The 72,089-nt window shown below is 35.9% G+C and overlaps 2 protein-coding genes across 2 annotated transcripts; both read right to left on the bottom strand.

Moving 5' to 3' along the window:
• Positions 1 to 22,348: 22,348 nt before the first annotated feature.
• LOC131054524 (uncharacterized) lies at positions 22,349 to 29,030 on the bottom strand. The gene is made up of 4 exons (XM_057989055.1): positions 28,983 to 29,030; positions 23,639 to 23,689; positions 23,199 to 23,485; positions 22,349 to 23,094 (listed from the first exon to the last, which is right to left on the bottom strand). Exons 3-4 carry the CDS (start codon positions 23,214 to 23,216, stop codon positions 22,537 to 22,539), a joined length of 576 nt encoding a protein of 191 aa, XP_057845038.1. The 5' UTR covers positions 23,217 to 23,485; positions 23,639 to 23,689; positions 28,983 to 29,030; the 3' UTR covers positions 22,349 to 22,536.
• A 392-nt stretch (positions 29,031 to 29,422) lies between these two features.
• LOC131054475 (uncharacterized) lies at positions 29,423 to 58,499 on the bottom strand. Its single transcript, XM_057989007.2, has 10 exons — positions 58,326 to 58,499; positions 50,298 to 50,618; positions 33,595 to 36,174; positions 33,453 to 33,518; positions 33,230 to 33,348; positions 32,903 to 33,148; positions 32,714 to 32,818; positions 31,735 to 32,493; positions 29,707 to 30,021; positions 29,423 to 29,602 (listed from the first exon to the last, which is right to left on the bottom strand). Exons 2-6 carry the CDS (start codon positions 50,533 to 50,535, stop codon positions 33,047 to 33,049), a joined length of 3,105 nt encoding a protein of 1,034 aa, XP_057844990.2. The 5' UTR covers positions 50,536 to 50,618; positions 58,326 to 58,499; the 3' UTR covers positions 29,423 to 29,602; positions 29,707 to 30,021; positions 31,735 to 32,493; positions 32,714 to 32,818; positions 32,903 to 33,046.
• Positions 58,500 to 72,089: the final 13,590 nt, after the last annotated feature.

The raw sequence follows: 72,089 nt of genomic DNA, 5'->3' as shown, positions 1-72,089 counted from the left end.
TTCCTTGAAATTCATCTTAATCTACTTGAAATTGAACTACTTGGGTCCATCTAGTAGGACATGCTAAAAGGGAACCAACAAGCACCATTGTAATTGGCATGCGTATTATTTTTAAAAATAAAAATAAATCACCATTGGAATTCTGACATCATCCCAACTTTGAACTGACGACCAAACCATCAGACAAACAACATCCTCATCGGTGAGTAGTTCTTGGTAGGCATTGGAATTTCAATGCCAATTGAAGAAACATCTGCCAAGGATGGTGTATGTCCGACGATAACTTATTGTCGGACACTCGTTGTAATTGTTGTCATTGCAAGTTCCTGGTAGGCGTTGGAATTCTAATGTCCATCTGATGAGGATACTTTATGCCCGATGACATTCTTTGGCCGGATGAGCAATCATGGCCACCGTCAGAAGAGTTCAGGATGTCATCGGAATTCTGATGTTAGATGGCACTATCGATATTACTGATGATGAGTTTTCAATGGCTTCATTTGTTGGCAGTCTGACGAAAAATAGTCAAAATTTTGACGATAGGCCGTCATAAATCAGCCCCAAATGTACTAGTGAGTAGTGTAGAAACCTCCTCAATAAGTGCTTAGAAGCTTACAAACTAAGGTTAAAGCCATAACCAGGAGTTTATCCATCTTCCTTAGTATCTTTTATTGGGATGATCTATTGTAAATATAATGTCCTAGGTATTTTGAAGTTGTTAGTTGTTTTGACATTTCATAGTTCTAGCCGCCTTGGTCTTGAAGAGCCAAAAGAGTAGCAGTTTTGAGTCTTGCGATTGAGTCTTATCAAGGGCCAAATCCTTCCCCGATTCTGTCAATGAGTTAGTGGCAATTCCTCTAGGACTCAGAGACTATTGGTTTGGGAACCAATAGAATGACAACTCCGCTAGGGATAAGCTTATTGAAAGCTTACTGAGCCGCCCAAGAGTCTCTAGTTGGAAGGTTTTTAGTCTAGAGAACTTTTGTAACAGCTTGTGTGAAGAAAGATTCAAATGACTCTGGTGATCGAGAAGACCCAGAATGATAAAATGCTTTGAATAGCTCTCTACTATTCAAAATATTCCTCTGCAAGGAGGCCACGACTCTGTCTTAAATGAACCTTATAATGAAGCAAGAAGAGCTCCAGCTGTGAAGGAGTTCTCAGTCAAAAGCAAGAGACCAGCTGCTGCAACTTTTCCAGGTATTCTTCTTTTTAAGAAATTTTAAAAACGAAAAAGTTTAAATTTTTGTAATGTTCCCTTATTCAGTGTTGTAGCACTTGTTAGAAGGGAAAATTTTTATAGTTCCAACTATCATACTTCTCAGTTGTATGTTTCAGTAATTGCTTTATGATAAAGAGAAGTGTGTTATGCTATTAGTAGGTTCATTCAAGAGGTCTTAAGTCTGATTTTCAGTCTTATGTATTGCTTTTGCTTAAGATCTTTTTGTAAAATGTTATCAAGTCATGTGTGACTACAAAGTTTGTATAAGAATCTTATAAAGACAAGCAAGATGTATGGTCATTACATTGTCCCAGGCATAATGAGTGATCAACAACTTCAAGGTCAGCCTAGAAGGGTGTTCATCCTTGAGAGGTATAGGCCTTTAAGTTTCAACAACATTGAAGGGTACCCACATCCCTTCCCCATTGAGTTTAAGGATCAAATGCCTTTGTTTCATGCACATGGATTCAAGTCAGCACTACACCATATTCATTCAGCGAGTTTGTTCAAGACTTTCAGTTTTGTAATGAAGACATAGTCATGAAGTTCTTTGTGAGATCATTGAAGAATGGTGCAAAGGACTGGTATGAAATTTTAGCAATAGAAAGTGTGTCCTCATGGGATTTCTTCAAGAGGTTGTTTTTGGAAAGATTCGGCTATGATACAGTTAGTTATGAGCAACCTCCTAGTCCTCAGAATATTCCAGCATATGAGGATGTGATGTGTGCACAAGAGCATCATGGACCAAGTGTTGAATATGGATTTCAAAGCACGTATGTCCCTGTTGTCCTAACTTATACTTTTCAGTAGTATGAGCTATTTTATCAGCTCCAAATAGCGCAACAACAAGGCTTCTATATTGAGAACCCAATGATGTATGTTAGCGCTCAGCTAGACATGAAGAAATAAGTTGGTGAACAACCATATGTGCTACTATCTATATTCTTGAAGGCATTATGAAGTGTCCCAATGAGCTTCATGCTTCAAGAATCTAAATGGGTAGACTTTATTTTCCAAGCCTACGAACCTAATGTTGTTCATTGGCCAAGGAATTCAAAACCAGCTAGTATGGATCAGATGGTTGCATAGATTGACATGTTTGAGGATGTCAAGTCTAGGATGCAGCTTGGTAATGAAAACATGTGTTGATAATGACAAGGTTGAGATAGAATGTCATGAGAGTGCACAAGATGATAACAATTCTCCCCACATTATTGAAAAATCGGTCACATTGTTAGCATTAAGAGGTTAATATTTATGGATAGTAGTTGAATGAAGAGCATGAACTAGAAAATGAATGCCATGATAGCCTGAATGAAGTTGAAGAAGAACACAATGAGGGTCAACATTCTTTTTCGTATGGTGATTGTGATTCTAAGAAGGTTGTTGGAGATGAAATCTCTCATAACATGATAAACATATGCTCTCATGAATCTAGTGGGCTTTCAGTTAAAGGGGACAATAGTATGGAACATGTGAGTAAGAAAGAGGACACATGTTCTATCAACAGTGAAGGGATCTCAGACTTGCTAGCAACAGAGTACTTGAGATATGCACATAGAAAGAGTGATGAATCTATGCACCCTGCTGATTTGATTTTTGACAGTGAGGTTGTTTCTTATGACGCTTTAAGTAAGATACCTACTATCAATCTCCATCCCATATTTGAACCAACAGATGTGCAAGAGGTCAAAAATCTTGAATGCATGGGATCCTATGAATTCAACTATGACATGTGTGCTAGTAATGAGGATATGCATGTTGATAAAAAATCAATTTTTTTTTGAAGATACATGCACAACTGATGCTAATGATGGCACTCCTTGTGATGATGATAGTGCACATGAAGGGGAAGTGGCTTTTGATCACTGTGATCAAAGTGGTGATGGGATGGGAAAGTCTGATGATAAATCCAATTTACCAAATATGTACAAACCCCCAACCCAGTGTGTTGAACCCTAGGCTGATGAGTTTTCATATGAGTTGGAAGACAAGGTGTGTGCATGTGAGGGATCATGGAGAAGTGATAATGTTGATCCAGCATGCAACCAAGTTGTTGATGTAAATGACATCAAATGGGACTTAGAGTTAGAGGCCGGAGCTTCTTATCAGCTTAGTGACTTGCAGTTACATGAAAGGGTCATGGATGATTCTTTCTCTTTTCTTGGTGATGGTCTGCATGGCATGCATGATCCACAAGGAGGTTTTCTTCAAACTAATTTTTTTCCTATGCAAACTAATGATGTGAATAAGACCTATGTTCTCAGTTGTGTGAAGGATAATGAGATTTTGTTTTTTCAGTTGAGTGATGTTTTCATAATGTGTGGCAGTGGTTTCAGTCAGGATATGTGTTATGAGAAGCATGATAACGTGTTTTTCAATGAGCATAACACATTTGTGTCACACAATATTTATAAATTTCAGTTATTGCATGGGTTCCAAATGTTTAATATCAGTGAGTGCAATAATAGTATTTAGTTTGGTAGTTGGATAGGAAGAAGAAATAAGTTTGATCAGTTGCAATCCAACTATACTTTCAGATTGGCTTTAATGCAGTCCGAGGAAAACCATGTTTATTATAGAGGTAAGCATTGGCTAGTCTTATCAGGTGGCCATGGGCATCACATGTGGTTTGATGCTCAAGCCACAATAGTTTGGGATAGAGAAGACCTTTTTTGACTCTGTGCCCAATGGAGTAGGCACTCGATCTGCTCCCCAGAGATCTGGGACCTTGCCATGCCCGCAAGGGGCATGCATCCCCTGCTAGAGCCACTATTGGAACTTCAAAAACTTTGTCTAATTTTGAAGACCCGAGTTCAAAATTTTGCAGATAGCATTCAGAATCGCCTTTCAGACAATGATAACTTTAAGAAACCCCCCCTAAAAAAAAGATATAAAATCTTGGTGAATATTTATTTATTTTGGATAAAAATAATATTTTTTATTGGCGAATCTTTCATTATGTTAACGAGAGCAGCCCTCCACCCTACTATTTGAAGGGAAAAATATTAATTTTATTGGTGATTTTTTTTACATCAAATTTTTTTGGTAGAAAATCCTAGCGAATCTTAGAAAATAATGTAAATATGCATTAAATACTATGGAGAATAATTTCATTTAAAAAATTAAATTCTTATAGAAAAGTAGAGGTCTAAGGTGGAAAACATTATTGAGTTTAAAGGGTAGACACTAATTTATTTAGTTACTACCATTTATTTAAATTAAAGTCTAATAGATCTCTTTGTGTTTTGTTAGATAAAATATACTTAAAATTTGTAATACTCATGGGGCCTAGAATTGTTTTTATACCCTTAATTTCTATTGAGGTCAACATGAAAAGAAACTCAACCCCCATGAGCATTACAACTTGTAGGTATAATTTACCTCATAGAATGCAACAATGGTCATTAGATTATATTTTGAATCAATGGTGGGAACTAAAGATTGCTGATAGAAACCCTAAAGCAACTAATAATTATGATGTATTATTGGTGAATTAATTTATTTATTTTATAATAAATTATAAAATTTTGTCGAATCTGATCCAATCATGTATCGAATATTCTAGCAAATCTTTGAGTTCAAAAAATCAATAAAATAAATTCTTTGACGATTTAAATAAGACTAAAATAATATTTTGTAAAAATGTGGTGATTTAGGTCACCGTAAAACTTGAATTATTAGCCAAATTTTGATTTCCAAATTTTAAAAATAGCCAATTGGTGTATATTAGCCACTAAAAAAAACATTGCTTTCAGAACAGGCCTTTGTAGCTCATTTGGTGAGCTCATATTTTTGCATTGGAGAATTGTCAAGAGAAATCCCTTTCAAGGATGGTTATACACCTTGAAGAGATGCCATATAATTGTTTAAATCTTCCCTAGATCAGTTATGATGCATTTGTGAAGTCTCCTTCAGAGGTCCTGAAGTTAGGGTTGCTGATTTACAGTTATTCCACTTTTTTGAGTGGCCCGCTTTGAGCATTAATATCTTTGTGCTAGTTGATAGTCAAGCAAAATAGAGAGTTTCCCTATTTTCCCTTCAATTTTTTGCAGCCATGTTCCAAGTGGCTCAGACCCATGAATCTGTTTGACTAGTTTCCAAAGTCAATTCCATTTACAAAAAGTTCAATTTTGCAAACTGGACAATGTCAAACAGTAGTTTGAAGGCCACATTGAAAATTTGTATTTTATGCCCAGTTGACCTGAAATTCAAAATGATGGTACTCCATGATTCTCAGTAAGATTTTCTACCATGTCTAAGATTTGTTGCCCCCCAGCTCATCATTTGATCATTTTTTGAGACCCATTCCAAATGCACTTTTTCAGGGTTCAGCATCAGCAATGTCTAGATTTTCAGAAGAGCCAACTTTGAGGGTGAATAATTTCCACATGTGACCTAATCAAGTCAAACTCTCTTGCACAGCTATTCAGGGTATATTCATCTCCTAGTGTGCCAAGTGGCGGCTCGTGAGGTGGTGATTTAATATTTTTTCAAATCAAGTTTACTCAGGTTGATTTCATAGGTTCAGATTCAGAAACAACTGAGTAGGCAACTTTGACAATAAATAAATTTTGCCTCAGATGTCGTAATGATGATCCGTCAGATGCCCCAGATTCTATGTATTGCAATATATCAGTGTGCCAGCTTGCAAGTCTTGGCCAGGTGTTTGGGTCAGTTTTTAAAGCCTATTCCGAAGGCTACTCAGGTGTTTCGAGAAAAAGTCAAAATTGGAAAAAACATTAATTTAATGAACGCTCAATCAATTTCACTCACCTCAAACATACCAAGTCAGTATTTTGAAGCTTTCCCTTTGGGTCAGTTGTTTAGAGACGATTTTTTTTTTAGTTGCGCTGACCAGGGGCCCAACTCATGATGAGATCTAGTTGAAAACCAGTGAAGGAAAAATATATTATCAATCTGATTTAAATAATATTATGATAATTCAAATATATATATATGAATTGGGAAAGTGAATTATTTAAATCATCCTCTTGATTTAAGTGTTCTATTATTGACTAAGTGGATGGCTACGGAAATTATTGTAAAATCCATTTTACTCTTGACCCTCATTTGTGAAATTGGCAGGCCCACAAAAATAGGAGGGAAAATTTATTCCAAATCAGTTCAATAATGATTTTAACTTTCAAGTGATTTATTTCTCAGATGGATGGTGGGCCCTTAGTGAGAAAAAGAAATAAAATTAAATTCTTAAGACCCGCAAGGCAATTGCAAATTGTAAAGACTTTTATAGTCTTTTATTTCCTTATCCCTCAAAGCAAACTGGAGGTAGAAAATACCCCGCAGGATAAGGGGAAGGGCTGCGGGGGAAGCTTTTCACATTACCCAGTGCGAAGTGAAAGGGATATCATAGACCATGCGAGATAAGTGAGGCATGGAGGGCACGGGTTGTCTCTAATCCTGCGCGCGCAAAAAGCCACCCAAAATACCCCGCGGGATAAGACAAGTCAAGGATGGATAAGGCAAGATGGTTATCCCGCGCATCATGAAGGGTGCACAAAAAATAATGCGAGATAGCCAGCATTAATGAAAAGGCATAAAACATGACCCGTAGAGAAGTGAATGCCCGACAAAGCTAAAGAAGAAATTAGGGAAGCTCAGTTCGCAGGGTAAAAGGAGCCCGTAAAATATGAACAAGAGAAACAAATTAGGGCGGCCAATAAAGGAGATCAAGCATGTACGATCCAAGTTAGAGACATCTGATTTCTGTGGGATGTCAGGATGATTTATCTTTGAAGGGAGGCATTACTCCATGTCTTGTTGGTGCAATCTCTCAGGATTGGTATTCTCTTGCAAGTGTCAAGGCCGCTCATAGAACCCGAAGGCGTTGGTCTTGATGTATTAAGAATAGGGTTTTGTTATGAGTAATACAAAGCATTTCAATTGTTGTTGTTACTGTAGGAGTGCAATAAACTCCTCTCTTTAATCACGGTGGGTAAATGCATACTTTTTCAAACAAAATGGACTGCATGAGTATGCAATAATGCAGCGATGGAGACTCTAGGATGAAACTTTATGTGGATGCAGTCGTAAGGTCTTATGATTACGCATTGTATGTATGAATCCAATAACAAGGTAGATGAAGAGTAAAGCTCAATTTTTTGAAATTAAATATTGATATAAGTGCAGGGGCTTTGTTTCACCTCAAATTTTAAAAAGGGGGAAAAGTTTAGAAGTAAATCACCTGTGCCTTTAGATCTAAATAGCATCTCATGTTCTGAAGAGACGACTGATTCAAATAAAAGCTCGACAAGGATCAAGAGAGATAGCAGTGTTAAAGTCAAGATGATTGTTAATATAAAAACTAGCATTGACAGGAATATGAGTAAGGCATCAAGTATCTTGAGTTCGGGTAATGAGGCAGTGACAATAAAAAATAAGAGTAGAATTGAGAAAACTGGCGAGATCAGGGAAGAAAAGGACCTTATGAATATGCATGGGCCAAAGGAGGACTTTTATTTTCAAAAATCAGAGTGAAATATTGTGCACAGAGGAGGAGAGTATTAAACATGAGTATAGACTTCTAAGAAGAAGATATTCCAGCACAAAGGGAACTACTTCTGTGTAAAGAATGCTTTTGAATAAAATGACAAATGTATTCCATAAGAAGGCACAATACGGTGATTTGAACCTTAATTCAAGAGTAAAGTTACTCACATAATGGTTTTCACTCATAGGTGAAAACTCTTTCACTCTGATAAGGAAAAAATGTAAAGCTATTGGTTATCTTCACTTAGGTGTGGAAAATGATTGCACATGAAATTAAATGGAGCCTTATTTTGATTGGGAGGGAATATGTTGACATGTTTAATATTCCTATTATTCAACTGAAAGCATCTTTTAAGCTAAGAGAGTAATTCTTTACTTTCGATACAAAAGGCATTTCTAGCAAAGAGGGTCCTTTTTGCCATTTTTAAGTAGTAAAAGTGTACAGTTGAAAGTCAGGTTTGAACTTTCATCCAAATAGCAAATTTTTCAGTTTTGAAGGTAGAGAAGGAAAAATGAGTTTTTTCAATCAAAAGTGGACAGTGGTTTAAAATAGCAAACATTGAACAAGGTGCAGACATGGACTTGACAAGTGCAACCAAAGAGGCATTTTCAAATTTTCAACACACTTTTTCAGCAGGGGTGCAGGTGTTCATTTTTGGCAAATTTTGAAGGAAGAAGAGCATATTTCAAAGTTGTAGATCTCAAGAGGAAGACATGTCAATTCTGAAGATGTCTTTAGGGTTTTGATTAGGTTTTCATCTTGAATGTATATCTTTCTTTCTTCTTCTCAGTTAGATGATTCTGAGTGCAACATTTTTGTAAGTGTAGGAAGCAAGACTTTTATGCATAGTTCTAAGTTAGTGAAGTTCTGAGTTTTTGTTTTCAACATGTAACATTTTGCTTTCAGATAGTCATAACCAGCATACGAAGAAGTTTAATGAGTTTTCTTAAGTCTCCTACTTGTATTGATACCATTTTATAAAATATATGATCAAGGATCATTTTATTTTGTCCCAACAAGCTTGGTGTTGTTTTATCTTTCAGCTTCTCTTCAAGGAAGAGATTAAAGTGCTTAAGGTAGAATAAGAGATAGTATTATGTATGTGCAGGATCTTTCAAGTATGGTTGCAAGAAAGCTTCAATAGAGAGTGTTGATGTCATGCATTAGTGCTCAGAACTAGCTGGTTATGTTTATCCTATTTGGATTCATTTGTTGCTTGTTGTAGGTTGACTCTGCTACCCTGATAAGGCACTGTTCATAGGGCTTGCACCCAATTTTCATAATCATTCTTTTAATTAAAGTCTTTGATTTTTTGCATTTCTTTCTGCATTAGGAGTAGGGGTAGAGTAGAAACCTCCTCAATGAGTGCTTAGATGCTTACAAATTAGGGTTAAAGCCATAACCAGGAGTTTATCCATCTTCCTTAGTATCTTTTATTGGGACGATCTGTTGTAAATGTAATGCCTTGAGTATTTTGTAGCTGTTAGTTATTTTGACATTGCATAGGTTCACCCGCCTTGGTTTCACAGAGATAAAAGAGTAGGAGATATCAGTCTTGTGACTGAGTCTTGTCAAGCTGGCCAAATCCTTCCCCAAGTCTGTCGATGAGTTAGTGTCTATTCCTCTAGGACTTAGGGACTATTGGTTTGGGAACCAATAGATTGGATCGCTTTGGATAATATAAATCATTGTAATAGAGCATTAGTGTGTGGTGAAGTAGAGAGACTGAGCATAGAAGGTAGATCTTAAGATTTGAGGTGTCGGTTGTGACCTATTCTGTACTTTGAGCATGTTTTAGCAGGCCCGTGAGCCAGTTTTTGTAACCCAGTTGTTATCGGTTGATTGTAATCAGTTTTCATGTTATAATTCAATCTGTTCTGCACTATCTCCATCATATATTTGTGTTTTCATTGTGTTTACTCTTGCTGACCATTTTGGACTAATCTATTTGAGGTTCCTCCTTACTAGTGACTACACCAGTTCCCCTTGTCAAGTCTTGAGTAAAAGTTCGAAGACATCCATATCAATCGAGCCCCCCTACATCCACATTAGCACCCCATGGAGAGCACGAGGAGCTCGACACTTGGCCTGCCCAAGAACCTCACCCCGCTGAGCCCTAAGTACCTACCATGTTGGCATCAACCCATCCACCGGGGCACATGCAAAAGGATCTTTGCACTCGACGAGAGAGGAAAGCTCATACCACCAAGTACCGAGTAATTGACCACCGCTATCACCTGCTAGCTGATAGGAACAACTATAGAGACATGCCTGCCAATGATAAGGGACCCTCTAGTCCATCACCCTTAAGTGATTTGACCACTATGATCGATCAACTAAGAAATAGAAATTTAGATCCCAAGTAGAATAAAAGACCTTCTCTACGACTTGCTAGAAAACTCTTGCGACAAACATGATGCACATAACATAGAGGTTATCACCAAGGCGCATAATACGCAAGTTAGTCAAAAGACTTTCTTAGATTGGTTATAACCATGACAAGGGCTAACAAAAAAGGTCAACATCCTACTTAGGGTAAGACCAGATGTCTTAGGAAATCCATTGGGCGCAGAGTAAAGGAATAGGGAGAATGGATAATTTTCTACCTCTGCAACTTGAAATTAAAAAAATCAACTTTGTCATGCTCAAAGGAACATGGCCTATGCACATGCACTTATTACAAATAGAAATGACAACAAATTAAATACAATATGTCGGTGCACTTGGAGGAAAAAAACCTACACTACCCTACTTTAACCAGTCAATCCTAAAGCCGTTAAACAAAACCATTCACAGATTAGATAAAGTAGCTTCACTCCCTTAATAGAGAGGGATGGTTTTCAAGGCTCTGGAATAAAAAATAGAGATGAGAGTTTAAAAGAAGGATCAATGCTAGTTGCAAGAACCCCTACAACTCACAAACAAACATACATACCCCAATAGCTAGATCAGAGACATTGATGATTTGCTCTTCTCTTACAGGTGGACATGCGGTCTAACGTGGCCCTCATGGTGGATCTTCTCGAGACATGGTCGAGCACCTTTTCTTGTCTTCCCGAGTGCTGAGTGCATGTGTGTCTACTGACTTGGCTACTTTGTTGGTGCTCGTCTGTGCAGGTGTAAATTTTATTGGTGCTTACCACCCACCCACCCCTAGTTAACCTTCTTATTATCCCATTCAACCTCGAAAAAGTGAGATGGACCTCCTTGCAGAGTCTTTGTTGTTAGAGGTAAATAGTCAGATAGAAGCGATGCAAAATAAGATGTAGGATAGGGTGCTAGGATTTAGGCAGCAATTGGATGAAATCAAACAACAAAATTATAGGTTAATAGTTAGATAGGACTGAAGAAACCCTTACATGGAAATTCTAGGATGATAGTAGGATTAAGGATGATTTTCCTTCATATGAGTATTGTACAAGGAGCACTCCACCAAGAGGAGCAGCCACGAGGTCATCGCCTAAAAAAAACTTCCCCAAGTCACGTGATTTATTTCCTAAGGAAAAGTATTCAACATAAATCACATGCTAAAATAATTAAATAAAAACACGTAAGATCTCCATAAGTTTAGGGAAATGGGAATATAATTTACTATAAAGGTAGACCTATGCTTTAAGACTTAGAGAGAATTATTCTTCCTCACAAAAGCTTAAAGAAAAGTGATAATTAATGAAGTATAAATAATTAAAATTTATTCTATTAGTAACTTAGTATACATTTACATAGAAGGAAATATAAATAGTGGAAACTACTCTTATTCCATTCACCCCATAAGTCAAAATAAAAAAATACAAGGGATAGTAATTTGAATTAGAGGAGTGGGCCACAAAATTTTTATGTACTCACATTTCTTTTTAAAGAATAAGCTTTCCTTATATGTGTATGTGTGCACACATTCGTAAGCACTAATACATTTAGCCTAAAATTCCGATGGAGGTTTCCGATGGAGAAGGTATATTGTGATCAAACTTGATTTTTTTTTGAAAAAATGCCTGATTTCATCGAAATTCTGACGATAATGCAATGACATTAGGGTTTATAGAAAAAGTGCCCGTGTTCGTCGAAATTCTGATGACCGCGTGCATTACTTAAAAAAAAAGAAAAGACCAAAATCCCATCTCTTTACAAAATCCGCCTTTCATTCGTCTTGCCTCTATAGTGATCATTGGTGTGACAAAGACGACCGCAACGGGGAATGGGGGAACAAAGTGCCATAGGTACAAAGTGCCAAGGGCTGGCACATAACCAGCGAGGATGACCGCAAGGGAGCCCAAAATGGGCTGTGTAAATGGCGACGCCCGGGCCTCCGTCAACAACAATAAGAGCTACGGACGGAGGAAGAAGTCATCTTTGAGACAAAATTATGGATGCGATCACTCTTGAGGAATGGTATTTTTGTGGTGAAATTTTCTTGAACTTGTGCTACAGTTGTATCAACAAAATTCCTTGCTAGTTAGGGTATTAGAACAGATTAATCAAGAAAATTTTTGGTTCATTTTTGTTACATTATGGTCCGAAAATAAATCTATATCCTGATACAAGATTGTAATCTCCTCCCCCATCACCCCCATGTCTCCCCATGTAAACTTATCCAGAGAATCCAGACAGAGAGGTAGATTATATTATATATCTCATCAAGATGAGTATTAGTCATTCTTGTTTAGGTATGGAAATCTTTTGCAAGGGGAAATATTCTAGATGTGATTGACAAAGCAATAGTAGAAAGCATATCCAATGAGTAAGTTTTAAGATGCATTCATGTGGGCCTTTTATGTGCACAAGTAGATGTATTAATTCAGCCGTCAATGATCAATGTACATGCAAAGCTTTTAAACTCTCCAACCTCTAGAATTATAGGCACAAATTCAACTACTTCACCGATCACTCATTCAATCCATCCATCTATTAATGATGAAACCGTAACAGATTTAATTCCTAGATAATCTTGTTTATTCTTTGCACATTAGAATAATAATAAATTTAATATCAAGTAGGTAGTGTTTTTTACAATTTTAATTATGTAATACTTTATCATTATATATCAGTGAGTCATATTAACTCACACTTCATGATTAGTATGTAATATCTCCAGTTAGAATATTAAGTAATATTTCACTAAATTTATCACCTCAAAAATTTATCGACCTTAATGATAGTTAATGTTAAGGATTGAATGAAACAAACTCTTGTTCATGGATCATCTTCTTAGCCTCCTATGGAAGTCATTCTTTGTGTGGTCTACCATGACCATAATCAGGGTCTTAATAAATGTATTAGATACTCTCTATTATCAATAAGAGAGTTATCATAATATAGTCATGGTGAGTGGTTACAAATAAGATTAGTGGGTCTATAGTTCCCACTTGGTTTGTACTTAGAAACATTATCATTTCTTAGTTGTATGGAAACTACAAATTCATGCATCTAGCCAACAATACACACTAGCTATTATATGATTCCACTAATGAGAAAAGCCTAGTCAATCTTAGAGTTTGTGGAATTAGTCATGTCCCTCATATGGAATATCTATATATGGAGTATTCTTGCCTATAGATTACCTATTATTTTGCTTAATAATGTGATTATTTCACATACATCATAAAAGTGCCCTTCTAATATGTTTGTGCATCAATCTTGAAACCATATTTTTATCAACCAACCAATGATAAGAATTATCTTAAACACGCCTCTATATTTGAATCCCACTAGCTTTGATAATCAACCATAATAACCTTAACAATGCATCGACGACAACAGTGCCTAATAAATCATCAATTGTCTTAGGTGAATCTAGCCAAAGCCAACCCATCAAATCCACTAATCTCCCTTGCATCCCAATCATAAAATTTTATGGTTGTTGGAACAAGCTTGGGAGATTTAGTTCTTCCTTTGCAAATCAACATACCCTATTTTGGTTTCCCAAATATTTACTAAATAACTTTGAAGATAAATTGGGAAGAGAATCCATCATATAGATATTTCTTTTCAACAACCTTAGAGGACATTGTTTTGTCTATCATTTATTAAAATAGCTAATACCCAAATTTTTTATGAGATAACAAGCAAAACCTCCTCTTCACAAACTATGTTTTCCTTAATAATCCAAGAATGAAAAAGGAACCCACATAAAAATTACTTACTCCCTACCATGAAGGCAAAAGAACATCCAATTTAAAGATAGATGTACCAAAATGAAAGAAATATCACCTCAAAATCTGTCTCAAACTTATACATTGAATCTGTACACATGAGAATCCCCTTAATAACTCTCTCACAACTTTCAATGCTAGAAGAATGAGTGTTTTCACAAAACTTTCATACTATTATATTTATATCAAGATTCACTTGCATAGTTTTAGAGTCAAGCTGAACCATTCTCATGAGTAGTTTACATGAACCCCTCATAAGAATGGATCACTTAGTACTCATTTCATCAAAGTGATGCTCATAGTATTATTGAAAAATTGTATTATTGTTCCAAATTTTGTGGATATTTAGGAGACACAAATAAAATATAAATGTAATCATTCCATATTTTTGTAGGAGATATTGGAATGAGACTAATAGGAAGAGTAGTAAACATGAGTCACAATGAGAACTTTAGAATAAATCTAAACATTATAAGGAAGAGTAGCTTGGAAAAATAGAAGCGTAATTTATTTTCCAATATGCAAGATTATTACTTGGGAAAGAATCTTGAAAGAGGATTGAAAAGATTCCTTGAGCTAACATTGTCTCACTTATCCAAAATTATGAGGAAGGATTCATTAATGAAATGGTCATTAACAAGATGGAGAGAATAATAATTTAGCTTGGCCATGACACAAAGTCTTAGAATAGATGCCAACCTAGGCGAATGGAATGAAAATCCCAAACAATTAATGAGTGGTGAGACAAGTAGAGGCATCTATAAATTTTTTTTTGAATATATATAAAATAAAGAAAAAATGGGACTAAAACCAAGGGAAATGCACATGGAAAGGATATGATGAAAATCACAATAAATAGTTTGAAGATAATATTAGTTACCTAAAGGATATTCCACTTGATTATTTGGTATATCATAAATATTTTGACAAATTTTGAAACCATTAGAGGTACCTTTTTCTTCTGTAGATGAGGCATTCATTCATGTTGAAGTTGTGATAGCTTATTTGCCTCTTTATAAACAACAAATTATCCATACGAATTATCATATATACTTGTAACCTCCATCCCAAACCACCTATTTCACTCTTCTTCCTTTGTGTACCTCTTTTATTCTTCCATTACCTCTTCGCTTACCTAAATTCAATCCAAGACATGGTGTATATAGCATCAAAAAAGTTCCATATTTGATTAATATTATCCACAACATATCGAAAAGACAAATACCACACTTACTATGTCATCAACCAAAAATAATTTACTTACATATTCAAAGAGTTCAACAATGGAGAAACATCCATGTGGTGCTCTACACATGTCCTTGAATGTTCAAGAAATACTTATCCTCTATTGGTCCAAACTTTAAATCACTTTCCATGCATGAAAATAATTGCAACCATACACAATTTCCCACCCAATAGATTCTCTCAAACTAGTTTACTATCTTAACATAGGGTCAAGGAAAAGAGGGCCAAAATAGGAATCCAAGTGTCTTAAAAGCCTTCAAGACCATAGTGGTGAGGATTGAATTTATTTCTTTAGTGGTAGCTTTCTGTAGATTAATTAGTTGGGGATTCTATTAGGACCTTTTCCTAATTAAAAAAAATATATAAAGATTACATCCCTAAATATTGCATTCATAATAGAATAAATTTCTGCAATATTGAGACTATATTCATAATAGATTTATAGTGATGAATAAATAAATATTTAAGATTATCAAAAAATTGATGTTTTCTTTCTCCCAACCGTCATTGGATATTGGGTGATCTTTGAGGCATTATGTCAAATAGTTCATGTGCCTTATCTAAGCTTACATATTTTGCATGCATGTGTACCTAGGCAGTTGCACTACAACATCTATACTCACTAATCAAATTTGGTTGGAAGTTTCTAAATCCATTTCAAACACATCTTGTGCATATCCTACAATCTATGCTAACGGTGTTTGTCTTTTTAACAGAAATAGACGGGAAGGGACATCAAGGGAAGGAATGGGCCCACAACACACCTAAGCAATCAAAGCTTAGTGTGTGTTGTTTAAGGCTGCCCCATTAAGACATCATAATTGATTGGCTCTTCACTCCTAAGACATTCAAAAGTTTTTAATGGCTTCATTGAGTCCTTTTGTCTTCCAAATTCACCTGCACCAACTTGAATTCTCCTTCAATGCTTGATTGCCAATTCACTTGGAATTGAATTGATTTTATAACTAAGAGATCACTTGATTTTATATGTCTAGAAAGCATTTTATCCCAATGGCTCTAAATTAAAGTACTTTCTCTTCTATCTGGTATTGGTGGAGCAGATCCTTTTATGATATGTAAGTTGAGAATATTTTATGAAAGGTCCCTAAATGTATACACTTTCAATTTATTTTAATATACCTTGAAGTGTGCAATATGGAAGGTTTGTATTCTTAATCTCATACCCATTTCTTAATTTAAAAGATGATATCTTTATTAAATATCTTTATTAACTTGATTTCTCCTTCAATTCTTGATCAATGCTTGATTGCATGTTCACTTGGAATTGAATTGATTTTATAATTAAGAGATCACTTGAATTGTAGGTAAACCCCTTCAAATGATAGGGTAGGCTTCCTTTTATACCTAATATATGTCTTGAAAGCATTTTATCATGATGACTTTAAATTAAAGTACTTTCTCTTCTATCTGGTATTGGTGGAGCAGAGGTTGCATTGCATTGTCCTAGGATACATATTTCCACATATACAACACAAGTTAAATGTATCCCAGGTCGATGCAAAGCAACCTCTACTCCAAAGATCACCAAAAAATAGAGAAAGAACTTTAATTTAATGCCATAAGGATAAAAGTCTTTAATCAAGACAGATAAAATTTGAGTTTGATTGTCATCATTTAGTTTGCCAAATTCTTCACACGTAACACCTGAATCAATTTCCTACTCACAAGAATTTTATTATGTCTCAAATATAGGGAAATAGAAGGCTTCAAATAGAAAACTTGAACATGCAACTAAATCCATTGACTAACTAGAAGAACAAAATTAAGAAATAGTTTGATCAACTGATTGATGTTGTAGACTTGCAACTCACCAGCTAAGTTTTTGTGGGTAAGAATTTTTTTTGTTTTGGTTATGGTTGTGGTGTTTATAGGGAGACATTTACAAATTTATATCTATTTTCACTATTTAATGGTTTATGGGTTTGTAATGGTAATTTAATGTTCTTTCATATTTTTGTATATATTCTTTATAATAGCCTATTATATTGATTTGTTCTATTATGCATAATGGTGTGGGTCAGACGGCTTTGCCATCGGTGCATGAAAGCATTGAACAAGTTCTACTTTTAAAAATTACATGAAACATTTTTAATTTATTTGATTCAGTGTTATTTGCAAAAAATGATTATCAATGATGTTTCCTTTCTCCAAGAATTGTCTAGGATCTTTCCATCAGATAATATGTAACATCGAATGACTAAATCTTTTCATTACAAATGCTTATTTTATTCAATTATTATTTGAGAGTGAATTAAAATTTATATCTGTACGAAAGTAGAACATACAAGTTCAAGAGTCATGTGCAAGCAAATTTCCTAAAAGAAAGCAAGTAGGCATTATCTTGAATGGCATGGAAACAAGCTCATCAACTACCTAGAAGAGAGCAATTGGAGAATGGCAGAGGAAAGTGTTTAAGGGTGATAAAGAGATAGATAGTATGCAATACAAACAAACAATGTTTGGAGTGTCTGATGTGACGTCTCTAATTTATGTCCGGAGGGTCTAACTGGTTTTGGAGTTCCTACGAAACTTATTGGGCCACACTTGGAGGAAATCAATGTGTTCATGCAAGGAGCACCTTTTTTCTATTATGAGAATGATACTTTTGCACCGAGGGATATTTGGAAGTCAATATCCAAAAATTTCAATAGTGTGGAACAAGAGTTGGCAGACTTGAAGTATAATTGTTAGCTTTCAGAAGACCAAGAGGTTATGTACACAATCTCCCAATAGAAGAGTGATTTCAAGAATTACCTCTCCCCCCCATGACTATTCAGGAAGCACTTCCTCAAACAGAGGACTATTGGCCTCCATGGGATCAAAGAAAAAAATTAAAGCATAGACTCTAGACAATGTGGTGGTGTCCTTCGTGAAGAACTCTACACTATAATTGAAAATTCATGAGGGAAACTACAAGATAGTGAAGAGAAATACAATCTTGAAAAGTGGGAAGAATGGATCTTGGTTTGGGTAGGGCCAAGTCAGGTGGCTCCTCTAGAGGTTGACGAGACAGAAATCATATTAGGATTTGAAAAAGATCACACTCATGAAACTTCATGTGCGAGTGATCGATTGCGGTGTTTGGGTAATGCATTCTAAATAGATACAATTGCATTCCAAATGGGTAATGTCTTGATGTCTTGGTTTGGGTAATGCATTCCAAATAGATACAGCTGCATGCCATCAAGACATTACCCATTTGGAATGCAATTGTATCTATTTGGAATGTATTAACCAAACACCGCAATCGATCACTCGCACATGAAGTTCCATGAGTGTGATCTTTTTCAAATCCTAATATGATTTCTATCTCATCAACCTCTAGAGGAGCTACCTGACTTGGCCCCACCCAAACCAAGATCCATTCTTCCCACCTTTCAAGATTGTATTTCTCTTCACTATCTTGCAGTTTCCCTCGTGAATTTTCAATTATAGTGTAGAGTTCTTCACGAAGGACACCACCACATCGTCTAGAGTCTATGCTTTAATTTTTTTCTTTGATCCCATGGAGGCCAATAGTCCTCTATTTGAGGAAGTGCTTGTTGAATAGTCATGGGGGGGAGAGGTAATTCTTGAAATCGCTCTTCTATTGGGAGATTGTGTACATAACCTCTTGGTCTTCTGAAAGCTGACAATTATACTTCGAGTCCGCCAACTCTTGTTCCACACTATAGAAATTTTTGGATATTGACTTCCAAATATCCCTCGGTGCAAAAGTATCATTCTCATAATAGAAAAAAGGTGCTCCTTGCATGAACACATCGATTTCCTCCAAGCATGGCCCAATAGGTTTCGCAGGAACTCCAAAACAAGTTAGACCCTCTGGACATAAATTAGAGACGTCACATCAGACACTCTAGACATTGTTTGTTTGTATTGCATACTATCTATCTATTTATCACCCTTAAACACTTTCCTCTGCCATTCTCCAATTGCTCTCTTCTAGGCAGCTGATGAGCTTGTTTCCATGTCATTCAAGATAATGCCTGCTTGCTTTCTTTTAGGAAATTTGCATGCAAGAGACTCTTCAACTTGTATATTCTGCTTCCGTACAGATATAAATTTTAATTCATGCTGAGATAATAATTAAATTAAATAAGCAATTGTAAAGAAAAAATTTAGTCATTCGATGTTACATATTATCTGACGGAAAGGTCCTAGACAATTCTTGGAGAAAGGAAACATCATTGATAATCATTTTTTGCAAATAACACTGAATCAAATAAATTAAAATGTTTAATGCAATTTTAAAAAATAGAACTCGTTCAATGCTTTCATGCACCAACGGCAAAGCCATTTGACCCACATCATCTCTCACCATTGGAATTCCAATGACAACTCATGAAACGCCCGACAAGGATGTTGTGCATCCGATGACACTCCTTTGTCAAAATTTTATACTTTGGAGTCAGAATTCCAACGACAACCCGAGATGGTGATGGTATTCTTTCACGGAATGAGCATCCATGGTGGCCGTCGGAAAGGTTGGAGGTGATGTTAGAATTGCAACGACCACAAGGATAGTCGGAACTTCCGACACAAAGTTTTCGATGGTCTTTTTTGTCGGTAGTGCAATGAAATATGGTTGGAATTCCGACAATTGACTATCGAAATCTTGACCCAAATGTACTAGTGAAGAGAGAGGATAAAGAAAATCATACCATATGAAAGGAAGGATAGATGTCTTTTTCTAATGTTCCTTTGTTGAACAAAAATGATAACCACTTAGAGATTATTTTTAAATTGATATACTTACCTCCTAAAGATGCAGTGATTTAAAGTGCTATGCTCCTACAATGAGGAGAATAATTAATAAAGATATCCTAAAAAAATGTAAATTATTTATAATTCTTATAAGATTTCTAGTAACCTAAAATTAATAATAATAACTTAAATGAGGGGCATTTAAATTATAATTTATTAATGTTAAACCAATGGGAATTAAAGAGGAAGACTTTAAAGTATTTAGTTAAACTTTAATTAATTGGGGTAAGTATACATAAATTTCTTTATCCATATTTCAATTGCTATCATTAAATCTTAGTGGAATTTTATTAAAAAAGTAAAAGAAAAACTAATATTGATTGTGCATTGATCAACAACATATAGGATGAATAGTATATTAAAGACAAAAAAATTAGAATATATGTTAACCACAACATAACAGAAGCTTGGAATAAATATAATAATGCTAATATTTAAAAGAAAGAAATAAAAATAATAATAATTTTGATAAAATATAGATTGAGCTATAGATTTTTTCAAAAAATAATTGTAATATGAAAATAAAATAACAATAAAACCCATATTTTTACAAAATATATATACTAAATAAGTTCTACAAATTAATTTGATAGAACTACTATGTTAAAAATGATGATGATAATAATAATTAAAAAGTCTTTTCAACTCTCAGAGAAATCCTACATCAAAAATAGATATATTTACAATATTATCAACATATTGAAAAAGACATGTATTGGCCAACTTTGTATTAAAGGTTCCAAATTTTTTAACATAATTGATTATAAAGATCCCTAATAGCTAGAAAGGCTGTAAAGAAAGTTATAGATACATGTGGTAACTCATTTAGGGAGTTTACTACTCCATTGAATGACTAGGATAGAACCTTTCTAGTGATATTATTTTCATCTTTAACAATTTGTGTTGGAGACAATGCTTAGACACCCTTTTGTAATCTATGGGCTAAAACAAATTGTCTATCATTTTTCATTTACTTTATGATAAATTGGGATTCACGATCAGTTTACATTTGAATTATGTAAATATTACATTAAATAGTTTTATTAGATTAGATTAAACAAATAATGTTTGCTCATATTTATTTAGTTATTATTTTTTCTTGTAGAAAGTTATTTATTAGAAAATAAGGTTTAATAAAGTCACGATACAATGCACTGAAAATTAATGAGAAGAATCAATATATCATTTTATATTTTTTACCTCATTTGACTTGGTATTAGAGTGTTGTAAATATATGTGCCTATTTCCAATTAAGAAGTTCAAGAGGTATTTCTAAGGGTACCAAAAAAAGACTAGTATGAGGTTCCTAAAGAATTGAAATTTATTGAAGAGACATCGATTGCAAAGTTGGCATTTTTCATAGATAAAGACATGATATTATTTTGTGTATGAAGAAGGAGAGGAGGTTGCATGTTTTAATCTAGAAAAAAAAGTATATTCCATAAGAAAAGGCATTACAAGGGAGAAAACCAACATGATCTCATAATTATCAAAATATTGATAAATATAACATACATGAAAAGAAGCATTCATTCTACTATATTGGATGTGTATTTGTCTATAAGAGGTGTAGAAATTAGAAAGAACCATTTTGAAAACCTGAAGAGGAGGTTATATAAGTTTTCACACTCAAATTTTAAAAATTGGGAGGCATGTTTTCTAAAAATACTTATGAATTTATTTTATACAAAAATATATTGGTGTATGTGATGTTTTATGCATATATTAAGGAGGTATAAATATTTTTTATGAAATTCTTGAGTGAAAACCTTTGAAATTATTTAGATCTCTTGGAATAATTAGATTATTCATGTTTCTATAAATATCTATGAATTTATTTTATACAAAAATATATTGGTGTATGTGATGTTTTATGCTTATTTTAAGGAAGCATAAGGAGTTATAAATATTTTTTATGAAAATCATGAGTGCAAACATTTGAAATTATTTAGATCTATTGGAATAATTAGATTATTCATGTTTTTAAAAATACCTATGAATTTATTTTATACAAAAATATAATGATGTATGAGATGTTTTATGCATATTTTAAAGACGTATAAGGAGATAAATGTTTTTTTATGAAAATCATGAGTGCAAACCTTTGAAATTATTTAGGTCTATTGGAATAATTAGATTGTTAAAATTCAAATATTAATTAGTATTCTCAAATTTGAAGCGTATGTTTTTCCTACATGACAAATAAAATAAAATTAATTCTAATTAAAAATAGTTATTAGACATTATGATTGAAATTATTAAAAAATTACAAATTATGTTTAATATATTTAATTATGATAATTAATATTACCCCTATTAAAAACAGTATTTATAACCTACAATTCGAATAATTATAGAAAGAAAGAAAAGTGGATTCTACTATCTTGCCTTTTGTTAGGTACGAAAATAAATGAGATCATGCACATTAAGTAATAAATTTAATTATAAGGGCCCAAAAAGTAGGAGCAATATTGCAAGGAAGATAGAAATATAAAAGTAAATCTATCAATGTAGATGATGAATATGGAAGCATCCATTTTTCTATTTTGCCTATCGGCCCAGCCATTATATTGTCTATTAGACTTGCAATGACAGAGAGGTAGCACTGCTAGTTTATATCACGGCTACCAGAGATGCCCGGCACTGCAATTAAATCTAAACCTTTGAAAAGCATGAATACCATCCATCGAAACATCATATTTGTGCAATGCCGATCTCATTTTATTCCAATTTTCCAAATTTATTTTCTTTTCCTCTTTTTTATTAATTATTTTACCGTTGTATTTTGTGGCCTGCTCTATCATTTCTTTCATTTCTTTCTTCAACTCATCCAGTCTTTTCTCAAATGTCTCGAGTTGTCCTTTCATAACATTTTCGAATTCCTTTAGACTGAGCCTCTCCTTGCTTTCGTCATCATTGATTACCTTGCTTTTCTGGCCTTGAACACCTTTCAATTCTCGGGATTCCCTGTTGCTGCTTTCAGCAATGTCTATGATTTTAGCAACATTACTTTCGGGTTCTACCAATTTAACTGATGCCCTCTGTCTTTTGTCATGATGTTCTTTACTTATAGCCTTTGTCATCTCGCTCATATCACACAAATTGTTCTCTATAAAATAGTCTACCAACATTAGCAGTGAATCTCCATGTGAATCAGAGGTCTTACGAACACTGTTCCATTTCTGCAATAAGTGGTAACAATTTACAATTCTCAACATTTGTTATTTTCCCATATAAGAATAACATTTTGTTTATTCAAACAGAGAACTGATGCAGTAAGGCATACCTCTATAAGGATATTCATGTTTCCTTGCCATTGCCAACATATGCATATCCAGGCGATCAACTGTACCTTCCATCCAAACACATTTCTTGCTTCGTTGTTCAGGCAGAGTATATTCCTGACCAATCCATGGTAATTCAGTAGAACTCTCCACTCTCGAGGCAGGAATTGTCTGGAGTCTACAGTCAGTGTGTGGAAAAAGCAAAGCGCATCCTCTTCTCCTTGGCTATACCTTACGAATAGCAAGTCTCTTATTTCGCTTATGAAAAATGAACTGGATTTTTTGTTGCCTGTATGGACACGTCTGTTTAAGATTAATATTATTGAATGGAATTTCAAACGTGGATTAGAAACCCTCAAACGAAATTGTGCAAAACATAGTAGATTTCATTTGTTAGTTACTTCTCTTTTTCTACTTGTAGTCAGGATTTCTAGAGTAATACCTGCATCTTCTTCCTTTTGTGAACGAGCTTCCTTTCTGGTGTGGACTGTATCTGAAAGATAAAATCAAATTCCATTATTTATTTTTATTTCACTGTAAAGTAAATTATTCAGTTCGTTTTATAAAAACAATATCTTTAAATTTGGTTGTCTGTTTAAAATTACTATTATTGAATGAGATTCTAAATCTCGATTAGAATGCCTTTAACGAAATTGGTGCAAAATAGTAGATTTCATTTGTTAGTTACTTCTTGTAGATGTTTGAAGCTGAGATCTTCCTTGAACATGCAGCTCCAGTTTGGACATGAATCTTTTCATTCATCACCATGCATAAGCTATTTTTAGTTTTGTTTTTTACATGAGTTTGTTTTTAGTAAATAAAGCATGATGTGCATGCACTTATTGTATTCTTAACTTATGGAGTAGTTTGTTTTTAGTTTGAGAGACTGAGTAGCTTTCCATGTAATGCTGAGAATATATTTAGAACTATAGTTATTATTAATTCTTCTAGGCTGCAAATTCTTTATATATATAGCCTCTATGTAATTTTTAATTATGCTACAATAAAAAAAATTGGTGTCTGCAGGGCACTTTGTTTTTTATTTTGAATTGCGATTTCTTTTTGCAATTTATTCTTTTGTTGTTATTGTTTGCTCTCTCTATTATTATTTTTTATTAATCAGTTGGTTCAGAGAGGATAGGTCAGGTTCAAAATTCTACAAGTAGTATCAGAGCAAGTAAAATTGTTTTGGGTTAAAGTTTTATTGTTGGAATTTCGCCAAAGTTAATCATGTCGAATTCTAACCATATGCCCATTCCAGAATTTGATGGGAATGATTATGATTATTGGTGCATTAAGATGTTGCCCTTTTTTATTGGAAAAGATTTGTGGGAGATTATTGAATCAGGTTATGAGGAGCCAGTTGATTAGAATGCCCTTACAGCCAATGAAAGAACAACAAGAAAGGAAGCAAGGAAAAAGAATGCTCAAGCTTTGTTTCACATTCAGATAGCTCTTGATAAGAGCTTATTTCCAAGAATATCAGGAGCAACGACTGCCTAAGATGCCTGGAAGACTCTACAAGAAGCTTACCAGGGTAGTGATCAAGTTAAAGTGGTCAAGCTTCAAACATTGAAGCGAGAATTCAAAAATTTGAAGATGCAAGAAGCTGAAAGTATAAGTGATTATTGTGTTAGAGTCAAAGATGTTGTCAATAAAATGGCTACACTTGGGGAAATTGTAAGCAATGAAGTTTTGATTAAAAAGGTGTTGAGATCTTTGACACCCAGATGGAATCATCTAGCAATAATCATAGAAGAAAGCAAGGATTTGACAAAACTACAGTTTGATTAACTGGTTGGATCCCTGGTGTCTCATGAAGAAAGATTGAAAGATTCTTTTGAAGGTGTAGAGAAAGTGTTTTCCTATAAATTGCTAATTACAAAAAATGAAGATGCAAGCAGCAGTAGTGCCAAAATCAATCAAGGCCAAGGTAAAGGGCAAAGCCAAAATTCTTCAAGAGGTAGAGGAAGAGGTGGCTCAAGAGGAAGTGGTGGTTTCAGAGGAAGAGGTAGAGGCAAATTTGATAAGAGAAATGTTCAATGTTACCATTGTAATAGGTATAGCCACTTTGAAAGAGAATGCAGATTGAAAGAAGGTAAAAGTGCTAACTATGCTCAAGAAAGTAGTGAGAATCCTCCTAATCACTTATTTTTATTTTATGCCAAGGGTGAAAATACTAGTAAAGATGTTTAGTACCTAGATTCTGGATGCTCTAACCATATGACAGGGAATGAGAAGTTGTTCTCAACAAAGGATGGAAGTTTCGAATCCAAGATCCCGCTTGGTGATGATAAATCATTGGAGGTTGCTGCCAAAGGAGCTATAGAGGTCCAAACAAAAGAAGGTATAAAGAGTATTTATGATATTTATTATACTCCACAATTGAAGCACAATTTGTTATGTGTTGGGCAGCTATGTGAGAAAAATTATAAAGTAGTCTTTGATAATAATACATGTACTATCTACAATAAGAATAAGGGTAATAGGGTGATCAGTGTTGTTCCTATGACAAGAAATAGGATGTTCCCCTTAAGGTTCGGTGAACATAACAATAGTTTGGCAAATATGGCTTATGAGGATTCAAGTTGGTTATGGCATCTCAAATATGGGCATTTAAATTTTCATAGTTTGAAGTTTCTAACCTCTCATGCATTAGTTTCTGGTTTGTGAAGGTTGTGCTAAAGGAAATCATGCAAGAGAAAAGTTTCCAAAGGGCAATGCATGGAGGGCTCATCACCCACTTAAGCTTGTTCATTCAGATATATGTGGTCCTATGCAGACTAAGAGTTTGGGTAAGTCATTATATTTCATCACTTTTATTGATGATTACTCACGAAATTGTTGGGTATATTTTTTGAAGGCCAAAGATGAAGCCCTATATACATTCAAGAAGTTTAAAGCCCTTGTGGAAAATGAGAAAGCATGCAAGATCAAGTGTTTAAGAATTGATCGTGGAGGAGAATTTTTCTCAAAGGCTTTCCAAAGTTATTGTGATTTTAATGGCATCAAGAGGCAACTTACTACTGCATACACACCTCAACAGAATGGAGTAGCTGAAAGGAAGAATCGTACTATGGTTGAACTGGCAAGGTGTATGTTACAAACCAAGAGATTGAGCAATTCTTATTGGGGAGATGCAGTTGCTACATCAGTGTACATCCTCAACTATAGCCCCACCAGTGCACTAGAAAAGATGACTCCTTATGAAGCTTGGTATGGTAAAATGCCTAATGTTAATCATTTCAAAGTTTTTGGTTGTTTGGCTTATGTGCTTGTACCTGATCAAAATAGACAGAAGTTAGATGCAAAGAGTGAGCCATGTATTTTTATTAGGTATAGTGAGAAAAGCAAGGCTTATAGATTGTATAATCCCCTCACTAACAAGCTTATTGTCTCAAGAGATGTGATTTTTGATGAAGGGGAAGTTTATGGTCATCAAAAAGGCCATGTTGAGAAGCCAAAATTTGTTTTGAATGATGATATAATTGCTGATATTGATCTTGAGTAGCCAACTAATGTTCATGTATCCAATGGTTTAACTCCACCAAGCAACCCTTCATCAAGTTCTCTAGTACCAAGTTCAAGTCCAGCTTCTTCTCCAAGTTCTACAAGGAAGGTAAGGAGATTGAGTGATATCTACCAGAGGAGTGGAAATCAAGTATATGAAGAAAACCCAATAGGTGAGATAGTGAATTTTGCTTTATTAGCCAAGGCTGATTTTGAACCATCATGTTTTTAAGATGCATGTACTAATGAGGTTTGGGTGAAAGCCATGGAAGAAAAAATGGATTCCATTCATAGGAATGACACTTGGGAGTTAACAAAACTTCCACATGATAAAAAAAGGATTGGCACCAAATGGGTCTACAAGACCAAGTTTAATAGTGATGGGAGTGTTGAAAGACACAAGGTAAGATTAGTTGCTAAAGGCTTCACATAGAAGTATGGAATTGATTATGAAGAGACATTTGCACCAGTAGCAAGAGAAGAGACCATAAGAATGTTGATTTCATTAACAGCTCAGAAGAAGTGGAGCATACATCATATGGACGTGAAAAGTGCCTTCTTGAATGGGTACTTAGAAGAGGAAGTATATGTGGAGCCGCCACAAGGTTTTGAAATGGAAGGAAAAGAGCATCAAGTGTACAGGTTGAAGAAGGCTTTGTATGGCCTCAAGCAAGAACTAAGAGCGTGGTATGCCAGGATTGATGGATACTTTCAGGAAAATGACTTCCAGAGAAGTAAGAGTGATCCTACCCTTTACTACAAACAAGAAGGTACTGATATTCTCATCATAAGTTTGTATGTTGATGATCTTTTGTATATGGGTAGTAGTTCTAAGATGAAAGATGAATTCAAAGCTGCTATGATGAAAGAATTTGAGATGAAAGATCTTGGTCTGATGAAATATTTTCTAGGAATGGAGGTTTATCAAAGTAAGGATGAGATTTTCATTTGTCAAACAAAGTATGCACAAGATATGCTGAAGAAATTTAATATGACTGATTGTAACCCTACCTCCAGTCCAAGTGCTCATGGAGTTTTTCTATGTAGAGATGATGGCGCTGATTTAGTTGATGAGATAGCTTACAGAAGTATTGTGGGGAGCTTGATGTTTCTAATCCACATGAGGCCTGATATTGCCTATTTAGTTTCACTTGTTTCAAGGTATATGACAAATCCAACTGAAATACATATGAAGGCAGCCAAGAGGATTTTGAGGTATGTGAAAGGGAACTTAAGTTTTGGTATTCATTACTACTCATCTGAAAAGTTCAATCTTGTAGGCTTTAGTGATTCAGATTGGGGAGGTAGTATGGATGACCATAAATCTACATCTGGAAATTGTTTTTCTTTTGGTTCTGGTTTAATTACCTGGAGCTCAAAAAAGCAAAGTATTGTTTCCCTCTCATCTACAAAAGTAGAGTATGTTGCAATTACCTTAGCAGATACACAAGCTCTTTGGCTCAGAAAATTTTTGGAAGAAATTGGAGAAAAACAAATTCAGTCTACAGTAATTTATTGTGACAATGTGAGTGCCATCAGGTTAGCTAAGAATACGGTTTATCACATCAAAACAAAGCATTTTGATATGAAATATCACTTCATACGAGATTTGGTGCAGAAGAAGAATGTTGAATTGAAGCACATCAACATCCAGGATCAGCTAACAGATATATTCACCAAAGCCGTTGCAAAAGCTCAGTTTATAGCACTACAAGATAAGATTGTGAGCCATCTCAGCATCAAGGGGGAGTATGTAGATGTTTTAAGCTGAGATCTTCCTTGAACATGCAGCTCCAGTTTGGACATGAATCTTTCCATTCATCACCATGCATAAACTATTTTTAGTTTTGTTTTTTGCATGAGTTTGTTTTTAGTAAATAAAGCTTGATGTCCATGCACTTATTGTATTCTTAATTTAGGGAGTAGTTTGTTTTTAGTTTGAGAGACTCAGTAGCTTTCCATTCAATGCTGGGAATATATTTAGAACTACAGTTATTATTAATTCTTCTAGGCTGCAAATTCTTTATATATACAGCCTCTATGTAATTTTTAGTTATGCTGCAATAAAAGAAATTGGTGTGTGCAATTCCAAAAAACAGGTCACTTTGTTTTTTATTCTTAATTGTGATTTCTTTTTGCAATTTATTATTTTACTGTTATTGTTTGCTCTCTCTATTATTATTTTTTGTTAATCAGCTGGTTCAGAGAGGATAGGTCAGATTCAAAATTCTGCACTTCTCTTCTTCTACTTATAGTAAGGATTTCCAAAGTAATACCTGGATCTTCTTCCTTTTGTGAACGAGCTTCCTTTCTGTTGTGAACAGTGTTTGTAAGATAAAATCAAATTGAATAATTTATTTTTATTTCACTGTAAGGTAAATTATTCAGTACATTTTATAAAAACAATATCTTTAAATTCGGTTGTCTGTTTAAAATTACTATTATTGAGTGAGATTCTAAATCTCGATTAGAAAGCTTTAAACGAAATTTCTGCAAAACATAGTAGATTTCATTTGCTAATTTACTTTTTCTACTTGTAGTCAGGATTTCCAGAGCAATACCTGCATCTTCTTCTGTTTGTGAATGAGCTTCCTTTCTGGTTTGAACAGTGTCTATACGATAAGATAAAAATTCAATTATTTCTTTATTTCACTCCAAAGTAAATTATTCATTTCATTTTATACAAATCATATCATTAAACCTAGTATTTCTGGGAGTCTGCCGCTTCGAGAGAGAAAAATAATGTAAGACCGAAAATATGACAGAGGTCTCCACATCTTACTTATTTGTGCTATCTCTGATTGAGCCTGGAAATCTATTGCGACTTCTAGCGCTGCTGTATATTGTGATAGATCTTCTCCTCCACAAAGTAGGCTCGACTTTCTTCTATCATCATCTAAGAATAAAATTAACCAGAAGTCTGTTTTCTATTAGTGACGAAAAGCAGTGAAAGGTCACTTTTTTCGTTTAAAATCCTCTAGCTAGTAGTTTTACTCTTACCTAGCTTAGAAGTTATTTTGTGCTTGTCGTATGTTTGTGATGCTGAACCATAGTCCTTGCTTCTGCTTGAAGACGTACCCATTTGTACTTCTAAAAATCTCCTCGCTTGCATTTCACTAGGATGAGGAAGGTCCAGTGGCAGTTGAATTATTTTTTGTAAATACTTCTCTGCTAGTTCTTGTCTAGCTTCCATCGACTTTTATGTTTTACATCTCCATATTTTTTAATTATTGCCTTTTGTATTAATTCTTTGTCCATTGCTAAGACTACACTGATTTGACACACCGACAATACAAGATTTATGGCTGATAGTACCTGTACCACACATAAAATAACTTAGGAAGAAATTTGGACTTGTCAACCGTTCGATTCAGACAAACTTTACCACACACAAAATGTTACCTTTGTTATGCTGCATTGTCCTTGATGACAAAAAGGTTTTGGTGACTATATAGCTTTATCTCTATGAATAGTGGACAGGTGTAAGCAGATTAATTTTTGGTATTCATTGATAGTGAAACTTTTTGTGGAAGAGAAGAAGGTAGGTTCAGTGACCAGTGGTTCTTCAAATTCGCATTGTGGTACTTTTTGATTTAATAATCTACAGGTATGAATGCTTCAGATGGTAATATTTTATGGCTAATTTTGTGGGGATTTCTCGCAATTGTTTTAGCATCAAATTGTCAAATTGTTATTTTTGGAGTATGTTTTGTGAAACCGTGAAGGGTCAAAAGTCAAAAAAAGGAAGTGAAAGAAAAAAAAGAAAGAAAGATAAAAGTGTTTTCTCTTGTCAAACCATGAAGGGTAAAACGTAAAATGGAAGTGAAAGAAAAAAATAGAAAGATAAAAGTGTTTACTCTTCTATTTTTTAAAAAAAATGAAAAAGATGGTCCCGAGTATTTTTCCAGTTATCAAAAATGCAAAGATTAAAAATATCTTTCTTGCTACTATATTCTTCCAAAGAAATAATCACAAGTAATTTTTTTTTGAAACAAAAATTGGGAAAAGGAAAGAAGTATTTCTAAAGAGATCCTATGGAGTACATTTATTTTGGTGATAAATTTTTATTAACTCCAACCTAAGTTAGGGTTTGGTAACCCTACTCAAGGATGAACACACAAAACAGTTTTATTCCGGTTGTGATTCAGTTCTATCAAACCAGTTTTATTCCGGTTGCGATTCAGTTCTATAAAACCCGTATTATAGTTTGGGAACCTCATAAGTTGGTTTTGCTTGATGAAGGATAGATCTCTTGAATATAACAGGGTGTAACGAAAAAAAAAATAGATATGGCGGTGATAGACCATCTTTTGTATTAATCTTGTTCAGTGATTGACAAGTTGAGAGTTGCATAATATGATGCACTTCTGAATTTATCAGTGCTCATAGTTGGAGATATTTTCTTGATATCATTTGTGACATAGGGGTCGGTGCTCCTTGAAGTTTGAGACTTCTAAATACAGTGTAAGGAGTGGGTGCTTCTTGAGATAATAAAATATTCTTTTATCGAGTGGTTTTTCTACCCCAAGAGGGTTTTCCACTCATGAAAATCTGTGTTGTGTGCTAATCCACTTTATGTGTTCCATTAGATGAATGCTCTGATACATTTATTTATGCTTCATTGTTGTTCTACAAAATTTTAATTCTTTATGTTGGTCACTTTGTTTTTTAATTAATTCTACCAGTCATAATTTGATGCTTTGACAAGTTCAATAAGAAGCATATCAAGATTACTCAATTATATATATTGTTTAATCAGAAATGCATGCTTCGATACAAGTTAGGGTGTCATATGTGTGTTAAAAGAGTTTTCCAAAGTAAGAAAAAATTAAAGAGAGTTAAATTGATTATTGACTCTGATTCACCCCCCCTCTCAGAGTCAATCCACTTCCAACACAAAATGCCTTAGGAAGAAATTTGGACTAGTCAACAGTTTTACTCCATCAAAACGTTAATAACTCATAATTGTAATTTGGTAAATGAGCATGACCAAAAGAATTATAAATGGACAAACTATATTTAGTGTACCTGCAATATCACAGATTCTTGACATCTATCCAAATCGTCTACAAAAACGATTATTCGAAGATTAGTCCCAGATGCAGGGGCTACATTCCGAACTTCAATGTCTCTTTCAAGGCATGTAGAATGGAAAAACAATGCTGACGACCATTTTGTAATCAAGCGCCACACCACGGCTAGAGTGTTGAAGACCCAGACAAAAGCAGTGAATACCGAATATGGTTTTTCACCAATTTCACCTTTCAAAAATTGAATATCTGAGATTACCCTTTCTTGATAACCCAAATATTTTGTATGATCTGGCAATGATATATAATTAATTAGCTGATTACTAACGGGTTTTAAAATGCCCACTACTGACTTGGTTATTTTCCAAACTACAATGACCATAGCTGCCGGTGGCCATGCATATTTTGCATTTGCCCATTCTTTGAACTTCTCACTGTCCAACACTACCCATGCAATCCAAGTAAATGAACAGGCCAAAACTAGTGCGAGGAGGCAGGGGAAAAAAAATTCAATCCATATGATATACTTTTTCTTCTTCCAACTATTTCTCCAACACGTGCTCAGCCATTGGGCTTGGGTCATGATTCCTTCTAATTCTTTTGAAATCTCTACTGCCATACCTGCCAATGCTTCTGTATCGTTCTTATATTTCCATGGATTGTATTGAACAGTTAGAACAGCCGGCACATTTCGGTTGACCAAAGGATCTGTGTTCTGTGGAAATTTTGCTTTTGGCTGTGCGCTTTTCCTTGTGAACTGACAATCAAAATTAAAGATAAGCATAATACCTTTATTTTTCAACTAATTATGTAAGGAACAAATCTAAACTAGTTGTTTCTAAAGAGAAAACTCAGAAAGGAGGAGATGTACACCTTCACCACGTCTGCAAATCAAAATTGAAAATTTATAATTCATTCTAACCTCTTAACAATTTCAAAATCAGAGTGTTGACCTAATTCAGAGTTAAAGGATTCACCATGTCGCTCCTATCCATAGCAGCAAGTGATTTAAAAATCTCATGATGTTTGATTTCATAGCGGTTTAGGAAGTGCAGCAGAGACTTTTCTTCGTCATATCCGTTCTAACAAACAAACATTTCAGGCAACATTTAGTTTAAAGTGCATATACACAAGTCATGACGAAGAGGAAAAAAATAATTATTCACCTCTCCCGGTCTTTCGGACTCTTCACTTTTCTTAATCCAGCTTCGAATCTTATCCGATAAGATTTCATAAATGTTTCTCATTTCCTGTCTACAGTTAATCTGTCTTACTATTTCGTTATATTTCTTCTTTCCTTTTTTGGATAATTAACAGGCTTTCATATCGGGAAATTCTAAAGCTGAACTTGGTAATTTGGAAGATGGAATTAGTGCCATTTGTGCTGCTGTTGTCAGTAAAATGACTTCTGTCTGTATTGTAACCACCACAAATATAAGTCAGGAAAATTGGCTTACCAAATTTTACAAATTAATGTACAAAATAAGTTATACCTGAACAAGCAAACTGGACTTGCCCTTTCCCCATGCACCAGAGATTCCCACGGTGATCGGTGGTTTTAAATAAGGATTTAAAAACAAAGCCGCCAGACCACGTGCATAGTCAATCCTTTCTGCTCCATACACGCCCAAGGAAGATTTTAGAAAACAATTTATAGCGTCTCTAGATTCAAGAAAGATATCTTCTCTGTTTAAGGAAGAGGGAATTATTGTTTACCCGGATCGTCTGAGAGGGCTGGACGATCGTTTCCCCGTTCTGGAATAATATCAAGTTGTCTTGAAACTGGAAGTAAAGCTTGTGTCATGAACAAGTGGTATTGTGATATAAATAATGTAGAGCAGATATGACTTAAAAATACCTTTTTCTACATTTTCTCTTCTTGTGGGCTCCAACCTTTCCAACCATTCTTCATCGTAAATGTCTTCGATTTGGTAACCTAGGGAGACGAGTTCTTTGCTCATTTCTGTATCTCCCAGAGAAGAAGCCGTCTTCAACAAATTGTGTGTATTCATTTTCTCAGTAATCTCTCTCTTTTTATCTACAAGAAACTTGCGAATGGGATCATCTTTGCTTAGATTCTCGTCAGCAGTGCCTAAGCCTGCTGGGGAGGCCCATAATAGGAGCGATTTCTCTTCATAGGAATTACAGCTTGCTAAAAGGAAATCAGCCAACGTCCTTTTGTCTCCTCCAGTTTTGGCTTGAAAAGCGTAATGAAGTGCAGTTCTGCCGTCACAATCCCGCTTATTGAGCGGGTGGGCACCTTCTTCCAAGAGAATCCCGATAGTTTCTACGTCTCCACAGATTGCGGCCTTATGAAGGGCTGTTTGCCCACGGAAATCTCCTCTCTTCAAAAATGCCGAGGCTTTTTGTGCAAGGAAGTCTCTTCCCCTGAAATATTGGTTACTATCGTTACGGCTTCGAGAAAGGAGCACTTTCACCAGGTGCTTTTTTCCCAATGAAGCAGCAACGTGTAATGGTGTCAGGCCGTTGCGGTCTCTCAGGTCATCGAGACCTATATCTTTTCTGGAATATTCGACGAGCAACATCCTTAAAACAGCTTCCTCATTCTGTTTTCCATGAACTGCATCATATAAAGGGTTTCGGCCGTCCCTGTCTTTAAGATCTATTACTTTTGGATTTATATCCAAAAGATATCTGCAGAGCTTCTCATTTCCCTTCAAAGCCGCCTCATGGAGAGCAGTCCTCCCTATTCTGTCGCAATTGCATACCAACTTTTCCTTTTCTTCAATATTTTCCAATAAAATGCTGACCAAGTCGACTGCCTTACTATCATCATCACCCATAGCAGCCAAATGCACAAATGTTTTTCCTTCGTCATCACATTCATCAACTGACAACTTTGTTCCCTTCTGAAACAACTTTGTAACAATATATACACAACCATTGAGTAAGGAGTAACGTAGAAGCTCATTTAGATCCACTTTATTGAAATAGGCTTCTGGCTGTCTCAACTTAGATAACAAAGTTGCTACTAATTTCATATCTGTGTCGGCAACTGCTGCATCTAAAGGGCTGTGTCCTCTTTTGTCTTTTAAATCGACAACTTCAGTGATATCTGGATGTTTAATAAGCACATTTACAACTGCATTTTGCTTCTCTTCCACTGCAATATGAAGGACTGTCTTGCCGTCTGTGTCTTGAACGTCTGGTTTCGCTCCGTTATCGAGAAGTATTTGACAAACACCGGCGTGACCCAGCAAGGAAGCAAAGTGAATAGCTGTCTTGTTGTCTTTGGCTAGAAAATCTGGTCTAGCTCCATGATCAAGAAGCATTTGACACTTGAGAGCATGACCCCGCCAAGAAGCAAACTGAAGAGGGGTCAGTCCATCTTTATTTGGAACGTTTGCTAACTGCTGTTGTTGTTCCCTATGGCACTTATGAAGCAAAGATTTTGCGACCTCCTTTGCAATATCCTCATCATCTCTAAAAGTTATAGCGGATTCCAGTGTTGTCACCTTTTCGCAGCCTAAAGTTGCATAGCCTGATCCAGGCTGAGCTCCGCATTGTAGTAACATGTTTACTACAAGAATATCATTCTTTTCGTCCGTTTTTAGACGACGAGAAACATTGCCACTGGCTGCGATGACCAAAAGCTTGTTGAGAAGATCGTAATTTCCAACCTGATCGTACCACCTCCACATTGCGTTGTTTTCTAGCATCCGGTTAAAGCGTGGAAGATCATCTGACCCGCTGTTAGATGCCACGTAGAATAGCATCTTGCCAGCGCAACTGCCCCAGCAATCATGTGCCAGCGGTGCATGCATGATGTCAGTGAGATAGGAGGAAGCATAAAAGAGAATGAGTGAGGCAACGATAAAATTCCCTTGGCTTGAGGTTATCGTTCGCCCATCACTCTCGTCATTTACCTTACATATCTGTGCAAGAATGCGGTTCCCACAAAATTCTACCATCGACCCTGCAAAAGATTCAGACAAAAAGTTCAAGAACACGTCTGCAATATTATTCCAGTCCATACCTCCCTGCCTAGCTAAATGTTCAAGCCAGTAGGGCTCCAGGGACCTTGGGAAGCAAGACTCCTCAACTTCAGCTGTAGTCTTAAAGCCAGATCTATCGTATTGCTGTAGGTCTTCTTCATTTACAATTTTGATCAAATTGGATAGCACCTCTTTCCCTGAATGTGACCCCAAATAAGTTCTCTTAGCCGCTTTTTCACTCACAGGTACATTATCGCCAAGCTTTCTGGCTAGTGAACAAACCACCTTATTCATCTGTTTAAATTTGGTAGGATCAATGAATGGAATTCTCCCTTGCCTCACATCTTGTAAGTCCATAGTATCCGTCTTCGTCCACGAGTTTAACAGCCAATAAATAACTTCATAATTCCAGTCATCGGCACACAGGAACAATGCCGCTTCCTTTTGTGTGTCGCAGATATTAACATCGGCGTATGCACAACCTGAAACTACAGTATCAGTATTAGTTAATCATTTTTCAGCATCTCTACCTGCATGATGAAAAGTTATTTTCTCTTCCAGTTAACACGATCTCGTCTTTGGCAGGTTATGAAAGAGTGGTAGAGAATGGTGTTTACGATTACCAACCATGATAATGTAATATAATGTAGATATATCTAACATGATCGATGTATGTTTGTGTTGAGAATGAGAAGTCTAATAGTCATATCATCATTCCTTTTCTTAGTGACTCTTCATTTTCTATTTGTCTCATTTCAAAAGTTAAAACATTGTATTAAAATGATGAGTGCAGATTATGCATGGTCTGTGAGATCCAGTGAATAAAGTTATTGCCTTCCTTTCTTTTGGATGTACCTTGTAATGCTGAACCATGTAATTCATTATGTTATGTGTCTATATTTTATTGTCTTTGTTTTAGTTTTGTTGTTTGATATTATTTTATCTGCTCTTTATATTTAGCAATTGGCATTAGAGCTAGGGAGAAGTTGTGAAGAAATTGAACAAAGATGGAAGAAGCAAATAAAGCTCATGTAGATCAAATACTTAGAAGGAAATGCATCCCAGTAAATAATTAGGATCAATAAGCCCCCCAAGGGATCAAGAATATGGAATTTTATCCTAAAATGTAAGTCTATAGTGGCAGAACATGCATCTTGGGATGTTCACGATGGCAATTCATGCTTATTTTTGGACGATTCATGGGGTGGCTATCCGAGTATAGATAGCCAAATATCTATTGAAACAACCAAAAGGTGGCTCAAACAAACATGGGGGGAGAAGATAAAAGATTATGTCAATTTCTTAAAGGATGACCCAGCCTTTGGGTGGGAATGGAAAAATTTCGAAGGCCTTCCCATCCAGTGGCAAGAAGCTAGACAGTTAAAAGCGGTACTTACAAATAGACAAGTTATTTTTAGAAGAGGCAATGATAAACTAATATGGGCTGCTTCAAAGTATGGGCAATATAATACAAAAGAGGGGTATAATGTATTGGTGAACCAAGCACAAAATAATGCTTTAGGAATACCTCAAAAGCTATTTTGGAGTGGCAAAAAAACACCAAAAGCAAGAGTATTTTCTTGGCTAGCAACAAGAGGAAAGATCCTAACAGCAGAAAGGTTTAGAAAAATGGGATTTGAAGGCCCCTCAAGATGTATGTTATGTAAAAATCACGAAGAAAACAAAGATCACCTACTTTTGAACTCCCCCTACTCAGCAAAATGTTGGAGATGGCTTTGTGCCAAGTTAGGATTTGTAATGACATTGCCTAATGACATAATATCTCTATTTCAAAGTTGGCCCATTAGAACTAATAATGGGTTACTTAGTGGCTTATGGGCAATCAGCCCTTCAACCATATTATGGGAAATATGGAAAGAAAGGAATAGGAGAATTTTTGACAAAAAATCAAAACCAGTTGAATCAGTAATCAATATGATAGAAAGCTCCATTGTGGAAACAATGAATAGCAAAATAGCACTAAGATTCAAGACTAAAGGATAATTTACTCAATGGGATGGAAAAATGATGTTTAATTGGGTTGGACTTAAAGTTCCCATGTTTTCAAGAGAAAGAGATAAGAAGAGAGAGAAAATAACATGGAAACCACCTAAGAAAGGATGGATGAAATTGAACTGTGATGGGGATTCAAGAGGTAATCCTGGTCCCTCTGGAGAAGGATGTATAATTAGGGACAACAATGGTTCCATTAAAGGTAAGTTTGTCGTTCCCCTTCAAGAGGACACAAATAATATAGTTGAATTTACCGCCTTCTACCTAGGGCTGATTGAATGCAAAAAGAAAGGAATCAAACAGGTAGAAATTGAAGGAGACCCAACTATCACTATCAATGTAGTGAGGATGTATGAAACTCCCAACTAGAGAGGCAAAGCCCTATTGGAAAAAATAATGACGATTCCTAGATATTTTGATTGTTTTACAATCAACTATGTATAAAGGGAGGCAAACATGGAAGCAGATGAGTTATCAAAGATCGCAGCTGAAGCTAAAGAGGTGAGGTGGTGGCATTAAAGTTAAGTTAGATGAATAAGGTTACATTAAAATTGGGAATAATCACATACAATAAAGGCCTAAGAGGGTAGCAGTCTTAGCAAGCAAGTTATTACTAGGTGATTAAATGAAAAGGTGATTGGATTAGAAATAAAACGAGATCAATAATAAGAGAATGATAAGATAGATAGTAGACCTAGAGATATTTTGGTGGAATGATTGGGGAAAGGTGATAGGACAAGCTGTCAAGTATAGCAATTATTTCACAGTAATCTGATTATTAGAATCTAGGAGGTTATCAAGAAAATTTGATTGCTGCAATGGGTCCGCCTTATCAAATTACATGTTCTATCTTAGGTGTCTTAAATTCATTATGTAGAGATGTATCTTTTAGAGAGATTAAAAATGAGGTAGTTTGAGAAGAGGGAATGGTTGAACAAAACAAAGGAAGCAGCATAATGTGGAGAGAGGGAAGCATAGAGACAAGGCAAAGGTAGTGTGGAGAAAGAGGACGGGTACATGCCAAGGAAAAGAAGAATGAAAGAATAGGAGCATAGATAAGAAGAGAAAAATCAGTGCATTAGAAATTAGGCAGCAAAAATGATATGAATCTAAAGCTTTTAAACTTGTTTAGTGAAGAACTTGATACTTTATACTTTTTGGAAAGATTTTCTGATTTATATGTGAGTTTTCTCGTAATATTTTCTAATGATTACTGTAAAATCTAACTTCATTATGATTAATATACATCTTGTCTTTTGCCGTTTATTGACCAAAAAAAAAACTCTTGGAGAAAAACATTGGAATGTGGAAACTACAAATAGAAGCTTTGTTGTTGTGAAAAGATCTTGCAATAATGTTGGAAGAAACAAAGAAGCTGACTATGATGTCCAATGAGTGGGAAAAATGAACAAGAAGAAGATGGTGACCATATTTCTTTCCCTCTTTAGCAATTTGTTCATTTTTATGACAAAGAAGACAATGAGGGATCTTTGACCCCATGTTTACCCAACTTATATGAAATGGCCTCCACATCAAATAAAGTTTTTCTAATGAAGAAGTTATACAATTTCAAGATGAAGGAAGGAGGTAATCTGTCAAGTCATTTAAATGAATTAACACATTGATCAGCCAAATAATATTTGTAACCATAAACCTTGATGATGAAATCAAAGCCATTTTGCTATTATGGTCTCTACGCAATAGTTGGGAGGGAGTTGTGATGGCTATTAGTAACTTGGTGTCTAACAAGAAGGAAAGTATATTAAAATTTGATGATGTTTTTCAGAATCTCCTTAGTGAAGACGAGGAAGAAGAATCAAGGAACTTCCTCAAGAGTTGCTTTGATAGTTGGCAATAGGGGAAGATCACCAAAAAGAGGAAATTGTAACCAAAGAGGAAGATAAAAATCAAATAGGAGATCAAATCCAAGGCAAAGATAGTTGCTACTAGTATTCTTCCAAGCAAGGCCACATCAAAAGAAAATGTTAGTAATTAAAGAAGATAGAAAATCAACCAAATGAAAACGAAGCAAATGCCACATATGAAGAAGATATGGGTGCTCTTATTCTAACTATGGGATTATTGGCATTTTTGATGTTTATGTTGTGATTGTCATTGATGGACACACAATTGTATTGAGATCCCCTTTATATGTATGAGCTCATACTCAACTGGTATTTGTTCCAACCGATATGTTGTACTCTAGTCTTTTGACTAGTGGTGATTTTGTAGAATGTGTTTCCCGGTCTGAAGCGGCATGTCTACCCCAAGCGGTTAGCAGATCACAAGCGGTATGGGGAAGCAAAGCGGCACAACACATTCTTACTAGTCTTCATTTTTTTCAAACCGGCAACCGGCATTTTTGTCAAACCGGCAATCAGCATTTTTTATGAACCGGTAACACTCTGTGACAAGTTACCCACCGGCATTTTGTGATGAGTTACCAATCCACCGATTGTTTGATGGTGCCGACACATTGACGGTGATTCTTGTGCCGTGTTACTGAGTATGTCTAGATTCACTGAACCTAGGAAATTGTAATGTAATCCTATTGGACCGACATGAAATCAGATTCCTTTAAAAGGACATCATGTCTAGGGTTTTCAAGTTGTTGAAGGAGCTGCGAATAGGGTTTATGTTGAGTTAGGGTTTAAGGTGGAAGTGAAGAGCGATCTTATCTGAGAAGATTGAGTTGTAACTGAGTGAGATAGAGAAGACTGAAGTAATGGTGGAATGCATTAGCTGTGAGCAATACTAGATCTAACCAATCAGTTTGTGCTAGTAGATAGATCAAACACTTGTTGATTACTCACATCTTTGACAAGTTTGTAGCCCTTAACTGAGTAGGCCTCAAAGCCTTTGTAAAATCCTCTAACAAGGTGGTTCACACATGTGAATCTAAAATCCTCTAACTAGGTAGTCTTTAATCAGACTTATCTCCTAACAGAAATTGAGATTCCTAACAGAATCTATTCTGGTGAAGAACATTGTAAGACCTTAACCGGTCCAGTTTCTATTCTGCAGATAGTGACTTGTGAGTTCCATCTCACCGTGGTTTTTCCTAGTTGGGTTTCCACGTCAAATATCTTGTGTTATGGTTGTATTGCTTTTGTGGGTGAATGGTTTATTTGCATTTTGGTTTATATGTGTGATAACCAGTTTGATTGTCAGACTGCTTTACCGGTTGATCTCTAGACTATGTAAATGTTTTAGTGCAAAGTGTTTTGGCATACTAATTCACCCCCCCTCTTAGTATTCATCAATTGGTATCAGAGCCAACCTTTCTATAAGCTTAACCACTTGGAAATAGATATGGGGGAATACACATTGAGGGAACTTACTCAACGGCTCACTAAGTTTGAGTAAGCCTATGATGATCTTATGGTCAAATACAAGGCATCTCAAGCAAAAAGAAGAGAACATGCAGAGAGGCTAATGGAACTATCTGAAAGTAGTTCTGAAGATGAAGCTAACATGGAAGCTATGATTTCTGAAGTGAATAAGCTGAATGATTCAAACTCCAATCTGAGAAAGGAGTTGGAAGAACTGACTATTCGGTTTAGCCAAGAGCTTGAGAATCGGAGAAAAGCTGAAGATCTGGTAAAAGATAGAGATCATGAGATCTCCAAGTTGAAACAAGAGATTAGTGCACTAGCTGCTCGCCTTCATGAGAGCAGAATGGAGAAAGAAGACATGCAAGGAGAACTGAACATTGCCATCTCTGAAAATGCAAGTCTTATGGAGACAAACACTACTATTTCCAAAGAACTCTTTGAATCAAAGGAAATACTAGCTAAGTATGGCAAAAGTATAGTCAGGCTAGAGCAAAAGCTTGAGTCATCTAGACCGGCAAAGAATACCAATGGTCTTGGTTTTTCTAGACATGAGGAAGGAGAATCCTCAAGAACAAATGCTGAGGCATCAAAGAAGAAACCGACACTCAAAGGAAAAGGTAAGCAAAAATTCAAACCTGTTTGCTTTAACTGTCTTAAAGAAGGACACACTGCCAATGTATGTAGGAGCAAAGCCTACAATAATTTTCCTTATTTTATCAACAATGTACCTAGATCCAATAAGTTCAATGGTCATTGTTATGCATGCAACAAGTTTGGGCATAGAGCATTTGAATGCAAGTTTGTAATGGATAACACTAGAAGATATCCTCAGAGGACCAAAGGAACTGGTCCTGAATCTTTTATGAACCGGAACCACAACCGGTTTAATGTCTTCAATCATCAGTGAAGAAGTGGTGGTCATCAAGCGGCAACTGGATAGAGAGAAAGTTGTATGATCTGTCATGATCATGGTCACACTGCTGCAACATGCAGAAGGAAGAATGGAAACATGTACAATGGACCTTGGAAAGCACCTAGACTTGTTTGTGATCACTGCAACAAACCGGGTCACATTGCAAGATTTTGCAGAAGTAGAAAAAGTATATCTGATGATATACCAGTCACTCAGGAAGGAGAAATAGATGTTGAAAAAGTTCAAAAAGACATGAAGAAAATATGGAAGAAGAAACCAGTATTATTGGAGGAGGAACTGGTTTCTGCACCTAGTGTGGAAATATCTGAACTGGCAAACTAAGCCTCAAAGGCTTAGGGGGAGCAAATGGCAAAATGCTTTCGAACCCTCAGTTAACACCAGTAAAAGACCTTAACCGGTATTCTACACTTGTCGCTTGGTAGAAGAATGGAAACAGTAAAAAGGCAAATTAGGGTTTACACCCTAATATGGGAGCATTAATGATGGTAGGTGAGAGACATGTATAAATGCAATTTTCAAATCATTTCTCACTATCTGTTTTTTTAGCAAAGAAAAGTTTTCAAGTGCAGAGCGAAGAGAAGGCGATTTGAGCTTAGATTTCGAGGAATTGGAGAGATTTGAAAGAGATTCAAATATAGTTTGCAATCGGCAGTGGAGAACTCAAAGCGGTGATTTGGCATCCGATGAGGAGTGAAGCAAAGCAGAATCAGGAAGCCCTAAATTCGCGTTTGAAAGGTATTTTTCATGTTCTTGAAATACTCTTCAATGGCTTTCGCATCTCATACCAGTTCAAGCACATCCATTGAGTCAGAAAATTTCATTCAGAGGAAGTCCAAGTATAATGCTTTGTCACAAGTCTCAGCTGGAGTCATAGTCGAAGAAGGAATTTCAGACTATATTGATTGCAAGATAGAAGACCTAGGGTCCTTAGCCATTCATACTCAATTAGGTCTATTTTGCGGAAAAGACAAAAGGATCAAACCAGAGTTCAGTATCTTAGAGAAGAAGAAACTCCATAATGCGGTGTATTTTCTGGAAGATTTCACAGGAGGATCACATCAAAATCATCTTGAGTAGAGTCCATGGTGACAATATGTACCTGGAGAGAATGCATGATATCATGCCTGAGGCAATTCATGCAGTCACCGGTTTCTACAACATAGGGGAAGTGCCAGCCCTGAGAATGGTAAGCAAAACGGAAATGACCAAGCTCACCGGTTCGACAAGTGATTCACGAGGTATGACTTTTAATCCTATCAAGGATGAACTGGTAAAATACGCCTGCATGGTGATAGGCTACAAGACATTCTCAGCCAGCAGGATTAATTCTATATCTGTTGCAGTGGTAAATGCTGCTTACCGGATGATTCTAGAGGATAAATCATTTGACTTATGCACCGGTATGCAAAGGCAACTCTTGTTAAATCTCAAGGCAATCAAAAAGGACAATTCATTGAGATTTAAGTTTGGACAACTACTGGTAGGGTTGTTTTTCTATTTTCAAGGCTACTTTTCGAGTGTAGGAGATGTCCAGTGGTCCCATGACCAACTGGTAACCAAGCAGATAAAGGAAAGTGTGCAAGCCATTGGAACCGGCTACCTTGAGATCCTGAACAAATGCTTTGATGAGTTCAGAAGAAAGATAAGTCAGAGGATGCGAATCTCAGGTGACATAGTGAAGAAGTATGAAGACGACATTTGTTTCACTATTCAGGTGGACAAATGTGTAATGGAGGTTGTTGAGCCTAGAATGGAGAAAGTGGAGCCTATGGGCTATGAGCTCATGTATGACATGCTAGAAGGGTATGCTTCAACCCTTATTGCCTCACCTCTTGATCTAAAGGAGAAGCAAACCGGAACCTACTTGGAGAGGATTGCATCGGTTGAAGAACCATCGGTGAAAAAGGGAAAAGAACCGGCAGCCAAGAAAGCTAAGGCAGTGTCTGCAGTATCGGCACTAGCTACCACTAAGACTCCAAGAGTGACCAAGTGATCACCGACAAAGAAGAAATCGAAGGCAACACCAGCAAAATTCTTCGAAAGAAAGAGGAAGACTAAGGCAAATGAACCAGACTCCGAAGAAACTAAGTCTGATGAATAGCCAAAGAAGGCTAGATAGACCAAGAAGGTGAAGAAGAATGAACTGGCAACATCCGCACTAGTAAATATAGATATCTCCTCTTACAAACCTTTGACACATTGTCAAAGAATAGTAAAGAATATTAGGAGAAAGTTACTTCATGATTTAATTGATTATTATGATGATTTCAATAGTGAAGAAAAAGATGAAGTACTGCAAGAAATTATTCTTTATTTATGCAAAAATGACCAGTCACCATCAGAGATTAAATCTTAGACACCAGATTCATTGTATAAAGAATTGGATAACAAATGGCGCATTGCCATTGAAAAGGAACAAGAGATTAGGGAGAAAAATTTTGCACATTACTTCCTCGAACTCTCAAATTTAGAATTATTTGATGTATTAGATCAAAATAAAGGTCTGTTCTTCACAAGGAGAAGAAGACTCTGGTTGTTGGAAGGGAGAGTTGATGATGTAGAAAAGGATACACATCAACACATGGCCCATGCTATCAACTCACACAAAGCTCGAATGGCCAACCTCCAAGCGGAAAAGGAACCGGTTATTTCCAAACCAGATGAAGTTTTTGATGAGGAAGGAAACCTGGTGGAGGAACCAATCGACACCATAGATGTCGATGCCCTGGATATAGAAGATGTCACTCAGAATATACCTTTTGAGGGAACTGAACAGAGGCAACAAGCCGATCAGGGTGGTGAACAAGCTGTGGACACACAACAAGCGGCAAAAGACAAAGAAGAAGAGAAAAAGAAGAAGGATGAAGATGAGAAACAGAGAAAGGAGGAAGAGAAAAAGAAAGAGGAAGAGGAGAAAAGAAAAGATGAAGAGAAAAAGAAGCAAGAAGAAGAAAGGAAAAAGAAAGAAGAAGAGGACAAAGAAGAAAAGAGGAAGAAGGAAGAAGAAGAAAAGAAGAAGAAAGAAGAGGAGAAGAGGAAGAAGGAAGAGGAAGAAAAGAAGAAGGAAGAGGAAGAAAAGAAGAAAAAGGAAGAGGAAGAGAAGAAGAAGAGGGAAGAAGAAGAAAAGGAAGAGCAGAAGAGGAGAGCAAAGGAGAAGAAAAAGGCAGAAGAAGACAAGGAAGAAGAGAAGAGAAGAGAAGTAGAAAAGAAGAAAGTTGAAGAAGCCAAGGAACGTGAAGCGGCAAAAAGCTCTCAGGTGGAGACTCCGAAGGCAACCGGAAGTCAACCCTCACCAGTTGATCTCTCTAGTCCTATCAATCTCCAATCTGCAAGCGAGTCAGAGCTTATGCAGAGCATCAAGGTTGCTCAAGAGCACCTTGAGATCATTCGCAGGAAAAAGGAACAAGACATCATTCAGGCAGCTATAGACACACTTATCGGTTTAATTCCCGGTACTAATCTTCCTGACACTGATTCATCACTAGCACAACTCAAACTTCTATGTACTGTAGTGGATGATTAGGTGCAGAGCCTAGAAGAAGCAATAGAGGCTAATGTAAAGAAAGAGCACCAAAACGCTCTTAATGTTACTCTAGTGAAGAAATTGAATGAGCTTAGGACTAAACTGTCAAAGGATCAAAAGGACATAAGGAGTGCTTTGGATGAGGGAAACTTGCTACTCAGCAAAATCTGTCAACCTCATCTGTTCTGTGATGATGTGCTAGCAAAGAAGCAACAACTGCAGACGGACTTACAGTCCTACTTAAGCACATTTAAGACTCCTTATGACTCCTTTGCAACATATGGGCAAACCGTTCACCGGTTCCAGATCCAGTCAGTCAAGATAGAGCAAGAGATAAGCACAAGATCTAGGGATTTGCAAGAACTTCAACTGGTATTACGTCCATGACTGCAAATTCTTTAGAAATGCTATCTGAACCTGGAAGCACTTACAATCACCCAAGAACTGAGCACAATAGATGCCATCGAGGAACATGTATCATAAATGCAGATAGAGAAGGAAGTGGTGACCTCCCTACTTGAGTCCTGGTCTCTCTCCATGAAATAATTTTTGCAGGACTACAAAGCAGTTTTTGAAAAGTATTATTCATTATTGTCATAAACTCTTTTATATATATATGGAAATAGGTTTTTACAGCGGTACTTTGTCATTGTTGGCAAAGGGGGAGAAGTACATGGTTTTAAAATTTTGATAGTCTTAAATTTTGAAATTTTGATATATCAGGGGGAGAAGTATATCAGAGGGAGAAGTATCTGGTTTTGAAATTTTGATATATGCTGTGATATATGCTATATGCTATGATGATTATGCTCTGAATGCAAAATTGCTAAACACTGTTGATTAAGGGATAGTGTATATGCTTAGGGGGAGCAATTTTGTTAATGGCAAGTTTTTGTTGTAAAACACTTAGATGTCAAAATTTTAGTTTCCTAAGTGTTGCCATCAATGCCAAAGGGGGAGATTGTTGGCATTTTTGATGTTTATGTTGTCATTGTCATTGATGGACACACACTTGTATTGAGATCCCCTTTATATGTATGAGCTCATGCTCAACTGGTATTTGTTCCAACCGGTATGTTGTGCTCTAGTCTTTTGACTAGTGGTGATTTTGCAGAATGTGTAACTTCCTAGTCTGAAGCGGCATGTCGACCCCAAGTGGTTAGCAGATCACAAGCGGTATGAGGAAGCAAAGCGGCACAACACATTCTTACTAGTCTTCATTTTTGTCAAATCGTCAATCGGCATTTTTGTCAAACCGGCAATCAGCATTTTGTATGAACCGGTAACACTCTGTGACAAGTTACCCACCGGCATTTTGTGATGAGTTACCAATCCACCGATTGTTTGATGGTGCCGACACATTGACGGTGATTCTTGTGTCGTGTTACTGAGTATGTCTAGATTCACTGAACCTAGGAAATTGTAATGTAATCCTATTGGACCGACATGAAATCAGATTCCTTTAAAAGGACATCATGTCTAGGGTTTTCAAGTTGTTGAAGGAGCTGCGAATAGGGTTTATGTTGAGTTAGGGTTTAAGGTGGAAGTGAAGAGCGATCTTATCTGAGAAGATCGAGTTGTAACTGAGTGAGATAGAGAAGACTGAAGTAATGCAGGAATGCATTAGCTATGCGCAATACTGGATCTAACCAAGCAGTTTGTGCTAGTAGATAGATCAAACACTTGTTGATTACTCACATCTTTGACAAGTTTGTAGCCCTTAACCGAGTAGGCCTCAAAGCCTTTGTAAAATCCTCTAACAAGGTGGTTCATACATGTGAATCTAAAATCCTCTAACTAGGTAGTCTTTAATCGGACTTATTTCCTAACAGAGATTGAGATTCCTAACAGGATCTATTCTGGTGAAGAACATTGTAAGACCTTAATCGGTCTGACCTTAACCGGTCTGACCTTAACCGGTCTGGTTTCTATTCTGCAGATAGTGACTTGTGAGTTCCATCCCACCGTGGTTTTTCCTAGTTGGGTTTCCACGTCAAATATCTTGTGTTATGGATGTATTGCTTTTGTGGGTGAATGGTTTATTTGCATTTTGGTTTGTATGTGTGATAACCGGTTTGATTGTCAGACTGCTTTACCAGTTTATCTATAGACTGTGTAAGTGTTTTAGTGCAAAATGTTTTGGCATACTAATTCACCCCCCCCTCTTAGTATTCATCAGGGATAATCTACAATAGATGTTTGGTTGTTGGATTCATAAGCATCTTTTTATGCCACATCATGCAAAGAGTATTTCAAAATCTTTTAAAGCAGTAATTTTGGTAAGGTTTATCTTGGTAATAATGAATCTTGTGATATTATTGGAAAAGGGGAGATTTTGGTGAAACTAACAAATAGAAATAGTTGGCTACTACAGAATGTTAGATATGTACTTTACATGGACAATTGAATTATCAAGGATATAGAGTCACTTTTGAATGAAGTAGATGGAAAGTGACAAAAGGGGCCTTGGTAATTGCTAAGGGCAACAAATTAGGCACTTTGTATATGCTAGAGAGTCACACTAAAGGGGGAGTTGTTAAGGTAGTTATAGATAGTTACACAAAGCTTTGACACAAGGGGTTCAATCACATGAGCAATAAGGGTCTGGAGATCTTCCACAAATTGAATCAACTTCTAGGGCTGCAATCCTTAGTGTTGGGGATTTGTGAGCATTGTGCATATGACAAGCAAAAGAGAATTATCTTTTCTACAAAGGTACATGTGAGAAGAAGACACAACCATTGGAGCTTGTGCTTTCAATCGTCTTTGGTCCTATGGAGGCAACTTTAATTGGTGGGTCTAATTATTTTGTTAATTTTCTAGATGATTGCAGTAGAGAGGTTTGGGTTTATATGTTAAATAAGAGGACTTAAATGTTTGACAAATTTAAGATTTTCAAAGCACTTATTGAAAACCAAACCAACAACAAATTTAAGTATATAAAAAAGGTTAATGGTGAATTCTACTCCATAAAGTTTGATTGATTTTGTTCAGAGAATAGTTTCAAATTATTCTATTTCCACAATTAAAAAATAATGCAATAAAGAGTTTGAATAGAACAATTTTGGAGAGAGACCTCATAGCATTCTCTCAAATGCAAATTTGGTAAAAAAAATTTGGGTATATATAATTAACCGAGGTCCATCTTCTCAGTTGAATTTTGAAATTTCAAAAATGTGACCTAGAAAGAAAGTTTCATATGAACATTTGTGTGCTTGGATGTGAGGCCTTAATTCACGTCACGAAACTTGATGTCTAGTCCAAAAAATATATCTTTTTTTCGCATATGGCGATGAGAAATATGGTTACTACAAGTATGGTTACTGGTTACTGGATCCCACTGCAGAACAAATCACTAGCAATAGATATGCCATTTTCAATGAAATGGTAATGCCAAATTTATCAAAACAGAAAATGTCTGTGAAATAATTTGTGCCTTTAGAAGAGATCATTTCTAAAAGTGATGGATTTAAATCCCAAGGACTCTTCATTCAATGCAAGTGTCTACTATGGACGAAAATACAGCAGCTGTACAAATTCAAGCGGTTCTCTGAAGGTTTTGTTTAAGAGAGCCATGGCCTTTGAAAATGTTGAGGAAAACTAACGTAGAGAGAAATTTTTGAAGCAGCAGTTGAAGAAAATGATTCTGCAATATGCTTGTAGGATAATCTTAATGAGGATTCTATAATAGCTTCTCCTAGAGCTCTTGTTGAGGCCTCCGAGGCTAACGGTTTGATTTCAACCGAAGGCAACATTCAAAATCCACCTTTAGAATTTTGCTCTACTCTGGTCGGTGCCCAAAATGGTTCGAAAAGCTAGTCTGGTGCCAAGTCGATCACTTCGCCAGTGGAGGGATTGGTGAGCGACGTAGATGGCCAAAGCGGCTCAACATCTTTAAACGAAGACGTTGCACAGGGGTCAAAACCCTATACTAAAACCCTAGAAAAAGCGAACACGTTTTTTGACAAGGGTTGCATTGCTTTGAAAGAAAATGACATAATTTATATTGTCAATTCTCTGTCTCGTGCTCTTGAGATTAGGGTGGCTCCATTTGGTAAACTTGGTAACTTACTCCGGAATGTACTTTAGCAAAGAAGTCACAGACAACTTCAAAGAATTCTGCAGATGGGGCTACAAGAAAAAGTGAGGAGACCTAACTTTGAAAGTTCTAGCTAGTGAAATGCCCACACCTGTTACTAATGCTAAGGAGGAAACCCCTATCACTGATAACAATGTAAAAGAACCCATCAGAGATGAAAACAGGGAATTCAAGGGGAAGTACAAGAATGATATTACTAGTAATACAAGGGCCTTTAGGAGACTGAGGACTGCCCGTGAGAGGGCAAAGAGGACCCTCCCATCATCTGCTTGACCACCATTGTGATTAAAGGAAATAAAAAACAGAGATAAATTGATTCATAGCAATAAACACACAAAAGAAATCTTTTATTCATTCAATCCATTTACAATTTTACAGACTGTATCACAAATAGCAATAATATTCGCTCTGTTTTATGTATGTGCCTCTGTTTATCCCCTGTTTTCAGAATTCAATTGATATTTTTTACTTAGAATGCAAACTAGAAACCAAAATGGAAGAAATTGATTGAATAGGATATTGGGTTATAACAAGCTGAAATGTATGACGATAACCAAATTCTCTTTGTTTGGCATTCTTAATTTAAGAAATAAGTGTGTCGAATATTTTAGAAACTATAAACTAGGCAATTATAACTTACAGTATGTAGAGACCAGATGCATGCTTTCATAAAAAAATATTCTTGAAATAGGAAAGCGTACCAGAAGCTTCAGTTCGTATGAGAAGAATATAGCCCAGACATCCTTTGAAGTCATTTCCCATTTTAAAGTTATATCCTGGACCAGTTATCCATCCGTCCAAGAGACGCACTCTATCGCATTTGTTTAGAAGGTTTTTCTCCTTAATCTTCTCTAGCCCATTTCTGGTTTCATCAAAAGTAGCCAGGCGCCACCCAAATGGAGTGCTATAATAACTCCTTTCAATCTTCTGGAAAGGCATACCTATGTTCTCTAGTGACTTAGCACTTTTGAGGTCACCTTGCTGGGATAGATCACAAAACCTTACAGATCTAAACTTTGAAACTGTAGAAAACATAAAACCATTTTTTCGATAAATCAGAACTAAAGAAAAAGTAATCCAACTTTGTTGTAAGCAAGTATCAACTGCGGAGATTTAAATAAATTAAAAAAGTTTAAATACGATGTAGAAATACCATCCTGTAGTGTTATTGCACTATAGAACATTGTAAAACCCTTCCTAATATTCGTTAGATTAGTAATGAAGAATACCTTGTTGACATATTCGTATGCTTTATATTTTAATTTTCTTGATTGAATAAAAACAACCTGTTCTGAGACGACATGATCTGCAAATAGGGATGCCTATGCCTTTGCCTTAAAGATCAAATTACATGTATTGTGAACAAAAATAACTAGAATTATTTAGTGCGCAGATGAACTCAAAAAATGCAATAAATTGAGAATGAAGTATCACCGCAAAAATGAAACAATGACAGACCTTGAAAAACTCTCAATGAAATATGATTTGCCACTAACTTTAATGTCCATCCAAATGATTTTTACAGACTATGTATCTTTACCTGACTATAGACATGAGTTGAACTAGAATTCATTTTTCCATGATCTCTACAACACTCACTATCCTTTTATTTTTTACAGTCAATTTTGGGAGTCATAAAATCACATAACTCTATTCGAAGTGTTAAATACTTGTCTTTTGTATGCTAAATTCAGGTTACGGTGAGAAAAAGAAAGAAAGTGTTCCAAATCCTTGAAGAAGCCAAAAAGTAAATGCCATAGATCGTATATTCCTTATCCTTTTCCTTTTCCTCTAACTCTAATTATTTTTAGGCTCTGCACCTTCCTCATTTACATAGCTTTCTTCAATCAATCCCACACTTTCCCTACCTTGTACATTCTCCTTCCCTAATCTATGTCGTTTCACCTTACGCTTTGCCTCATCAATTGATTTAGCTATCGTGTCCTCACTTGATTTAATTGTCACTTTACATTTCTCTGGTTTCTTACTCTCAGCAAGAGAAGGATTAAAAAAGGAATCAAAAGAAAGTTGACCCCCATCCATTGTCTTTAACATCTCTGAGTGCTATATTTTTTATTTTCATGTATAAGGTTTTTTTGCATTGTTTGTTAGCTATCTGTTCTGTTTTGGTTTATTAAACTTTAAGCTAATAAGTTTTGTTCGAAACATCAAAACTAATGCACTGGAATAAAGGCATGAACATTTTCAAAGTAAGTATGCCGTTAGCCATGGCTATATCTAGAAAAAGCCAGCATGATTCCATAGTAAATGTCTGCAAGGAAAATAATATCTCCATTGTGAGTGAGTGTTAGTGCCGATTAAGCATGACAACATAGGTCTTCTATGACGGAATTTAACTTTATAAGTTAAGCGAGAGCACTTAAATTGCAGGGGAAATGGTTCACAAAGACCATTGTACTATGCCCGTAATTGTACTTTAATAGCCTAAAGTGAATTCAAACAATCTGACTAATTTGAAAATAAAATAGGGTAGCAGATTAGTGTTAATTGGGAAAGCTTTAGATATCCAATAAAAGCCCTCGAATGCTTTAGTTATTACATAAAACATCAGCTCATCATCCATATTATTGTTATCTCACTTATTTTAAGATCTGATGATAGATATTGTCATATTTGTGCGGATATTTCTAGTTATATTTGTGATTGCATGAATACATTCCTTTTATCTCTTTATATCTATAAGTTGCGTTAAATTTATGTTCAACTCTTGTTTTCCAGCAAACCCATCGAGTTCGGTTAAGCCTCTCACATTATTTTTCGCAGTCATTCTTGAGCAAGCGAAAGGAATTCAGATAATGAAATTGGGAGTTGTAGATGCTTGAGAATGAGACGTATCACACTGCGGATGAAGTTACACCTATCTTGAGTAATCTGTAAAGCTTTTCTTCTAAACATGCATTATTGTAAAATAAACTGGTTAAATTCAAATACCATTAAAAAAATATTTCTGCAAAAACTTAGCTTTACATCGTGGTATCATCACTTAACTTTACATCGCGGTATCATCGATTTGTCTTTGAATGTATTATGTTATACCAATTTAATGCAATTACATCTTTTTATGGGATAGAGACATATTCTAGAAATTGAACAGCTTTTAATAGCAAAATAATGAATATTGATGAAAAGTGATGGTATTCGGAATAAACAATCTCCTTCAAAGTTTTTAACACCAATTTAAGATCTCATTCAAAATTTCTTCATATTCATATGAGCTAAACATCCATCCTTGCGGCAACGACTTACTACTGGTGAATAAAAATGGTAGAAACCGTCCGTTACCTTAAAATACTGACAACCCTTAAGTTATTTTTCTGCACTAGTATGAGGATAATAGCTTTCGTTATAAATTCTAAAATTTCTGAAGGAAATTTGTGCTTGGTAAAAGGTCCGCAATTTGTCTTGGGTTTGCCCCTTCTTTTGAATGCCTTAGACAGCTGGAAACAGTCATAATTTGCAGTGCCATGACTGCAGCATTAAACCTTGATTTTTGGTCACTATTAAAAGTGTAACGATCACCATCTGGGGTGTTATGATTAATGGCATAGATTCACATTTGGGCATCCATAAACCTCCGTAAAAGAGATTGAAAACCCCCTCTATCAAATACGGATTGAAAAAATGAATAAAAAATTCGCTTGAGGAAAAAAAAAATGATTTAATGAAAATTGCCTTACAAATTCAAGATCTTAAACGTATCTCATTTCCTTTTACGTATCCATTTTTAGGGAAAAATAAATTAGAACAAACAAAAATAAAAGTAGAAGCAAAACGTCAAAGATATTGAAGAATTTAAAGGAAAGTAAAGTTCACATGCCCCTGGCAGCGCCTCTGGCTTAGCCCAACAGGCTTGCATCCATCCGACATCGACCCTACAGCCGTTCAGGCATTGTGTGTGCCATGACCATCCCCTAGACTTACAAGAGACCAAAATAAGAAAAATATTTTTAGTTTTGAGGATTAGAGGATGAAAACTCTTTCGTTCTAGATGACAATATGATCTAGAGGTTGTGAATGTGTTTCATGAGCTCTAGGTTTTAATTTTTCTTCAGAAAAATATCAACGGCCTAAACAATATATTATATTAATATTAAAAGGTAATTCGAAAGGTTCCAACAGAATACAAAGAATAGTAGAAATAGAAGAAAAGAGGAAGTATATGAAATTCCCTCAAAATTGAAAGCCCGCGTACTAGATATGGAATACATTACAACTAAGCAGATATTGTGGATCATAAATATAATTAGAAAATGCCCCATTCTACTGAACCTTCCTATTAGAAAATAAGGGGTAAGGAATAAAATGTAGCCTTCAAGTTCGTTTTTATTTGTCTTAATTTCTAGAGGATGAAACACACAAAAATGAAACCATGATGACATATGATAATGTATTCAAGATTCAAATTCGATGCAGTGTGATGATTTAATATTATAATCGAATGGCTTTTAAAAGCTTTAATTTCTAGCAACTACCTATCTTACGAGAAAACCTAAGAACCAACTTACTTTTGAACTACCATCTAATAGTCTATTTATTATGCCTAAATCATTGTAATATAGTAACATCCTCCCTTATTACATAAGTCCAAAACAAGGTGTAATATTGCAAGAGTGGATCACAACCTCTTGGAGACTTTGATGAACCACCTTCACAAATCATCCCGACTCACCTAAAATACACCAAATTGACCTCACCGATGGATCTCTTAATTATATAACCTACAAACTTTTGCACAACATGAGAACATAAAATGTCCCCAACCTCCTTGCACAATGATACAACAACTTTCCTCCGAAAGTCCACATCTCCTTTGAGTGTGCCAAAATGCCTTCTTTAATGCTGCACAAGAGAGAATAACTCTCCTCCGACAATCCACATCTCCCCCAAGTGTGTCAAATTCCTCCTCCAGTGCTTTGGAAACAATCCCTCTTCTCTACAAAGTCTCAACCAAACATGAATACATTAAATGGACTCACAAGAATATCAAGATTCCAAGTCCCCTCTTTTCTTCAGGAACACTCATAAGCAACCTCAAGATGCATGGTCCCCTCTTTGCTTCAAGAATGTAGATCATGCCAAGTCCCCACTTTCTTTAGGGATACAAATGTGACAGTGCTTACCACGCAAAAAAATTGCCTCTAAGCAAAAAGCTAGCTTGAGATGATAGATGTCCTCCTATCTCCATTTCTTGCAACTTTCAATTGAACTCTGTTATACTCTATTTGCCTAATTTCACTTTTGATTCTTGGAGAGCCTTGATACTGCTAGTAAGTGTAGCATTAGAATATTCAAAAGAACCATTAGATATAAAATTGATCCTACAATCTCCATGTTTAGATGAATGAGAAGATCTAACCATCCTTAAAAAAATGTCAATTTCAAAGAAGAATGAGTGCCTAATCATAAAATTTCAAACTGACTATAAACCATTGTAATTTGGAATGATTTACCCAAACCCATATTTATAAAAGCGTACTCCATATTTTTCAAAAAGTCATTATCAGCCGAACCTTTCACACCATGTCTTTAAACAAACAATAAAAATAATCCATCAAATATTGTTTTTCTCCTTCTACCTCTTCAAAATAAAAATAAACCACACATACTTCCAGTAATCTTCCTATGTGAGGTAACCTCATGGCAACTAAAATTCGGATGACCTCCCTTTTGCTTACAGAGAGTAATACAAATTCAAATCAATGTCAACATCCTGAAATTTTCTTCTGCTTATTTAGATGTCATTCTCGAATCTCGCACTTTTGAATGATATAAATGGCAACTTTCGAATAATAGAAATGGCAATAAGAAATATTTCCATAGAATGGAAAAATGAGACTTCTTTCATCCTTGCAAATCATTCCGAAATAAATAAAAAATTGCAATCTAGAGTCGCCAGACGAAAGATGTATTTTAGGCTCAAGTGGGAGTTTTACTCACCATTTTTTATTTGTATTGATTAACAACAAATCATCACTCCCTTGCTAGGTGGACTTCTTTCTATACCCACCTATTCTCAATCTCTACGTGCTCCATTCTATTCTCTGATCGCCCTTTTATAATCATCCATGTTCACTCGACTTCTACACCTTCCCTCGGTATCTCTGTCTTTCCACGTAGTCTAAAGATTCACCTCTCAGCTTCTACATCACTTCAATTTCTATACCGCACATGAAATTATATGTCTCTATGATCGCCGCATCCTATAGCATGTCACATGAAGACAACATAGATAGTAATGGACACCATGACCTTTCACATTGTTCGCGCAGTCGGTTGCTCTGATACCATTTGAAGGACATAATAATTCATCGCACACAGAAACCAAACCAAGATGAAATATGATATTTTGTCAAGGATTCAAATTAGATTCAACATGACGATTTTATAAGACAATCGAATTGCTTTTAAAAGCCTTATTTTCTGGGAACTACCTATCTAACGGGAAAAAATAACATCCAGATAACTATTGAATTACCATCTAATTATCTAGCCAAAATTAATGTAATATTTGAACAATTCCATGTTTGGATTCAAATGTGAAGCTTGGCCTTCATTTTCTTCATGGCCCTCATTGAAGAGATCCCATTGTAGGGACGGACAGGAGGATGAGCAAAATCGAATAGGAATCGATAATTTTATCACAGATCTTCTCGCCCAAGTTCTATGTTTTAGTTATCATCTGGTTGTTAAATCTATTGCTATTATTTCATAATTATCAAATAGATTATTTTTAATCAATGTCGTTAGATTTTTACAATTCATTAATCAATCTGTATAATGCTTCTCGATTTGATTGTGTGAATTTTTTGCATCAACGTTTCGGATTACACTCTTGTGATCCATCATCAGGATGATAGAGAACACCAAGAGAAAAATCATTCACAGAGTGTGATCTGAAACGTTGATGCAAAAAATTCACATAATCAAATCCAGAAGCATTATACAGATGGATTATTTTTAGCTTCTTGTTTCTTCTATTGCAACATATGATAATCTCTTTTTGGACTCATTTAATATAAATAAGATTCTATAATTTTTATTTTGTGAATTTGGATTTGTAATCTATGTAATCAATATGTTATATATATCCTTTTTATTTTTAAGTTTTCATTTCAATGTGTTGATTACTTTTTCTACCTTCTGATGAGTTTCTTCATTTACCTCTAAATTTGGATCCCACTATACCTCTACCATGACTAATAGAAGTTTGTGACTTAAAAGAATGCTCCAAAGAAGAGTTAGAAGTACAACTAAAAGTATGCTTAGAAGAAAAAAGAGATGAAAGGATGTCATCTATAAAAAAAATAAAAAAATAAAATTTTTATGTCTTTTATAATCTCAACTATAGAATCAAAATCTAGAAATATAGTTCACAAAATACTTTATACTTCTATTCTATTTTCAAGAGTGTCACCATCAAATTTGATTTGATTAATAATGAAAAAAAAATGAGTCACTAAATTTAGAATCCTTCCTAGACGTACTTCAAAAAATCTTTTCTCAACATTTGTAAAATGAAATTTATATCTTGGCCATTCATTAATATATAAATTGGAGGATGTCATGTGCACTCTTTGATTTTTTTATAATACAACCATGAGAAAATTACTTTTTATGCATTGAATTTGAGGTAAAAATAAATTTCATTCTTAAGGACATCCTTCTCTATCTGAGATAACGTACTATATGCTCTTATTTCTAGAGGATCTGGAAAACCATTCATCACCCCTGGAACTAGATCTTTATTTACTTAGTCGACAGGATCAACGGACTAGGCCTTTACTATTGGCAGCACATGTTTGTTGCCGTTACCTTTGCCTCTACCACCCATAACTCTGCCTCTGCTTCTAATGGTGGCTCTTCAACCCGGTCAATAACAACACTATGGCTCAAGAATCTAGATGACTTTAATGTCAAGCAGGATCCACCCACCTCAATCATGGAGATTGCTCCGGTGTAGTGAATGTCCATGTGTATTATAGGTGTGCTTTCTCCACTTCACTTGTGGATTAGCGTGCCTACTATTTTCAAGCCCCCTTAACAATTGGATGGCCAGTCTTAAATCACACACACTAAGCAACATATTAAGTCTAGACAATGTTAGTGAATTCTGAGTGTTTAACACTATTAAGTCTATAAGTATATTTTTAGTGTGACAACACACATTAAACAACATATTAAGCCTAGAAAATGTCAGTCAACTTAACACTTTTAAGTCTAAAAATGTAAGCTTGATGTGTGTGATTTAAGCCATTGCCACAAACAGAACTGGAAAGGCAAGAGTCGAGAGAGAGCATGGAACCCGGATAAAGGTCCTAAGGCCCCAAGTCATAAATAAGGCAGAATGAAAGTCGGGCGCTTGGAAAGTAAAGTGGGCATAATGCAGTGTCTGAACTAACTGATTAAACCATATATCTACTAATTAATTATTTAAATAAGGTAATACACGACAGGATTCGCTGAATAGCTTCTGAAAGTCAATAAGGTAACAGATATAAAGATTAAAAACAACCCGCTCATACGTAGAATTGCCTTGGGTTATAATTTTATAAACACTATGTCCGGAAATGTGTATTTTACAAACAAATATAGGGTAAAATAAATCTACTACAAAGTAAATAGACAACGCAACGCCCTCTCAAATGTCACAGCAGAGGAAGAATTATTGAAAGACTGTAAACAAAATAAACTTTGGAATATGTAAGTACCTGGAGGCTTGACGAATCTAAACACCTTAAAGCCGAAGTCTATGATTTACATTTCTCACGTTCGCAACTGAATATTACGATTCCGAAATCTTAACCCCTTTAAGCCGAGAGCTGTGGTTGAATTTCCAACGATATGGATTCTGTCTTGAAGTATGAAACCGCGTATTCAGTAGAAAACGCGGAAGGTCGGTAAATCAATGCAGTAAACAACGCTCATAATTAAGGATTGTTCAAGCATCGCTCTCATACGGAGTCAATGGTTAGAAATGAATTTAAACGCATCATGTGCGCTGGAAATTGAACATCATAGCGTTGAATGCAAGCAAAACATGTGCTGCGCGATGATAGGTTATTTAACATCGGTCTCAACGGAGTCCGTGAGTTAAAGAAAATTAACGAATACAAGTCTACGAATCTTTCATATCTCATGTGAGTTACAAATAGATGACAGAAGCGTTAAATACGTGTAAAACATGTGGGGCAAGGAGATATTAGTATACAATGCAGTTTGACTGTGAATGAGGTTCAAAATTCCTTTACACTGGTTTAGAAATAATTATATTGTGGTAGGCTATATTTACGAAATTATTAAATGGACATGAATTTGGTCCATTGAGGGTCTAGTATGGAGGTATAAAAGGCTGCAGCTATTCTGTTTCAAAAATACAAACATAATAAGTTTGTACTGAAAATGCATAACTTGAAATTTAGTTGCATGTTAAACATCATTGATTTTGCAAGTTACGGCTGAGGTTTTTCAAGCGGTCAATAACACAATGTGGGTATAAAATATACCAAAAATTTAGGACAGAGGGGTCAAGAGTCGTGCAAATTAATTTTGATATGGAATTATATATGACTTGCATTTTTTAAGAAATGTATAATAGCCTCTTAATTATCTATAATTAACATTTGGATGTGTGTCTAAGCACATAACTTGCTACATGAACATGTCTAGTGGGAAATGCCATCAAAAATAAATTTTGAAGGATTCAACCAAAATCTAATCATTGAATCCCTAGTAATTAAAAAACAAAATATCATTATCCTTAGAACAATATCATATTACTATTTGAAATATAACAAATATGCATCCTAAATGACCTGAATGATGTTTATTAACCATAAATGTTGTTATCTCTAACTTGTATATCAAACACAAATGATCAATTCTTTGCCCATTTTTTATTTACATGTGAACTAAATACTGATAATATATAGTATAAATATATAGACTAAATTTTATAACCACAAATACTATGCCTATAATAGTAACCCACCAAGCTATTGATCTCTCTTACTTATATGTTCAGATTGATTAAACCCAGATAGGCCTGAACCTTTTACATAAGAGCTAAATAACAACTACTTCGGGTGCATGAGGGGTGCATGCCTAGCAAAAAACCAAACCTAAAATACACCAAAATTGGCAAACAACCAAAACAAAACCACTTTGGTCTACTAAGTGAGGGAACTATCATCTTGTCATTCATGACATAACACTTTAAATTTATCAGCAAAGAACATAACAACATAACAACAGAATCTGTAGTAGCCTTAACAATGGAAGTGATGGGGTTCGATGCAATTGTAGAAGATTCCAGATGTTGCTTTCTCTTCGCTTTCCTCCTTTCAATCTCCTTCTATCTGGCATGTAGAGAGGCAGAGTTCTTCAATGCCATTTCCTTGCTTAGGGTGGTCATCTCCTCAACTTTCCATTTCAGGGCCTCCTGGTTTTCCTTCAAATCTATAGTGTCCTTCTTCTGACCACTCAGGTTGATCTTTGCATTGATTTCTCACGTTCGCAACTGAATATTACGATTCCGAATCTTAGTCCCTTTAAGCCGAGAGCTGTGGTTGAATTTCCAATAATATGGCTTTTGTCTTGAAGTATGAAACCACGTATTCAATACAAAACGCTGAAGGTCGGTAAATCAATGCAATAAACAACGCTCATAATTAAGGATTGTTCAAGCATCACTCTCATACGGAGTCAATGGTTAGAAATGAAACTAAACGCGTCATGTGGGCTGGAAAGTGATCACCATAGCGTTGAATGCAAACAAAACATGTGCTGCGCGATGATAGGTATTTAGCATCGGTCTCAACGGAGTCCGTGAGTTAAAGAAAATTAATGAATACAAGTGTACGAATCTTTCATATGTCATGTGAATTGGAAATAGATGACAGTAGCGTTAAATACGAGTAAAACATATGGGGCAAGGAGATATTAGTATACAATGCACTTTGAGTGTGAATGAGGTACAAAATTCCTTTACACTAGTTTAGAAATAATTATATAGTGGTAGGCTATATATAGGAAATTATAAAATGGACATGAATTTGGTCCATGAGGGTTTAGTACAGAGATATAAAAGCTCGCAGCTATTCTGGTTCTAAAAATACAAACACGGTACGTTTGTATGGAAAATGTATAACATGAAAGTTAGTCGCATGTTATATACCGTTCATTTTGCAAGCTACAGTTGTGATTTTTCAAGCGGTCAATAACACGATGTACGATTTGGTTGTTTTGGGGTCAAGAGTCATGCAAGTTAATTTTGATATGGAATTATATAGTAGCAGTTGCACGCGAACCACCCACAACGAGGAGCCAATAGGAGGGCATTGCAATTTGGGAGAGTTGATAAGCAATGAGGGAAATGGAATGCGAAATGTTTATATACATACATACATACATACATACATACATGCATACATACATACATACATACATACACTGACAAACTAGATTGGACTTAATATTGTATTGGATGGACTTTTTTCAATATTTTAAAAAAAAATATTGAAAATCTCATCTCAACATTTGCAAAGTAGTGTAGGCTCATTATCGTACTGGAAGGATCAATTCAAATTTTTAATCATTTTGCACTCTATCTATAATGAAAAATAGAAGAATTGAATAGCTCATGTGAAGAAGAACATGGAAATGTATGTGGTGATTCAAGTTTGTAACCACACACACACACACATTGGTATCAAAGCCCAGTCCTCTCTGCAGAAGCTTAACCGCTTGAGGAAGATCCTATGGCATCTAACAGTTCAAGTTCATCATGCACATTTGCAGCTATTTTCTGGAGAGAAATTCCTAGATTTGATGGAACAAATTACAGGGTATGGAAGATTCGGATGGAGACTCATCTGAGATGTCTTGGAAAGGAGATTTGGGAAATCACAGAAATTGGGGTTACACCTTATAAATCTACATCTGACAATCCTTAATCAGCAGGCCTGGATAAGGAGCTTGAGAATGATTGTAGAGCTAGAGAAGTAATTTTGTGTGCACTCTTTGATCAACAAATAATGGGATGAACTAACAAAGCAATTGCAAAGGCTATATGGGACAAATTGGAGACTCTAAATGAAGGTGACCCTACTGTTAAAATTGCAAAACTTGATGGTTACCGGGTGAGATATGAGAATTTGAAGATGGAAGAAGATGAAAGGATTATTGCTTTTATGGAAAGAGTTAATGAGATTGTTATGGGAATTCAATGTTGTGGTGGATCTTTGAGCGAAAATGAAATTGTTTTCTAAATTTTTGAGAGCTTTACCACTGGCTTATAAGATGAAGGCTACTACAATTAATGAGTTGAGAACTATGGCTAACACTACTATTAACCGAGATACTTTGGTTGGAAAATTATCTACTTTTGAGCTTGAAGAATTTGGACCTTCTGGAGCTGTGAGGTCTGAACTTGCTTTTCATGCATCTACATCATCAACCGACAAGCAAGATTGGAAAGCTTTGTATGCAAAAGAATTGGATGATATGAAGAGAGAAGATGAAGAATTTGAGCAACTTGAAGCCCTATTTGCTAGAAGAGTACCTAAAGGACTGACAGGAAGTAAGTATGAAGGAAAAACACCTTTTAAATGTTTTGCATGTAATAAGATAGGTCATTTTGTATCTAGATGTCCTGAAAGGAATTCACGATTTGAGGAAAGAGATAGAAGATCTTTTAAGCCTAATCTTGATTATCAGAACAAACATAAGTACAAGAAAAACAAAGACAAATCATGCTATATAGTTGATGAGGAAGGTGTGACTGATTTTGATTATGAACCGACACAAGATTCTGCTAGTGGCTCTGGCAATGGAAAGGAATGGGTCTTCTTGGCTATTAAGGAAGATGATCAGGTACCAGAAGGGAAGCAACCTAAAGAGAAGGCCCTTGCTACTAAAATTAAAGACATAGATAAATGGGTAATAGACAGGGGATGTTCACATCATATGACTGGAGATAAAGGGAAGTTTCTATCTTTGCAAGAGTTTGATGGTAGTATGGATAGATTTCGGAGATGACAAAGCATGTATGATCAAAGGAAAAGGAACTATATCATTGGATGGTAAGCATAACACTGATAATGTTTACTATGTTGAAGGTTTAAGGTAAAATCTTTTTAGTGTAGGACAATTGGTGGATAAGGGATTTCAATTACAATTCAAGGATGGAAAATGCAAGATTATTAACCGATCTGGATTGGAGATTACAACCGATACACATATTAAAGACCCGATATATTTCATTTCAATTCTGGTGAGAAGACATGTTTGATTGCATAGATTAATGAAAGTTTTTTACGACATAAGAGGCTATGTCATGTGAATTTTGACTACATTGTGCAAATAAGTTATACTAAGGCAGTTAGAGATATACCTATGATTGTGAAGCCCTATAATCTGCTATGTAAGGAATGTCAAATGGGGAAACTGGTCAGAACTTCTTATAAGAGTATACAAGACAAATCTAATGATGTTCTTGATCTTATTCATATTGATTTGTGTGGCCCTACTAGAATCAAAAGTTTTCAAGGTGATAGATATTTTATGCTAATCATTGATGACTATTCTAGAATGACATGGGTTACTTTTCTTAGAGAAAAATATGAGGCTTTTGAAAAGTTTAAAATCTTGAAAGCTAAAGTTGAGACAGAGACAGGTTTAAAGATTAAATGCTTAAGATTAGATCATGGTGGAGAATTCACATCTGGTGAATTTAACAGCTATTGTGAGAAGAATGGGATAAGGAGACAATTATCTGCACCCCGGACACCTCAGCAAAATGGAGTTATGGAAAGGAAAAACAAAACTATCTTGGATGCAACTAGAACTATGATGGTGGAAGTTAATTTGCCTCATGTCTACTGGAGAGAAGCTGTTAGTACAATGGTATACACATTCAGCAAAGTTCATATCAAAGGAGAAACTGGTAAGACACCTTATGAGTTATGGTTTGGTCATACACCGACGGTTAAGTATTTCAAAATCTTCGGTAGTAAATGCTATATCAAAAGAGATGATTCCATTGGAAAGTTTGATTCTAGATGTGATGAAGGAATATTTCTTGGTTATTCTAATGAAAGCAAAGCATATAGATGTTATAACAAAAGATTGCAGAGAATTGTGGAGAGCACTAATGTCATGGTAGATGAGCATAACATAAGTCAAATAAGAGCTTATGAGAAGGAACCGACAGTGGAAATGATCATAATTGAACCGGTAGCACCTACACTAGAACAAAATGTTGAACTAGTTACTCGAATAGTATCAAAAAATTCAACAGTAACTGAAGAACAAAGTAGAGAAATAGAAAACTAGAGGACTCCTAGGTATGTGAGGTTGAATCATTCGGAAGATCAGATCATTGGAAGATAAGAATAAAGGAGTGATGACAAGAAGGAGGTTGACAGTTAATGAGGTATGTTTAATTTCTCAAATTGAACTAGTATCAATAATTGAAGCATGTAAAGATGAATGTTGGATGAAAGCTATGGAAGAAGAATTAGATCAGATAGAAAAGAATAACACATGGACTTTAGTTCCCCGACCTAAAAATAAGAATGTTATTGCAACTAAATGGGTTTTAAGGAATAAATTGAATGAAGATGGACAAGTTGTAAGAAATAAAGCTAGATTGGTTTGTAAAGAATATTTTCAGAAGGAAGGAATTGATTATGATGAAACCTTTTCACTGGTAGCTAGGATTGAAGTTGTGAGATTATTTCTTGCTTATGCTGCACATAAGAACTACACGGTTTATCAGATGGATGTTAAGTGTGCTTTTCTGAATGGAGATCCTGGAGAGGAATTTTATATTGAGTAACTTGATGGTTTTTCACTTTCAGGTGATAAAAACATGGTTTGCAAGTTAAAAAAGGCTTTATATGGATTAAAACAGGCACCTAGAGCTTGGTATGCAAGGTTGGATAAATATCTTTTAAAGCTTGGATTCACTAAAGGTAATGCTGACAGTAATTTATATTATAAGATCATCGATGATGATATATTAATTATTGAGGTCTTTGTTGATGATATCATTTTTGGAGGTCAAGATAAGTTGTGTAAGGAATTTTCTAACAATATGAAGAATTAATTTGAGATGTCTATGATTGGGGAGATAAATTTTTTCTTAGGTTCGTAGATTACTCAAACTAAGAAATGTATTTTCATTTGTCAAACTAAGTATGCTAGAGAGTTATTGAAGAAATTTGGTTTGGAAAACTCTAAACCGGTTGGTACTCCTATGGTTACAAGTGAGAAATTGACAAAGAAGGATGCATCTGCACCGGTAAATCCTACTAGGTACAAGTCTATGATTGGAAGTTTGTTATATCTAATTCAAACTAGACCGGATATAATGAATGCAGTTTGTATTGTATCAAGATTTCAGATTGATCCTAGAGAAAATCATGTGAGTGCGGTGAAGAGGATTTTCAAGTATTTGCAGGGAACAACTAAATATGGTTTATGGTACCCTAAAAATGATGACTTTACATTATGTAAATATACAGATGCAGATTGGATTCACGATGTTGATGACCGAAAGAGAACATCCTCTAGAGCTTTCTTTCTTCAAAAGAAACTTCTTTCATGGATCAACAAAAAGTAATGATGCAAAGCCCTGGTATAGATATAGGATAGGTTCCCCTAATCCAAGAGCACACCAAGGACCCTAGCAATCACAAAAGACTACAAGGGGTCAAGGAATATCAGTTTGACAAGTCCCACATCCTTTTCTTCCAAAAAAGGTTTCCTCACAATGTCACTTCTATTGAGTGTCTCATAAGGTCTTCTAGAGGCTCTTAAGGACCCTATAGCCAACAGCGGGTTGGTCCCTTCTCCAATGCATCAATGACTATTTAAGGTTTGGTTTGAATTCCCTTAGGTTAGGTTAGAGACACCCCCTTCTATCATTGATTTAGGTTCCCTCTACCGGTTTGGGGTAACTGTTGCAATAAGGCCTACTAATCCTAGTAGCCCTGTTAGACCAATTTTCCACAACTAACTCCTGATTTACCCAAAGGAATCAGACAAAAAATTCCAGATTTGGATACCCTTTTGAGAGTTGTAAAATATATCCCAAGGGTTCTGACTGGTTGAGAACACAAGAATCCAAACCCTATCTTGGTTAGGAGACCCATTAGCCCCAATTAGGTCTATTTACAAAGAAGTGTGTAGACACAGACCTTAACTTACCAAATAAATTCAAGACACACCCTTAGGGCATGGTAAATCCATCAATTCCTAATTTTTAGGCCATGATCAGACCTCTAATCCCTGATGTGAGACTTGTTTGTTTACACTTAAACGGTGGCCACATGAAGTCGCCCACCTTAATGCATCAAACCCTCACCTCTAACTGGTCTTAACCTAAAAAAGGCCTTCAAAATCCTAAAATAAATTAGCCATACTTGGATCGCCTCCAAAGCCATGAACCACCAATGAAGGTTTAGCAAGATGAGGCCATTTCTTTGCAAAACTCTAGGCAAAACTGTCTAATCTAGACCACTTCCAAAAAATGGTAGGTTTCTCCCTTGTCTTGGTGAATTAGGGTCTTAGAATTGATGCATCTGAAAGGTGATTGGCCTCTCTAACACATCCCATTGATTTCCTAATTCCAAAATGCTTGTACAATACCGTACACTGAGCAGAATAACAAAATTGTAGGAAATTCTTAGATTTGTATTGCTTCAATGATGCCAATTGCTTACAAAGTATTACTCTCCCCCCAATGATGATTGGGAATGAAATTTTATACCTTACTCAATGGTTATCAACCACCTTTCAAACCAAGGTGACTGTTCAAAAGAAGTTGCTATTTGTAACGAAAGTTGTCATGAAAAGTTGTAATGTTTGAGCAACTTTTGACACATGTTAAATCCATGACATTGGGTGACAAGGTGGGGTTTATTACAAAAATCAAACAAACAAGACTACCCTATTACATAGATTGAAAGGTCACATTACCATGTGTGACCTTGAGCCTTTATTTCTCTTATCATCTTAGTCATGAGGTGCTCCTGCACCATACTCCCAGGGTGAATGAATCTCAAGTCCACTTGAGATGAGGTCATGTAAGGTAGTGTCATGGTTCTTGAACTAATCTTCATCCAACCAAATGGCTTGAGAGTCTGGTTTGCCTTTCCATTTGACCAAGTACTATTTGTACTCATTGCTCCTGGTCTTCTTGACAATCTTGGTGTTCAACACTTTCTCAAGTCTAGGTGGCTCCTATTTGGGAAGGTCTATATCTGTTGCATCTTCTAGGACCTGTTGTGAGTTACCTACATTAGAACCACCTTTAAAAGGAGTTAGATCACAAACATTAACAATGGGAGATATGCCAAGATCTGGTGGTAATTGAATTTTATAGGCATTGCTACCAAACTTCTTCAAGATTTGACATGGTCCTAATTTCCTCTACTTGAGCTTAGTGTGTTTTCCCTTGGGAAACCTTTCCTTCTTCAAATTTGCCCAAACCAAGTCTCCAATCTGAAATTGTAATTCTCTCATTTTCTGATCTGCATGCTCTTTGTATTTTTCTGAGGACTTTTGGAGTTGTGTTTTGACCTGCTCATGAACTTCCTTTATAGCTTCAGCAAACCTCTCACCATCTGCATTTATGGGATCCGTATGGGGCAGTTTTCTCAACTCCAATACCCCTCTTGGATGCAACCCATACACAATCTAAAATGGTGACTTCTCTGTGTTTCTGTTTATAGTGTCATTGTAGGCAAACTCAACTTGAGGTAAGATTGAATCCCACTTCTCACCATGTTGTCTTGTAAGACATCTCAACAAATTCCCTAATGAGTTTTTTACTACCTCTATCTCTCCATCCATTTTTGGATGATAGGCTGATGAGAAGGACAAATTAGTGCCAAGTTTCCTCCATAAAGTTCTCCAAAAATGGCCAAAAAAATTGGCATCCTTGTCTGACAGTATGTTCAATGGGAGTCCATGAATCCTTGCTACTTCTATGAAAAACAAATCTGCTATATAGGATGCATCACTAGTGGACTTACATGACAAGAAATGTACCATTTTACTAAACCTATCCATTACCACAAATACACTGTCAAACCCCTTTTGGGTCCTAGGTAAACCTATTACAAAGTTCACTGACACACTTTCCCAAGGTCTTGAGGGAATGGGTAAGGGGTGACAGAGACCAGCATTGGTGCTTCTTCCTTTTGCCTTTTGGAAAATGGTGCATGCATCTACAAACTCCTTTTACATCAACCTGCAATTTGGGCCAAAGTAGTGCCTTCTTACCAATTCAAGTGTCTTGTCCAAGCCAAAATGACCTGCCATATCCCCACTATGCTTTTCCTTGATGATATTAGTCCTCATTGAGCACTTTGGTATGCACAGTTTCCCACCTTGGAAAAGAAGTCCATCTTGGATCAAAAAATCAAAAAAATCCACATGATACCTTTCACCAAATTTAGTACATGTCTTGTAGATCTCCTTGAAATACTCATCTGCAACATACATATCTTTCAATGCATTAATCCCAATGCTTTATAATTGGATTTCAGATATGGTTAGCATTCTCCTACTTAGGGCATCAACCACTTTGTTGGCTACTCCTTTCTTGTGTTTTATGGAGAAGGTATAGGCTTGGAGGGATTCTACCCATTTCATATGCCTATGGTTTAACTTTTCTTGGCTATTAATGAAGCTCAAGGCTTGGTTGTTAGTATAGACCAAAAATTCCTTTGGTAGCAGATAGCGCCTCCATTTTTTCAAAGCTTGAACTAGTGCATACATTTCTAGGTCATAATAAGAATATTTTCTCTTTGCCTCATTGAGATTTTCACTAAAGAATGATATAGGTCTTCCTTCTTGGCTTATGTCTACTCCTATGGCCACATGACTAGCATCACATTCAATCTGAAAAACTTTATTAAAATCAGGTAAGGAAAGTATTGGTTGTTGAGCTACCTTTTTCTTGATAGTTTCAAATGCCTCATCTGCCTCCTTTGTCCAAGAGAACCTACACTTTTGACCACTTTTTATGGTTTCCAACATTGGAGCACATATCTGATTGAAACCTCTCATGAACTTTCTATAAAATGTGGCTAATCCATGGAAACTTCTAACTTCACCAATAGTTTTAGGAGTAGGCCAAGAAAGAATTGCATTTACTTTATCCTGATCCATCTTCAAGTGACCTTTGGAGATCAGAAATCCAAGGTAGATGAGTTCTTCCTGCATGAACAAACACTTCTCCATATTGATCATCAATTCCTCTTCACTCAAGTTTTTCAAAACCATGTCTAGATGCCTCAAGTGTTCTTCCTTTGTCCTGCTAAATATTAGGATGTCATCCAAATACACTATTACAAATGGCATAACCTTCCACTCATACAACCCTTCATTTTTTTTGAAGGTTGTTTTCCACTCATCACCAAGCCAAATTCTATTTGGTGGTATCCACTCTTTAAATCAATTTTAGAAAATATTTTGCACCCCCTAAACAATCAATAAAATCCTCTATCCTAGGCATCAAAATCTATACCTTATGGTGATCTTATTGAGAGCTCTCCTCTCAGTGCAAAGCCTCCATGTTCCATCTTTTTTGGGTGCCAAAACTATAAGGACTGCACATGGGATAAGGCTCTCTCCAATCAGGTCAGAATCTAGTAAATCTTGAATCTGCCTTGCCATCTCCTCATTTTACTATGGTGTGAGTTTGTATGCAACCTTGTTAGGCAATGTAGCCCCTAGGGATCAAGTCAATACAGTGACTGATCTCTCTCATTGGTGTAAAAATCCTTGGCACTCCATCTGTAACTATTCCTTGGTATCTACCAATGATCTCCTTCACTTTTGGACTGAGATCCTTGTCCTTTCCTTCTGCTCTATCATCTGCAATAGGCTTCTCCTTTGAGGTTGGTACTGGAAGCAATGCAAAGCATTTTCCTTCTTCCATCTTTATCTCCTTGAGGAATGGTTTTCCTTCCATCATCATCACTTTGGACTCACTCTCCTTCTATTCTTCATTGTTTTCAATCAGGGGCAACAACTCTATGACCTTGCCATTCTTTGTGACTGAGTAGGTATTCCTAAATTCATCATGGTGTGTTTTGAGGTCATACTGCCATGGTCTTCGAAACAAGAGGTGACAAGCATCCATGTTAACAATATCAAACAAAATCTTATCTTTATATGCACCTATCTTGAATTCTACCCATGACTGCTCCTCTACAAGTGTTTGTTGCCCCTTTGTTAGCCAAGACACCTTATAGGGGTATGGATGAGGTATCCTTCTCAACTTCAACTTCTATACCATTTCTATTGACACCAAATTGTTAGTAGACCCTGAGTCAATCAAAACTTTACGTACCTTTCCTCCTGATTGGCAAGTGGTGCGGAAGATAGACTTCCTTTGGGGTGGCTCCATAGGTGTTGGTACCTTCAAGAGGGTTCTTCTCAACATTAGTGCATCTCCTGTCTCTGGATAACCATATGAATCAGGTTTACTCCTGCCTTGGAAATCTAATTCTTGGGTTAAGTTGGCTCTCCTTTCTCCTTGGGAACTAGACCCCATCTTCTCTGGGCATCTGCTGGCAATGTGTCCCTCTTGGTTGTAGTTAAAACACTTTATTGGTCCTGCTCCTCTTCTTGATGATCTACCTCTAAAATTAGGCCTTCTCCCTTTGAAGTTGCCTTTGTTGTTGCTAGCATTCCTTGAGGAGTCTGGACTGCTCTCTCCTTGAAACTCAAAATTTGATCCTCTTTCTCTGAAGTTGCTCCTTCCTCTTGGTTGCTTACCCCTTCCTCTACTACTCTGCTCTTATCTTCTTTTGAGCTTCTCCTCTACCTTTAATGCTAATTGATAGCATTTATGAATAGTGTCAGGGCACAAGAGGTTCAACTCTCCTTGTATGTTCCACCTTAGGCTGTTTAGATACCTTGCCACTCTTTCACTTTCATCTTCAACCTTCTTAGAATTTATACTCAATTTTTGAAATTCTTCAGTATAGGCACACACATCCATCTCTTTCTATCTGAGGTTCTGCCTTCTCTTGTGTAATTAGACTTCATAGTCCTTAGGTACATACACTCCTTTGATCTCTGCAATCATCTTCTTCCAAGAGGTGATCATTCCTCTTCCCTCTTTTACTCTCTCTCCTTGCACAAAATTCCACCATGTCAGGGCTTCTCCCTACATTTTTGACTTGGAAATCTTCATCTTTTGGTTGTAAGCAATGTCTTCACATTCAAAGAAGTTGTTCAAGGACTCTATCCAGTCCATCACTCCATCAACATCCATCCTCCCACTGAAAATAGGAAGGTTTGATTTCTGGTCCATGGTTCTCCTCTCCACAAACTTCAAGGCATTGACTAGGTACCTAAGCTCTGCAGGAACTTCCTTTCTTCCTGCCCTTATGGATTCTCCTATTCTTCTCCCACTTCCTCCGAGCCATCAGGTCCACCTCTCTCTAGTCTGCCTTCCAAGTTCTCAATCAACTTCCTAAGCTAATCATTCTCTTCTTTGTTCTCTTGTGCCATTTTGGCAAGTTCCACATTTGTCATCTTTGGAGGCATTCTTCTAGCCTCACCCTCTGATTCTTCTGTTGACATGTACTATTCTTCTTCCTGAAAGGATTCCTCCTACGCTCTGATACCAATCTGATGCAAAGCCTTGATATAGATATAGGATAGGTTCCCTAATCCAAGAGCACACCAAGGACCCTAGAAATTACAAAACACTACAAGGGGTCAAGGAATATCAGTTTGACAAGTCCCACATCCCTTTCTTCCAAAAAAGGTTTCCTCACAAGTTCACTTCTATTGAGTGTCTCATAAGGTCTCTTAGAGGCTCTTAAGGACCCTATAGCCAACAGTGGGTTGGTCCCTTCTCCAATACATCAATGACTATTTAAGGTTTGGTTTGAAGTGCCTTAGGTTAGAGAGACCCCCTTCTATCATTTATTTAGGTTCCCTCTACCGGTTTGGGGTAACTACTGCAATAAGGCCTACTAATCCTAGTAGCCCTACCGCATTGGTTTTCCACAACTAACTCCTGATTTCCCCAAAGGAATCAAACAAAAAATTCAGATTTGGATACCCTTTTGAGAGTTGTAAAACATATCCCAAGGGTTCTGACCGATTGTGAACACAAGAATCCAAACTCTATCCTGGTTAGGAGACCCATTAGCCCCAATTAGGCCTATTTTACAAAGAAGTGTGTAGACAAAGACCTTAAATTACCAAATAAATTCAAGACACACCCTTATGGCATGGTAAATCTACCAATTCCTAAGTTTTTGGCCATGATCAGACCTCTAACCCTTGATGTGAGACCTGTGCATTTACACTTGCACCGTGGCCACATCAAGTTGCCCACATCAATGCATCAAAAGCTCACCTCTAACTAGTATTTACCTACAAAAGGCCTTCTAAATCCTAAAATAAATTGGTCATACTTGTATCCCATCCAAATCCAT

Source organism: Cryptomeria japonica, chromosome 7 (assembly GCF_030272615.1).
Source record: "Cryptomeria japonica chromosome 7, Sugi_1.0, whole genome shotgun sequence".
Lineage (NCBI taxonomy): Eukaryota > Viridiplantae > Streptophyta > Pinopsida > Cupressales > Cupressaceae > Cryptomeria > Cryptomeria japonica.
This window is presented reverse-complemented; position numbering and strand designations above follow the sequence as displayed.

What these genes read in the sequence shown, in the direction of transcription:
- LOC131054475 (XM_057989007.2), bottom strand. Translation starts at nt 50,535, where the DNA reads ATGCCTTTCCAGAAGATTGAAAGGAGTTATTATAGCACTCCATTTGGG. An exon ending in CATACGAACTGAAGCTTCTG is followed by an intron (nt 36,175 to 50,297) that starts GTACGCTTTCCT and finishes CTGTAGTTTCAG; the next exon opens with GTTGTGCATACGCCGATGTT. An exon ending in AAGAGAAAATGTAGAAAAAG is followed by an intron (nt 33,519 to 33,594) that starts GTATTTTTAAGT and finishes CTTTACTTCCAG; the next exon opens with TTTCAAGACAACTTGATATT.